Source organism: Astatotilapia calliptera, chromosome 17 (genome assembly GCF_964374335.1).
Source record: "Astatotilapia calliptera chromosome 17, fAstCal68.1, whole genome shotgun sequence".
NCBI classification, from domain to species: domain Eukaryota; kingdom Metazoa; phylum Chordata; class Actinopteri; order Cichliformes; family Cichlidae; genus Astatotilapia; species Astatotilapia calliptera.
The window spans coordinates 16,985,412-17,038,274 of record NC_137438.1 but is presented as its reverse complement, the minus strand read 5'-3'; the positions used below and the strand labels follow the sequence as shown (position 1 = coordinate 17,038,274).

Sequence of the window (52,863 nt, the reverse complement as noted above, 5' to 3'; positions counted from 1 at the left end):
AAAATGAGTAAGTTGAATGAGGATTTGAAGGGTCTCCCCATTGAAATACATTATAAATTTTTGTTGAATAAAGTTGAATAAAATTAAAAATATAAATGTTAAAAATATGAAAAATAGAAGCAGTGTTGTCCAAAAGAATAGGAATCTAACGGTGTTTGAATGGTTTTTCTAAGTTGAACGGTTTTGAAGGAGTAGGCTTTCAAAAAACGTACGGAAAAATAATAAAATATAATAATAAAGATTAGAAGAACAATACTGTGAATGCTTTTCAAGCATTCACACTAACTAGAAAGTGCATTTTCTGAAGAAACTGCAGTGTGAATGCTTGAATCTGAATGTATGCACTGAAATGAATTAATTGCTGAATTTTGAGTTAAAAATATTGAATGAGATTAAAAAAACAACAAAAAAAACCCCGAATTTAACCTGAAAACAAAGGTGCTGAACTGCTAAAAGCTGAAGGTTACACAGAAGAAGGAGTTGGAAAAAAACTGAAAATGTTTTAAATGTAAATTAGAAAACCCTAAGAAATGAGAAAAGAACATTTAGAGTCAGAAAACATCTGAATGAATATTAAAAGGTCATATTCTTTGAAACACTGAATGACTCAAATCTGATCCCTCCACTTTGATCCACACAGTTTAAAAAGTTTAAATGCCTGAGCTTTGAAAGACAAGGTGTTGGAAAGAGAACAATAATGGCGACAATTTGAGGGTAAAATGATGGCTGTAACACTGTGGACACAGCAGCAGTTGAAAGAGAAGTGTTTAAGATGGATCTTGGTACAGTGGCAGAGAGAGCTCGTTAAGCAGGCAGGTGTGAGCCTGGTTGCTATAGTGACCGCACCCAATGGCTCCATACACACGTACACAGACATGCGCCTCACTTTTGCTGCTTAAAATGAACAGAAAAGTCAGGCCGAAACAAATCGTTCCCAAATGAAAAGTAAAAGTCGTATTGACAAAATTCTTTCACCGTGAGCGACAGCAGCTTCTAGTCTACTGAATTCTCAGTTTTCATGCCTGTGGAGTTTATTATATGGACGTGGTGACAGTGGAAAGACACCATGCTCTTCTGATTTTCAAACGAACCTTCTGAGCCATTTTAACATTAGAGTCTATGGAAGAGTTGGAGGGAGGAGGCTGTGCATTGGTGACATTTATGAAAGAACCATAACACCTAGGACAATAGTAAACACATTGGATGAAAGAGGACAACGATGGCTACGTTTTGAGGGTAAAATCATACCTGTAGAGCAAACGCTGCGGACACAGCAGCAGTTTTAAAAAAGATTTTAAGATTAATTTTTTTGCTCCTCTCACTCTAGCAGTTGAGCTGCCTCACTCTAGCCCCAACATTCCGTCCCATACACACCCATTATAAACTCTGAAACGGGTGAAAAAACATCATGAAACTTAAACTGGAACTGAAGAAAAAGTATAATAGATATTGAAAAGATAAATACAAGTTGAATAGTTGAATGTCTTGTCTTCGTTTTAAAGTTTGAATGGTGGCTCTATGTCAATGTATGTGGAAGTAGATACAGTTTAAAGAGGAGGAAGTTGAATGAGAATTTGAAGGGTCTCCCCATTGAAATACATTATAAATTTTTGTTGAAAAAAGTTGAATAAAATTAAAAATATAAATGTTAAAAATGAGAAAAATAGAAGCAATGTTGTCCAAAAGAATAGGAATCTAACGGTGTTTGAATGGTTTTTCTAAGTTGAACGGTTTTGAAGGAGTAGGCTTTCAAAAAACGTACGGAATAGATAATAATAAAATAGAATAATAATAATAAAGATTCGAATAACAATACTGTGAATGCTTTTCAAGCATTCACACTAATAATAAAGATTAGAAGAACAATACTGTGAATGCTTTTCAAGCATTCACACTAATTAAGCCAAGCCTGCTAGCATTAGCATCAAGTAAGCTACAGCCAAAAATCACAATTCATACACAATTCTCATAACTAAGCACTTCTTTTACTAAGTTTTCCACTTAGTAAGCTTAGTAAGTAATCTCTCTAGTCTTCAATAATGTTAATGCATATTTACTAACCCGTGGTAAAGAACAGAAACAGCACACACACATTGAGCGGTGTTAGCTTCACAATACAAAGAGTTATTTTTCTGCTTCACACACTTACCACCTGTATGATAAACGCCCTCTAGTGTCTGGATGTGGAATAGCATGTTAATGCCCGAAACTGCCACAAAAGTGCTTGACTGACAGGTTAACAAAACAAACATTAATTTCGAAAAAAAATCTTCACAGGTGATTGTTTTTCTCTTTATCTTTTAAAGTATCATATTTTAACAGATTACTGTTTGCACAGAGAACCGATTAGGCTTCTTTTGTGTGCAGGTGCAGGTCAGGAATCAGTTTATCCATACACTCAGTGAAACTACACTCATCCCCACGGTTACAGCCTTAAAGCTTTCTTTTAGCGTGATTAGTGATCAAACATCTGACACGCACATGGATGTGTATGTGTTTGTAACTATGTTTGGATCAGAGGTCACTGACTCTGATTGGTTCCTCCAGCTGTTCTCTGACTGCCCAAAAAGGAGGAGGTGAGGATGAGGGTGGACCTCAGAGTCCTGATCCAGGTTCCCCGATAAAACTGCTGTCATTTGATTAATGAGAGCATGCTCGCCTCCATTCAAAGAGCATGCTCAGTAGCGACTGTTTCATTAAGTCCATTAAGAGTATCCCCACACCTGAGCTAGCCGACTTCATTCCTGCCAAAATAAAGGGCTTGAATGCAAGAATCACAGCTGTTTTAGACTTTCCAGATGTGGAAGCGAATGGATCAAACACGGCACCAGACGAAAAGGAAGAAAAATTGCCTCCTTTTCAGGCTTTCAACACTACCAGAACCTGGACAGATATGACGAACAGGAAACTGAATGTTCATGAACGTCAGTGAGGAAAACTGTACACGTGACAGCAGCCACAACCAATGAGACAAAAGAACTTCTGACATGTGACAAGGTGGTAACTCAACCCAAGATTAGAATCCTTGCAGATGGCAGTGACAGTTACTCATAGTCATGTGACATGTTCAGTCCTGTGACCTGTGAAACAGGACGTGTTCATTTATGGCTCTGTGTTTGTCTGTGTGCCCACCCCACTCAGAGCCTCCTGTAACACCACATTAATTAAACATTTTCTTCTTCTACAAACAAAACTTAACAATAAAGGAGTCAGCTGAGAGCTTATTGGCTCTCTGACAGGAAATACTGACTAAAACAGCGTCTCCAAGGATGTGGATGTTTTACTTCTGTGTGTTTGAAATAAGCTCTGAAAGCAGCAGCAGGTGGAACCAACAGGATCCTGCTGCTTCAAAGTCCTGCAGCATGTTGGCCTACTTATCCTGCTCATTAATGCCGGGTAAGCCTCTAATGCTCTCTCTCTCTCTCTCTCTCTCACACACACACACACACACACACACACACACACACACACACACACACACACACACACACACACACACACACACACACACACAGTGACAAGGCGCTCTGTTCTCTGGGGACAAAGCAGAACAACAGATCAAGGCTGAAACACAAAAACATGAATGTGTGATGACATGAGGATGAAATCAGCAGCAAGGTCAAGAGACATCGGCCGACTGTAGGCCAGCAGAAGAGAGCGAGGTGAGTCTGTGTGAGGATGAAGAGTTGGTAAGAGGAAAAAGTGAAGTGGCAGGTGAAGGGTTAACACAGGCCAACACGCAGCGATCTGAACCAACGGCTGTAAAAACTCTGGTCGTGTGTGTCTGTCGCTGTGTTGTTTTACTCCTTGTGATTTGTGTCATTTTATTCCTCTGTTCTCTTACACTTTCGATCAGGGATGTTAAACTCTTTCACATCCTGGGCCTCGTACGGGGGGGGGGGGGGGGGGGGGGGGGGGGGGGTCAGACCGGTGAAACTGGCCTTCCTGTCAGCGTAAAGATGTTTAACTGCACATTTAATCCCTGAGTCATCTGAATATAAGATAAAGAAGTACAACTCCGGTGGCACATTTCAGTTTCTCTAAATGACAAAGAAATGTTGCTCCAGGTTTCGATAGCACTGCCCTGTAACAGGAAGTTTTTTTTCATTTACAGAAAATGTTTGTTCTTTCTTTTCTTTTAAGCTGGGAACCCATCATGATAAAAAAAAAAAAAAGACATTTCTATAGCAGATTGCAAAAAGACAGGAACTTTTCTGTCACTTTATCTGTTACTTAATTACTGTGGTGTACTATGATTGTGCGTGTGTGAGTGTGCGTGAGTGTGTGCATGTATGGCGAACATTAAACACTTTGTTCCATCAAGTTTGATCAAGCTTTTTCAGCCTGTGATGGGACCTTGAATCAAACTGAGGTGTGAGGTTTATGTTTGAGCACACAGGGACTGAAGAGAAGGAAGCTGAGCTCGTGGTTGAGGAGACCAATGCAGGAAACTGTTCACCAGCAGGAAACCTTCGAGGAGGACGTTTCAATCATAGGCCTTCATCATCAGTCTGTTTTTTATGAGACTCTACACATCCTCGAGGCTGCAGGAGCATCCCTGATGTAGATGGAGAGAACACAGCAGAGCCTTTCAAAATAAAACCTGGATAAGGTGCAGTGATGATTTTCAGCTGAACACGTATAAAGTCGTGATGACCTGATAAAGACATATGAGCAGCGGTGTCAGCCTCTGATCCTCCTCTCGCTGATCCGAATTTAAAAAAAAATACCACAGCTTGAGTTTCATCCAGTTTTGACTCCACAGCTGCAGCTGAAGGTCATAAAAAATATGATCATGTGACATTTTAGTGGACCGCGGCAGAGCTCAGGGCTCATATTTTCAGTTTGGTCACGTCTTGTTTGTTCACCGCTCTGAGGTCAGCTCTGTTTGACCACTGCAGAGTTCCACCTCAGGACCTTTTTGTCACATGTGAACACAGCAGACTACACTGTGACCTCTGAGTTCGTATTTCCAGCTCATAGATAAAATCTGCTCAGATGTTACGTTCACACAGTGATTATGAAACAAGTGAAATGAATCTGAGAACTCACACAAACAGGCTAACAAATCACCTCAACGGAGCTGAGCCAGATGTTTTATACTATAAGGTGATGAACAACAATATTAGAGAGAAATCCACAGCAGTTAGACGATGGTGTAGAGACTAAGGTCATTTCATCTCAGTCATAACTTCATATATCAAATATATTTCAAGATATATAGGTTTTTTTTTTACATATTCCACTGAGCCACACTTGTTGCCTGACAGCAAGAAGTTCCTAAGTTCAATTTGACCAACTGGGGCCTTTCTGTGTGGAGTTTGCATGTACTCTGACTTCCTCCCACAGTCCCCTGGGTGTACCCTCAGACAGCTGGGATAGGCTCTAGCCCTCCCTACCTGAGAAACTTGGCTGGTTGTGTTGATTGTTGGTTGGTTGACTTTGTTGATGCTCTTTACCTATACTGCTCACTGACTTTGTGTTACCAGGTGGAGGAGGTCAAAGATGAAGATGTTGAGGTCCTGCAGGCTGCTGCTGTGGCAGGTGGCTCTCAGACTTTCTTATAATGTTGTTATAGGTAAGACAATTCAAAAACGGCTTTTCTCTGATATCAGGCACTTTGCCGTCGTCAGTGCCTTTTTGTCCACGGTGGTGCAGCGGTTACTAAGAAGGTTCCCGGTTTGAATCTCAATGTTGGATTAGGGTTTTTTGAGCATGATCTATGCCTGTGTGGGCTCTGTCGGATATCCTGGCTTCCTTCCTAAGTCCTAAGACGTGCTCGATTGGGTAACTGGCAACTGTAAAATAATGGGAATGTGAGGTAAATACGGTGCAGCATGATTTGGTTAAATGTGGCTAGTAATCTAAGGTTGGTTTAAGGTGATGTGATAAAAAGATCCTGAAGTCCTAATCAGGACTAAAAAAGTAACTCTCTACTTTCAGACACTCCTGAGAAGTTTGTCTTTAAATATGTCTTTAGATAACAACAGAACCGGATCAATGAAACCATAATCAGTTATTGATCGTCCTCACTGCCACGGACACATCAGATATCCTCTGCTTCATCCTCAGCGAGCCTATGTCGGGAGGGCTCCGACATCTTCACCTCAGTCAGAGAGAATAGTCCAACAGGTGAATTCATCTCCAGCATCAACATCACTGCAGGTCCACGAGCTAACACCATCCGCCTGTGTCTGTCGGGACGCAACGCCAACTGGTTCTACTTAGAGGGCCGGACCATCAGACTCAACTCCTCAGTGTTCAGAGTCCTCGACCGAGAGGTACACCTGAACACCTCTCACCTGCAGCAGAAATACATCTTAAAATGTCTCACCTCATGCTGGATCTCTGTCTGACAGGTGGAGGGATCAGTGCTCATTGCAGAGCTAATTTGCTATGAAAATGACATCATACAGGTAAGTCATCTGAGGTCCTGTGCTGAGCGGTAAATACATTTGATGACTCAGAGTCGCTCAGGTGAGTCTGCACCTGTTTCAGGGTAACTACAGGATTTTGGTGGAGATTCTGAATGAAAATGACAACAAACCAAACTTCCTGTTGGAGACAATTCAGCCGTTCACCATCAGTGAGGTACAACCAGAAAAATTACCTTCATCTTAACCAGCCAATGAGCATCCATCACATGTACATCGTTTTAACAGGTGCCTCAGGTGTTTCCTCACCTGTGTAAACAGGATTTTTCATTGTTTTGTGTGTAGCTGACAGCAGTGAACTTGGTGGTTTTCACTGTGAAGGCTGTTGATGCAGATGGGGACATGATCAGCTACATCATCGACCCGTCATCAGTAAGAATAACGCCCACCAATTGCTGCTTGACCACGAGCTGCAGCTCTTTATTATCTCACCTGTCATCTGTCTGCCTGCAGCAAGATGCCGAGTTCTTCAGGATCGACCTGCCCAATACTGGAAAGGTAGTTCTGAACAAACCTCTGGACTATGAGACGAGAACTCACCTGCAGCTCATCATGTGGGCCCAGGTAACATTTAGACAGGTGATACATCCAGGTAATCAGGGTGAGGTCAGAGGTTTTATTTTACTGCGAAGTCATCACAGGACATTACACTCTAACCAGCAGGAATGCAAGACTATTCAACAAAAAAAACAAACCCTGTGATATCTGATCGTCAAATTATCACAGAAAAGTGAAAATAATGTCACACCTCTACATACCTGACAGGAATCAAACACTGTGGACAAGTTCAACACATCTGCTGTTCTCAACATCAACATCGAGGATGGTGATGACCAGTATCCTCACTTCTTGCCCTGCACACCTGTGTCTCCAGGTGTGCCTGTCTGCATGAATCCCACCTACACAACCAACATCACACAGAAACACCAGGTAAATACCCGAGGAACCAGGTGGATGCAATTATTTACAAACTGGCTTCTGAAAACATTACCAGACCATAAAATGTCAATAAAAACAGCCCAATGTTTCTGGAGATGTTTTTCAGTATCACAATATTTTCAAGTCATTTAGTGAACAAGTTTTATACCTGTCCACATACCTGCAGGTATTTATTTATTTATTTTTTGTTTCAGGACGTGGGTCTGGACTTTTCTCCTGGCCCAATCACAGCAGAGGATGGAGACAAAGGGATCAATGCTCCTCTCACCTACACCATCCTCTCAGGTCAGACTCACTCACACTCACCATTAGACTCATGTACAAACATGTGTGTACAGGTGTGTTTGCTTCACCCACAGGTGATGATCAGGGCAGGTTCACGATCAACAACACAACAGGTGAGATCAGGTTAACCAGAGCAGCAGATGATCAACGACTGACAACAAACTACATGCTCACAATCATGGTAACGACATACCTTCCTGTTTTCTGCTTCATTCACAGCAATTGGCCACAGTATGTCTTTTATACTGTCTTCCTTCTCTCACCCCTACCTGTCACTGCTGATGGCTGCCCCTCCCTGAGCCGGGTTCTGCCGGAGGTTTCTTCCTGTTAAAAGGAAGTTTTTCCGTCCCACTGTTGCCAAACTCATAGCACTTATCATATGATTGTTGGGTTTTTCTCTCTATGCATTAGTGTAGGGTCTACCTTACAATATAAAGTGCCTTGAGGTGACTGATATTGTGATTTGGGGCTGTATTAATAAAATTGAATTGAATTGAATTGAATTGAAAACTGTGAGATATCTACTTTCCCTCTCACCTGTACAGGTATGCCAGGTGGATGACAGGTTGAAGTACAGTGTGGCGTCAGTTCTGGTCAGAGTTCTCTATGAGAACGCATTTCCTCCGGCCTTCAACAGAACTACTTACAAAGGTTTCATCATCCAGAGCTCTAGCCCTGCCTCCATCGTCTCCACCTATGGGAACCAGGTGTTGCAGGTCCAGGTGTCAGACCGTGACTTCCCTGATGTAAGAACACATGCTACACTACCTGTGTTACTTACATCATCATATCAGTGAGTCATCTCTACTGTCAAATCACAGGGCAGGAACCCAAATATCCACTATTTGCTCCATCCTCCATCCGAATTGTATCAAGTCACAAAGGAGGGGGTTCTGATCGCCAAGACAAACCAACTACGCGCCTTTGACAGACAAATCCTACAGGTGAGTTAGACATAGATCAAACCAACTCACCTGTTAAACACCACCAGTATACTGTCACCACCAGTATCACGATTAGCTGCCGCTGCTAGCACCAACTCAATGTCTCATTGAGAGAGTGGATCCATGGTCTTATAGGTGGAATTTTTCCACCTTAAAATAATATCAGAAGTCTGAATAAGCAATAATGAGGGGTAGAGGCTTGATGGGCCTGACCTTCACCTGTAAGATGGGAATCAGGTGATTTTCAGTTTGTTAACTTTAATCCCAGGTTGGTTGGATGTGGTTTGAATTAGCTGAACCTGAAATTATTTTAAAGGGTGGATCTATCCTGGATGGTTTCTCTGTGTGTATCAGTGTCTGCAGGAGGTCAGTGACCATTACCAGGTCCAGTTTCCTTCACCTCCAATAAAATGATCAGTGTGCTTGGTAGAATAATGTTTAACATCAGGAAATTAGATAGTTTATATCTCACGATGATACATCATGTTCCGATTGAAATAAAACAGCTGTGCCTCAAATATGGAGTAAGCAAGAAACTAACAGCCATGTTTGGAACATCAGTGAAAGTGTAGCTGATAGTTAACTGCAGAGAGGTAGTTACGCTAATATAAACTTATGAGCACAGAAAGATGGAGGAACATCTGCTATCTGCTAAAGTGATATCAGTAAAGTTCATGTTGAGAGACAAACGGCACCATATGACAGGAAGAAGATGCTGAAAATAGACCAAGGTCAGCCCAGAGGTCTGAGGTGATCCTCAGTAACTCTTACTGCTACCTGGTTTAGATTACTCTGAAAAAGTTCTGGACCTCAGCTTCAGATCCACATTGATTCTTCTCTGGGACGTTCAATTTTTGGTGTCCAGCACCCAGTGAGCGGACAGAGTGCAGTTGCACCACAAGTTTTTAAAAACTTAAAGACATGCTTCACAGAATAAAAGGCTGAAGAGGCTGAGAATAAATACTTTTATCCAATGAAACTAGAAACAGAGGCCTGGAGCACATTAACTTGTTAAAACTGGGTTTTAGAACTTTTAGGTCATATTACAATAACTCTTGAACATTTGGCGGTATCGAAAAATTCCAATAGGTCCAAAAAGCATTAACTCTGTGCTTTTTCACTGATATTAGAGTCATTATTGGAACCCCAGGCAGGGCGCCACATCCAAATCTTGGCAAATAAAACTGAAAACAACACAGCAAACAGCAAAAACGTCTCTGTGGAGCTGCTGTGACACCATGCTTAGCAGATTACAGTAATGACCCTAATATCAGTGAAAAGCACCTACTCACTGCTTTCAGGAACCATTGGAATTCTTTCAACTGAGCAAATGGTTTGGGGGTTACGGGAGTTGCAGATATTTAAAAAAAGGGTGCAAAACCCCTGTATGATGGCAGTGACAGGTGGTTAAAAAGCAGAGCCTCAACCGATGAGGAGACAATAGGAAGACAGCAAAGTAGTTTTTTTTCACTGCAGTACAATTTTTCAGTTTTAGTGTGATTCTACAGAAACAAACTAAGCTGAAGAAAGAAAAGTCCCCCTGTAGTCAAAGAATGCTAAAAATAAATCTGTTTGGATTTGTAAGAAAACATCTCTGTGAAATAACAAGGCCTCGGGCTGCAGTGAGACATCTTTCAGGTGGAAGTGATCCAAACACCAGAATCAGCAGGAGGAGAGACTGAAGATCAGGACTAAAAGCTTCACAGTGTGAATCCCCTTCAGCTCTTTGAACACTTTAATGTTGGTCTAGAAAAATCAAACAAACACAACAGTTTTTAATCATTACTTTGGATGATTTTTGGTTTTAACCTTAAGGCTGACCCGTGAACAATGCTCTAATGTCCGCTCTGCAGGTCATCGCCAGAGATGAAGAGTCGGGAGAAGAAGTGTCAGCTTCAGTGGACATCGAAGTCCTGCAGAGAGGCCAAGCAGGTGAGCATGAAACCTGAGAACATGCGTTAATATGAACATACAAACACACATATTACAAACATGAAGCTGTGACATTACACAAGGTGTTATTTGACACTATTACTGATATTGTTACTCCTGCTCCACCTGCTGCCATTATTCCTTCTAATGAAGACTGTGAAACATTTCTTTCTTTCTAGAAAAAATAAGTAATGTAAGGAAAAAATTGTCCCCACCAGCATCTGCATTGTCAGTTCCTACGCCATCTCGGCCTGTCATTTTAGAAAGCTTTTTACCCGTCTCACTATCAGAGCTGGTAAAAATAGTTAATGCAATGAAAGCATCCTCCTGTTCACTCGACATTTTACCCGCATCGTATTTCAAAAATGTCTTCCACTCTATTGGTCCCTGTGTGCTCACCATAGTTAACACCTCACTGGGGTCTGGTAAAGTCCATGCTTATTTTAAAACTGCTGCTATACACCCCCTGTTAAAAAAACCCACGCTGGACCCATCTCTCACTAGCAATTACAGACCAATCTCAAAAATACTGTTAATTGCTCAGATATTAGAGAAGGTTGTGGCTAAGCAGCTTACAGCAGTTTTAGACAAACATAATAATATATCCATCCATCCATCCATCCATTCGCTTCCGCTTCTCCTTTTCAGGGTCGCGGGGGGCGCTGGAGCCTATCCCAGCTGTCATAGGGCGAAAGGCGGGGTACACCCTGGACAGGTCACCAGTCTGTCGCAGGGCTAACACATAGGGACAGACAACCATTCACACTCACATTCACACATTCAATAATATATTTGACAAATTTCAGTCTGGCTTTCGTGGAGCTCATTCTACTGAGACAGCCCTTCTTAGAGTTTCCAGTGACATTCTGATGCAAAACGATGCAGAAAAATGTTCTGTACTCCTAATGTTGGACCTCACGTCAGCCTTTGACACCGTTGACCATTACATTTTTCTTGAAAGGCTGAAATACTGGGTTGGTGTATCTGGGTCTGCCTTAGAGTAGTTCTCCTCGTATCTCTATGAATGATACTTTTCTGTGGCGGTCTCTAAGTACAGGTCATCTTCCACGTCCCTGTCCTATGGTGTGCCACAACATTCTGTGCTGGGGCCCTTATTGTTTTTAATATATCTACTTCCTCTCCGGCATATTTTGAGCCCCTTTGAGGACATTCGCTACCACTGCTATGCAGATGACATCCAGCTATATATTTCTTTTAAACCAGAAGATGTTTCTAAGCTGCAGATTCTAAATGTGTGCTTAGAATCCATCAAAGGTTGGATGGCTGACAACTTCCTCCAACTTAATGAAGAAAAGACCGAAGTCCTTGTATGTGCTCCAGACAGACATGTACCTAACATAATGAATGCTCTTGGTCCTCTTTCAACATTTGTGAAATCGTCTATCAGGAACCTAGGGGTAACCTTTGATTCTGCTCTTACCCTGGATGTTCACGTCAAATCTCTGGTTCAGTCCTGCTTCTATCATTTAAGAAGCATTTCTAAATTGAGCCCTTTAGTATCTCATACTGAACTGGAGATTGTTATTCATGCATTCATTTCACCATGATTGAACTACTGTAATTCACTGTTTACATGTCTAAACAAAAACTGCAGTCTGCAGATTGTCCAAAATGCTGCAGCAAGGCTTCTGACAAAAACATCTAAGTACTCTCATGTAACACCGTTGCTTATACAGCTGCACTGGCTCCCCGTTGAATTCAGAGTCCATTTTAAGATACTGGTTCTGACATTTAAAGCTCTTCAAGGATAAGCACCAGCCTACATCATTGAACTTTTACAGCCCTATGTCCCTAGTAGGTCACTGAGGTCTTGTGATCAGGGCCTACGTGTTATTCAGCATACAAGGCTGAAAACCAAGGGAGACAGAGCTTTTGCCACTGACATTGATCTGTTTCCTTTATTAGATAAACACACACACACATTCACAGCTCCCATGATGCTTTTCCTGAAATAACTTCTGTGTTTCAGTGCCAAGTGGTGCGTTCAAGGAGCAACAGTTGTTTGGAGACGTGGACAGCACGCTGGCAGGAGGAATCGCTGTGCTTATCCTCATCGTGCTGCTCTCTGCGATTCTGTTTCTGCTACTTTGGACCGTCCATAGGAGACGCGTGCAGAACCCTGAGGATCGCCCCGCCATCGCCTTCGGAAAACATCCCAATGTGGTACGAAGTAAAACCTTTAACACACCTGAGGGGGTGTTTGAATTTCACACACCAGCCGGACAGAGAGCATGAGGGTCTAATGTGATGTAATTCATCATCCACCCATCCACCTTTCATGGAGTTGGTGTTGAAGCCTATGACAGCTGCCTCTTTGACCCGTTTTATTAAACCACAGGTTAGAAATCTTTGAATAGTCTTTTGTTTGAAATTTCATGAGGAAATAAATGCTGTGTTCATTCTGCTGAACCGCCTGAAACATGAAGCTATGAGTCAGACTGAGATGTTAAACTGTTGTCTAGAGCGTTTCTGCAGCATCACATATTCAGACTGCTGTTTCTGAGGTTTGTTCCGCTCACAGGTTCAGATGATAAAATCTGTTGTGTCTCAGATATTAAACTGAGTCATGTGTGTCATCTCTCTGCAGAGGTTACTGTGGTTTCACATGGTGAGTTATTCTGAATGTGATGTCGCTTCCTGTGGTTTCAGTACTCGTGTCATGTGGTGAACAGTAGATCCTGAAGTCCTCAAACACAGCTTTCATTGATGTCATGATTTTACTATTTAACACATTGGTTCCTCTTTAGCTCCTGTTTATAGCAGGACTTTATGCGCAGTCTGACTCAGGTGAGAGACTGACCTGTGCTGTGTGATTCTCAGGTGAGCAGCCCACCTGTCTTCGTGGACGAGTCGTCACACGGCAGCAGAGCTTTTACTCGTCAGTCTGGCAGTTTTCATGGCAGACAAGGAGTTTACACCAGGAGGCCATCTCTGCTTCCTCCTCCATCATCATCACAGCTCAGCGAGCCTGGAGAGAGCAGGACCAGACCCCCTCTTCCTCCTCCATCATCATCATCACACCTGTTTACTGTTGCAGAGAAACATGAAGGTGGAGCTCACACCTGGGAGGATCTGAGGTTGCCAGTTGAGCCCGCAAGTATTCATGGTGAAGACATACCAGCAGTCAACACTGGGATGCCTCAGAGAGACGAAAACATGAAGACTGATTGATCAGAGGAGATGCCACTGGTGTCCAAACCCTACCAATCAGAAACCAGAAAGAAACGAGTCACATCTTCAGCCAATTAAAGAGCAGGAATCCAAACTGTACTTTAGTCATACTCGTGATTCACTTTTTTTTCTTCTGGCGGCCTTATTGGGGGTTTTTTGTGGAGAAAAAAAGTTCAAAAATAAAAACAAACTTTTAATGATGTCAGTCTTTTTATTGTTTCCAGAAGATTAATTAATTTTGTTCTGATAATCAGATCTCGACTTTAATAAATCAGGATTTTACAGACACATTTGTAAAATCAACCCAGCCATCTGTCCGTCCATCCAGCCAGCCATCATCAATCCAGGTATCCATTTGTCTGTCCATCCATCCTTTACTGTTAAAAGTCCGCTTGTTCATTGTAACTGTTTATACTTCGTTACCCATGATGCACCTCGGTATCTGTACTTCCGGTTGGGAACGTGTTCAGTGCAGTTCTGCACAGATGGGAGGTGTGTCGGAGGATAACGTATTTACTTGCATTCCTGTGTGAGTTAATACTGTGTGCGTGCTTACCATGTGAGTATTGTAAGATGAGAGTGATGCTTGTTTGACTTTATCTGTGTAATTTGCTACGTAAGAGGCTAGTCCCGTTGCTATCGCTAAGATATGTTTTTTGACCTACTACAGGCAGGCTTGTGTTCAGCCCAGATTTCATTCCATATATGACTTACTGTCAAGCATTGTGGTTGTAGGTGGATGTAACTATTTACTATGTTTATTCTCTGAAGCGTTGTAATCTGCAGAGGTCTGGTTTGCCAATGTATATCCGAGCCAGAAATTAATTTATGGTCTTAGGGTGCCATCTAGTGGCCATGAGGTTATGGCAGATTGTATAACATTACGCTGGAAACCCACAGTACTGTAGAAGGGGTACACTGCTATCCATAGTGGTTAATACAAATGTTTGTTTTTCTGTTTACAGATGACCACACACACCCATATACACACTCACACCCCCTTTACCTGCATGTGAATACTGTAATGCCTCCCTACCAACGCTGTACATCCTGTTGATGTCATCTGCCACCTCCTTAGTAAAGTTATTTGAACTACATCACTGTGGAGTACCATTCCTTCTGACCGAGGACGACTCAGTTGAAGCGTGATCAGCAATCAGTGCAAACATACATTACATTTACCTTACCCTAACCTGTCACCTGAGGAGTCAGTCTTGTGTTCATGTTTATCAATCAGGACTATTGATCAGTTTCTTCTTTTTTTGGTTGTAAAAAAAAAAATCATCATCCCCTACTGCAGCTCTCGAGGTGGTAGCTAAAGCGCTTCACCTTCCTCACTTCTCCCTGGCTCTTCTTCACACTAAAAACAGTTATGATGTTTCCAGTGAGAGATCACGTGACCGGTAGTCCTTGTGACATCATCGTGTTGCAGAAAAAAGCATATTAAACACATAAAGAAAAATTTATAAAACGGATCAGTATTGATTACCTGCACTGATAATGTCTGATAATAAAACACATTTTATTTAATATTTTTCATTGGTATCTGTCAAATTTCTGTTGTGCTCTTTATTGTTTTATTCTGATTAATTCTTTCTGAATGGATATTGATTGTTTGTGATAAACAGGTCAACAAAAACTAAACGCTTGTTTTAAGTTTCCGGAAGGAGGAAGGGAGGATCCTGGAGACTACCAAAGAAAACAAAGTCCGTAAAGTTACCTGAAGAGAGGCGTAACTCGCCGGATGCCGCCTGACACACCTTCACAATAAAAGATTCAGCGTTTAGAACTGTCAGGATGTTTGTTTGTTGCGGTGTGGTTCTGTCCAGGGGCCTGTTCTTCGTACCGCGCTAAGTGAGTTAGCTGGATGAGATTGTTGACGATTTCGCGTGATCCCCGAAGCCCATCCGGGACTTGCTGTCATAGCAACAGAGCCGTAAGCATAAACCTGCTGCGGAGCAGGTTTACTTTATGTAGACAGGATTAGATCGCGGCCACGCAGGTATGTCCGCGTCATTCATACGAAAGCAACAGCGATATTCCACCACTGTTTCACATCAATGTAACTAAAGATAATGCAGCACTTGATCCTTTTATTGATTTCACACAGATACATACAGGTCATTCCCTAAAAAAGGGAAATGTACTATTAACATTCTATTACATGTATGTGATTATTACAGATGTAATTCACATTTCAGAGTAGTAATTGTAAATTACTTCGTGTAATCAAGATGAGAGACCACGGCTATAAAAGCGAAGGTGGATTTGGGAAGTCTGTCGCAGCCATGTCCTGTCCGTTTACGCGAGCCACCCATTGCGGAAGGTGCGAGATTGATAAGGAGAGTCCTCAGAATTCAGCGTATATTGCGGGACAGACAGGATCCTTTAGCTCAGCGCGACAGTGTGCTCATAGAGAGATATCGATTTTCCCGTGAGGGTATTATTCACTTAACCAACTTGTTGACGAGGGGGTGCAGGACCACCACCTGTCTTTTTTTTTGCTCTGCCCTTTTCTTGGTTGCTGTTATGAACAAACAAACAGAGTATTCCAGGGTCTCTTTCCAAGAGACGACAAGCAATATAAGTGATAAATATTACCATTCTGTAGAATATTCTTATATTTCACTTTTACTTGTTCCCATGTTCTAGTGGGTCCTGTTGTGGCTCTAATGTGAAAGGGGATATAATATAACATATTATAATATAATATAATGTAATATAATATTGGATAATATGGTGTGATATGATAAATCTACCCTACCGCCTACTGGTGTTGGCCAGAGGGGCCGATGGCGCGATATGGCAGCCTGGCTTCTGTCAGTCTGCCCCAGGGCAGCTGTGGCTACAACCGTAGCTGCCTCCACCAGTGTGTGAATGTGAGAGTGAATGAATAGTGGCATTGTAAAACGCTTTGGGTGCCTTGAAAAGCGCTATATAAATCCACTCCATTATTATTATTGTTATTATTGAATTACTTACGAGTTTGATTTGTCAGCAACTTTCTGCCAGCCCTCTCTCCTTGCTTTTGCAGCCTTTGCAGTGTTCCCTTGCGTTCTGATTAAACTCTGAAACTCCTGAAATCCCTCACTCAAGAGTTCTTGCTCTGCTGCCGAAAAATACCGAGCCGAGCGCGCCCCTTCGACATTTTCGCCGACCAATCAAAGGGTTGCCGATCAATGTTTCTACTATCGATGCGTAGCCCCTGTTGGGCCACCCAGTGATCTCACATTACTTCATCCAGCTGTACTAATCGTCAACAACAGGTGTGTTCGGGGAACCGGAATAGCGAGCTCAGAGTTAGCGCGATGATTTGGTCTTGGATGTTTCATTTGATCTTGGATGTAGTAAGCGACGTACGAAGCACAGGGCCCTGGTTCCTCTCAAACAGATGCATTGTTAGGGTTCCTCGGGGATGGCTATTTAAGTAACTGTGCATCAGTTTGACTCTTTCTGTTTTTTTTAAATAACTTCTGCGGAAGCTTTATTTTGTCGAGAGCTGATCTGCCACCGGAAGCAGTTTTCCTTCAAGTTAACTTGACGTCATGTGATCGGACTGAGGACGAGTTTGTCTCGGGACTTTTCTCCGGCCCTTCAGCGCTCCGCCGCCCTCTGTTTGTTTGTTTTTGTTCCTTTCTTTGTTTGTTTGCTGACGTCACGCCGCAGAGGAGGAACACAGCGCGCAGACTCTGAACCAGGACCGGACCCGGCCAGGTGAGTCCATCCGCCCAGCGCGCACACGCAGTCATGTATCTGTGCTCGTGAACCCGCGCGGAGTGAAACAGTTCGATCAAAAACCAATTCCTCGACAATTTTTCACTTATTACAGTTATCAATTCAAAGCTCCGAAGTGTCAGAAGCGGCTCGTGCTCAGGGACCGTTTCCGCGGTCTGAGCGAATCCTCTCTCGCTCCCAGTCCTCCCAGCATGAGCGTCCAGCCCCGGCGTGTCCGCCTGAAGCCCTGGCTGCTGGCGCAGGTGAACAGCGGCAGGTACCCCGGTCTGCAGTGGCTCAGCGCGGACCACCGCCTCTTCCAGATCCCCTGGAAACACGCCACGCGCCACACGCCCGTGTCAGACGAGGAGAACACCATCTTCAAGGTCAGGTTAACCCTTCACACCTGACCTCTAACCTCTGATATAGCATCTGCTGTGATCATGTTTCAAGTTTCAAAAAACTTTTTTTTACAGAAAATAGTAACGCACACTCGTTTTCATATCTTTGTGAGGACCTCGTCTCATTTCATAATGCTTTCCCTAACCCCAACCATCAAAAATGAATGCTGAATCCTAACCCACAGCCTAATCCTAAGTAAGCTAATTGTAACCCTGTCACTAATACCACATGGTGACACATTTTGTCCTCATAGGTAATTGTTAGTTCCTACAAGTATAGTAGCATACCATTTTTTCTGTCCTCACAAGATGTCTAAACATGTACACAAATACAAACACACGCAGACGGACAGATGCACACATGTGCACAAACACACACAAAAACAGATACAAGGACACACACATACACGGACACACACACAGACAAACCAAAGTAAAAACTACAAGCGGGTTCTTGAGTGACACATGTGAAGAGGAAGTAGGCGTTTGACTTCCTCCTTCCAGCGGAGTTTCGTTTCACAGTTTTTGAACAACTTCAGTTTGAACACAGGTGATGATGTCACTTCCTCCTCCTCTGCTGACTGCTTCCTCTTTTGTGTGTCAGTCTGAGTGTTTATTGACTTTGAGTAGGGTTGCCTATGATAAACACTGGAAACAAAGGGAAACTGCTGGCACAGCAAAACATCTCTCAGCTTGAGCACAGGTGAGTCCTATCTGTCAGATGTGAGTTATGCCCTGGTCTGTGTGTCCTAGGCATGGGCTCTAGAGACGGGGAAGTACCAGGAGGGAGTAGATGAACCCGACCCTGCCAAGTGGAAGGCAAATCTGCGCTGTGCTCTGAACAAAAGCCGCGAGTTTCAGCTGAAGTATGATGGCACCAAAGAGACGCCGGTCCAGCCGTACAAGATCTACGAAGTGTGCGAGCACCCCGGGAGCACAGGTGAGCTTCACCTGCATGACTGTAACCTTCTGATGTGCAATGATGACAGGAAGTGATGATCCCCGTTTTGTGTTTCAGACGGCGCTGAGGACGATGACGAGGAGGTGAGAACGATCATATGATGTAAACAGTCTGACATGTTCTCACGTGACTGACCGAAACACTTTGATCCTTTCAGATGCCGAACCTGATGGACCTCTCCATCAGTAAGTACACCTTCGACTCAGTGTCACCATGGAAACACTGTGGCTGTTGATGTAATGTGATGATGCCATGTCTCCTTAGACCCCAGGCTGAGTGACTCCGCCCCCTTTGCCTCCTTCCCGGCTCCCTCAGAGATGAACCAGTTCAGCCTACCCCCTAACGGGACATTTGGACCACCGCATATCCCAGTGCCTCTGCTTCCTGACATCACCATGACCTCTGATCTCCAGGGTCAGGCACACTTCCTCCATAATAGACTTCAGGATCTGAACGCTGCCACTGCGCAACCAGAGCCGGACCTAATGGAGGCCAGCGGCATGGTGGGCGTCGAGAACCAGGCAGAGCCTCAGAACCACCAGCCCTGCAAGTACGACCTGCTGAGCAGCGTCCCACGTGAGTCCTGACCTCTAATGCAGTTTCCTGTCACAGATTCAGGGCTAAAACGCTACCACACGTGGTGCTGCTCAGACAGTTTACCATCAAACCAACTCTGATGTCACACTTTAACAATACAGCACCACAAAGCAGAGCTCAGGGTTACCTTCACAGACCCATGAGGTTCACCTGCGCATTCACAGGTGAACATTAGGGCTGTGCTTTATGACCAAAATCTCATACCCTGATGTCATTTCTTGTCCCGATAACGATTTGTTTTGGTGGCTTTACTGTGGTGACTGTTGCTAATTCATGGTCCCCCCTCTACTGGCACAGTAATGGTCCTGTATCTCGTGTTGCTATAGTAACAGATCTGGACCTGAAGTTCCAGTACCGGGGCCGTACAATGGGCTCTCTGACCGTCAGTAACCCTCAGGGCTGCCGGCTGTACTACGGACACCTGGAACCGACCCCAGAGCAGGTGGACCTGTTCGGACCTGTCAACCTCCAGCAGGTGCTGTTCCCGGGAACATCAGAGATGCAGAACGAGAAACAGCGATTTTACACCGAGGCCTTGCTGGACGTGATGGACCGCGGCCTGATCCTGGAGATCTGTGAGCAGGACATTTACGCCGTCCGCCTTTGCCAGTGTAAGGTGTTCTGGTCTGGACCGGGCATGCCAGAACACGGCCCGTCCAACCCCATGGAGAGAGAGAAGAAGATCAAGGTCTTCAGCCTCAATGACTTCCTGCAAGGTGAGTTTGGTGTGCGGGATTGTTGACATGCTGCCTGATATGTTCTAACCGACATGCTTCTGTCCGCAGGGCTGATCTTGTTCCAGAAAGGCGAAGCCCCGAATCCGCCGCCCTTCGAGATCTACTTCTGCTTCGGGGAGGACTGGCCCGACAATAAACCCAAAGAGAAGAAGCTCATTATGGTGCAGGTGAGGGGGCAGAGCTTAAACTGAGTGGCAGTGCTAACGGTTTTATAACAAGTGCAAAAAAAATGAAGAAGCCTTGGGTCCGAACACGTCAGAACCAGAATCTTTATGAGCTCCACCCCTCCACCTCCAGTTAACCTTCACTACATCACTTACCTCCTCCTGAGCAGCCTCAGTACTTCCTATTGGCTGATGTTGCTGTGAAGAACCTGTCTGTCTCCAAACTCCTAACTAAACAACATGATCCGAGTCAGAGCTCAGTCCTGCAGATGCCAGGAAATAGTCAGTGTCAGCTCCCATTGGAAATTCATGAAAAGGCAAGGCAAGTTTATTTGTATAGCACAATTCAACAGCAAGGGGATTCAAAGTGCTTTACAGAGACATTAAAAAACAAAAACAAATAAAAAGCATGATTTAAAATAGAAAAAAAGAAAGGAATAGTAGATAAAACCAGTAGTTAAAATGTAAGTTTTGAAATTTGAGCTTAAAAGTAAAACAGTGGGGATTTGGTGCTTTATTCAAATGCAGCTGAGAACAGGTGAGTCTTCAACCTGGATTTAAATAAACTGAGTGTTTCAGCTGATCTGAGGCTTTCTGGGAGTTTGTTCCAGATATAAGGAGCATAAAAGCTGAATGCAGCTTCTCCGTGTCTGGTTCTTACTGGGAACTGATAAAAAACAGGATCCAGATGACCTGAGGGATCTGGATGGTTCATACTGGGTCAGGAGGTCACTGATGTATTTTAGTCCTAAACCATTCAGAGCTTTATAGACCAGCATCAGAACTTTAAAGTCTATCCTCTGACGGACAGGCAGCCAGTGTAAGGACCTCAGAGCTGGACTGATGTGGTCCACTTTTTTGGTCTTAGTGAGGACTCGAGCAGCAGAGTTCTGAATGAGCTGTAGTTGTCTGACTGATTTTTTTAGGTAGACCTGTAAAGATGCTGTTACAGTAATCAAGCCTACTAAAAATGAATGCATGGACTAGTTTTTCCAGGTCCTGTTGAGACATCAGATCTTTTATCTTTGAAATATTCTTGAGGTGATAGTAAGCTGATTTTGTTATTGTCTTCATGTGTTTTTCTAAGTTTAGGCCTGCATCCATCACTACACCCAAATTTCTCTTCTGGTTTGTGGTTTTTAGGTGTATAGATTGAAGTTCTCTGGTGACCTGTAATCGTTTTTCTTTGGCGCCAAAGACCATTACCTCAGTTTTGTTTTTCTTTAGCTGGAGAATATTGTGGCACAACCAGTCATTGATTTCCTCAATGCATTTACCAAGAGCCTGTACAGGGCCTCGGTCTCCTGGTGACATTGTGATATATATTTGTGTGTCATCTGCATAGCTGTGATAGTTTATTTTGTTGTTCTTTATAATCTTTGCCAGCGGGAGCATGTAAATGTTAAACAGAGGGGGTCCCAAGATGGAACCTTGGGGAACTCCACATGTGATACTTGTCTGCTCAGATGTGAAGTTACCTATTGATACAAAGTATTTCCTGTTTTCTAAGTATGTTTTGAATCAGTTTAGTACAGTTCCTGAAAGACCTGCCCAGTTCTCCAGTCGTTTGAGTAATATGTTGTGGTCAACTGTATCAAATGCTGCACTGAGATCCAGTAAAACTAGGACTGACATTTTTCCACTGTCTGTATTCAGACATATGTCATTAAACACTTTGGTCAGAGCGGTTTCAGTGCTGTGGTTCTGTCTAAAACCTGACTGGAAGGCATCATAGCAGTTATTCTGTGTTAAGAAGTAACTGAGCTGTTGAGAAACTGCTTTTTCAATGATCTTACTTAAAAATGGGAGATCTGAGATCGGCCTGTAGTTGTTCATTTGTGTCTTGTCGAGATTGTCCTTTTTCAGTATAGGTTTTATTACAGCAGTTTTTAGTGATTCTGGAAACACACCTGACATTAAGGAAAAGTTGACGATCTGTAACAGGTCTGACTCTAAAGTCTTTGAGACCTTTTTGAAAAAACTTGTTGGCAGGACATCTAAACAGCAAGAGGAGTTCAGTTGACCTAAGATGTCCTCCAGGTCTTTGCTGTTAATCGGGTGAAACTGTTTGATGGTGTTTAAACATTTTTTTAGTGGATACAGTACATATCCTGGATCTGCTGTTGATGTACCAATTTATTGTCTAGTCTTTTGGATTTTGTCTGTGAAGAATTTGGCAAAGTCATTGCAGGCCATGGTTGAATGAAGTTCAGCTGCCACTGACACAGGAGGGTTTGTTAGCCTGTCAACTATAGCAAATAGGACCCGAGCATTATGACTGTTTTTGGTGATGATATCAGAGAAGTAGGACCTCCTTGCACTCCTCAGGTGTAAATTATAATTGTGAAGTTTCTCTTTATAGATGTCATAATGAACCTGGAGGTTTGTTTTTCTCCATCTGCACTCAGCTTTCCTACACTCTCTTTTTTCATTTTTCACCAGTGTGGAGTTTCTCCATGGAGACTTTTTCCTTCCAGAGATAACCTTCACCTTAATGGGAGCAATAGTGTCCATTACATTTAACATGTTAGCATTGAAGCTATTGACGAGCTCATTGACTGACCCTCTGGACAGGTCAGGTGTTAATGGGAAAACTTGGTAAAAGATTTCACTACTGTTTTCAGTTATACACCGTTTTGTGATCACTGCTGTTGACATATTTATGTGGGCTGAAATTATACTTTCAAAGAAAACACAGTAATGATCAGACAGGCCCACATCAGACACAGTAACCTTTGAAATGCTCAGGCCTTTGGAGATCAGTAGGTCAAGAGTGTGTCCTCTATTATGTGTGGTCTCTGTTGGGTCAGTTTTAGCTCTGTTGATATATGTGATGCTAGCATGAAGCTGTCAGGTCACATGTAACAGGGAACAGGTTTGTGCTAATATTTGTCATCTTTGTTGTTTAAAACATACTTCACAAAGTTTGTACTGCAGTAAAACTCAGACATTTCCATGACAAATTTACTCTGATTACACAAACATGCAGGTGCAGCTCATAAGTAACTGGACATGATTTCCCTGAACTTATTGTATATTAGTACATTACAGCAGAGGTGGTAAAAGTACATTCTGTACTTAAGTTGAAGTGCAGATACTTAAAAATACTGCAGTAAACGTTGAAGAACTGATTCAACGTCTTTACTCAAGTAAAAGTGAAAAAGTACACGCTGTGACGTGTACTCATTAGGTTAGGATTAGGACATCTCTATCAGCTATTATTATGCAAAGGTAAAAGGAGCCTGTGTTATATTAATACAATAATAACATAGTATTAGTAAATGAGAATAAATGAAAAACGCTATTCAAATCTGAAATTTATTTCTCATGAATGCACTCATCTTGAATCTGTGATGTAAACAAAGAATTTAAAAAAGGTAGTTTATGTTGCCTCCATGGTAGAGGCTGAGTTTGCCTTCAGGAAAACGTGTTACAGGTAAAGGGGGCTCAGCGGGGGGCGAGTCCCAGCTCACAGTGCAGGCTGTGATCAGCTGACCTGAACACAGTGTCAGCAGATGTTTCACAGTTGTATCCGTTAGTACAAAGGTGGAATTCAGTGTTGATCTCAGCGCCATCAGCTTAACTTCATATTAATCTCTGCTGCGCTTTATGTAATCTACATTACATCAGCACGCTAACCTGTTTATCTGCACTTCATGCAATGTTTGAATAACACACAGTTAATTTACTTGATTTGTTATGCAGCACGTTTCACAATATGAAAACTCATCACACACAGATGTGATTAAAATGATGACATCACATGTAATCATTAAATCTCCCTGAGCAGGCCTCACCTTTAAATATACCCTTTGTTCTTCCTCTTCTGTCTTCTTCCTCCACCTCTGACTGAAGTTACCTCTTATTCTTTTCTCTCCCTGAGAAGTTCAGCAGCTAGGTTGTTAGCAAGGAAACTCACTAACAATCTTGCATTTGAAATTAGCTGCCACTTAAAAAAGTGTCACTGCCTTCATGCTTCCCCACACTTGCACTGGCCCACAGACACCTGGAAATTCTACTTAAGTAAAGTAACAAAGTATTTGTACTTTGTTACTTTCCACCTTTGTACTTCAGTATATTTCTTGTTACCTCAGCAGCTCTTTCTGTTTCTGTGCACTTTGTTAAAGAGGTAACAGATACATAAATGCAGATGTGAACATAAATGTGAGGTCGGAGGTCAAATATGACATGATAGTCTTGCTTTCTACATGCTGTTGACACATGGCGCACATGTAAGAATCCAATTTTTTCTGCCCAAAGCACAAACCCGATTCTTTAGTAAAATGTTGAATATCTGTTCTGTAGCCTCTCCTGGTCACCTGTCTGTGGGTGTGCGACTAAACACATTTATGAATAATTCCCTCGAAGCGTGTAGTTTTCCCTCCACACCTTTCTCTCTGTGCACTTCCTGTTTTTAACCCAGCGTTAGGAATAAAGTTTCACTGTGTGGGATGCAGACACACAAGCCAAGTCACCTTTCAACCTCCTGACTGCCTCATGTTCATGGAGCTCCAGACACCTGTGGATGTCTCACAGTGTTTTTTGTTGTTTTTGTCCTCAGGTGATTCCTGTGGTGGCCCGGATCCTGACAGAGATGTTCTCCGGAGAGCTGAGCTGGTCCACGGACAGCATCCGGCTGCAGATCTCAAACCCCGATGTGAAGGATCAGACGGTGGCACAGTTCAAAGAGTTGCAGAGTATCCTGCAGAGCCAAAACATCCAAGGACCCTGGAACCCCACCGGCCCCTGAACCAGGGGCCCTGGACCCGACACAGACACTGCTTACTGCACCCTCCCCCAAATAGTAGGAAACCCTGACTGGAGGGAAGGTGCAGCTGTACAGAAACTGAACATTTGAGACAAACGGGTGGAGGTCTGCAGGTGTATTCCCTGTTCTGTTGTCATGCCGACACCTTTCTGGGAGGTTTCTATGTTCAAATTTCAATAAAGGCCGTTGCAGTATTCTCACACCAGGTGTTTTTGTTTTTAGACCAGGTAATAGGTCTAGCAGGCCTGAGAGGGTCAGACTCTACTTCGGTGTTTACCTGTTCAGGTAAAACCTGAAGCATCAATTTAAATGCACTAAATGAGTGAGCCAGTGTTTTGATGCCTGACTGAACCTGCAGGTGTCTGCGTTTGGGCTGTGAGTAAATAAGAATTTAATAATCAGTAGTTTCAGTCTTGGAAAAATATGCCATACACCTGAACCTTCCTGCTCACCTGACCTGCAGCTCCAGAATCAGTATGACCTGTGTCTGTTTACATCAGAAATAATCAAATGTTTTTTGTATTTTGAATAAAGACGATGGTTTGAATGACCTCTGATCTCTTTACCTTACGCACCTCACCAAATGATGGAAAACATCAAGGAAAGGAGATAAGGACTTAGGAAAAGAGATGCTCGGCAATGCAGAGGATCTGACAGATTAGTGAACGTCACACTTGATTTACTGACGTGTCTGAATTACAAGCTCCTCGCCTCCCCAGCGTTCATGGCTCTGCATTCAAGCTGGGGATAAATGAAGGACTGGGGCTCCTTTCCTCGGGGCTTAGAGACTTCAGCTCCTGACAGTCAGTTTGAGAATTTCCTGCAAGAAGCCACTCAGACACTCCCCTGAGGTCTGAGGACAGGAAGAGCACTTCAGTGAGCTCCAGGATGTGGTCCTGAGCAGGTTCAGGTCTGACTCACGGATTTGTTCCTGCGTGACGGTTTAACCGCGCTTACATCACACCTGTGACGCATTTAAACTGAGCCTTCTGCAGACCAACAGCTCCACATACAGAGAAACTTTTTCCATCTTCTCTGTGCTGTAGCATGAGACCTGGAACGATGCAAACCACCAGCTCACTCACGCCCTCCGATGCCCAATATAGCTGCTGCACTGCCTTCACGAGTCTGTCACCGACCTTGGAGCGTCTCTGATGGAGGAGCAAAAAGATTTGCTCTGTTTGACTTTGAAGAGTTCTGTGATGAAGGTTTCTATTATTTTAGAAAGCCTCCGCACCCTTCTGAGCCAATTCATCAGGTTCCCAACCTCATTCCTTCCAACACCTGCTAACCAGAGCGAGAACCCAAACACCTGGCTACCATGCAGCTGTCTGACCAACTGGCACAGGTAAGTGAGGTGACAGTAATAACAGACACACTGGATGAGCAGTTTGTTTTTTTTAATTTGTTTACAACAAGGCTACATCACCGATGATGTCATGGTGTCAGTCTCTCCGCCTCATTACCCAGAGTTCACTCTGTTTCACTTTGTGGAAGAACAACTAAAATTCAACCAAAGTTAAAAAGGTCAAAGGTGACGCCAAATCCTCCCGCAGCACGCTGCAGCCAAGAGCATCATGGAAAATCTTTTGGCTCCTTTTATGGCACGGACAAAAAAAAAAAAAAAAAAAAAAAAAAACCCCACCACGACCAAAGTCCAAAAATAAATCTCTAAAAACTGTTGACCAGGCACATCCTCCGATTCACGACCGCAGCTTCCTGACCCCGCCCACCTGCCGGACCCAGCCCCGCCCACTCACCACCTGCTGCAGGTGAGGTCAGGTGAGTTCAGGTGAGCTGGGGTGGACTCATTCTGTCCAATCAGTCTTCAATCTGTCAGTCCTTCAGAGTGAGCCGCCCTGTTCACATTCGAAGTCCTTCATCATCTTCATCCCTTTGGATCCTCGTCTGCAGACGCAGATTATTGCCGTCACCTCTGAATGCTCGTCAACAAAAAGATTTACCTGTGGGGAAAAAAGAAGTCTTAAACATATCAGAGAAGCAAACAAACTCAGGCTGAATACACACCTGAGTGTACTTGAGAACAGGCTCACCTGGCGGTGCGAGAAGGCTGCAGCTATCGGAACAGTCTGGTGAACTCTCTGATGGCCCAGCACACCTGTTTACACTCCTCAGCGCTGCAGAACAACAAATGTGAGGTTATCTACTTGTCACCTATGCAGGTGTTCCACACACTGAATGTTTATCAAAAACATTTAACCAGACCATGAGATCAATTTTACAGGAAATAAACTCCTCAGTTGGAAGAGTTTTTTTTACCAGCGCATATAGTGTTTTTCATACACCTGAAACCTCCCAATCAGGTCAGGACAAGTCCAGACTCGCTCAATCCGGACTCCAGTTTGTCTGCGTTCCACCATCAGACGAGTGAGTCTCGACAAAACCTGCTACACACCTCACGCACTCTTACCTGAATGCCTCACAGTCAGTAATGCCTGTCCCTGAACGCCTCACAGTCAGTAACGCCTGTTTCTGAATGCCACAGACAGCAACGCCTGTCCCTGAACGCCTCACAGACAGCAACGTCTGTTTCTTAATGCCACAGACAGCAACGCCTGTCCCTGAACGCCTCACAGTCAGCAACGCCTGTCTGTGAATGCGTTACTATTTTTTAACAAACAGACGTTGAAGCTGTGTTCAGTTTAACCCAACCCAAAAACAGCCTGTTCGTGTTGGTGGAAAAATGCACCATGTCGACCAACCAAAAAAATGATATGGCAACTAGAGATGGCACGATACCACTTTTTTATGTCCGATACCGATATCATAAATTTGGATATCTGCCGATACCGATATGAATCCGATATAGTGTTTTTTAATCAACAAAACTGTTTTTTAAATATCTTGCTGCATTTTGTATAAGTTCATACTCAAGTTTAAAACAACAACTACACTAAAGCTATTCTGTTATACCTGTATGCAAAAAAAAATATTTCATAGTTCAGCAATACTGATCAATCTAATAAACTCAAACCTACACCATCCTCCCTATTCTGGTATTTGAAAGAGTACTTAGCATAAATATTAATCAACCTAACTAATAGGGTTCCAACTCCCAGCAACAACAAAAATAAATAAATAAAAAATAGGGAACCACCCCTCACGCTCCACCTCATGATGCTTAATTGACGTAATCAACCTTAATTTGATGCAGTGTGAAAAAAAAAATGCACAGAAATCAATTATTTTTCAAGAAATATTAAATAGATTCAGCATCTTTCTTCAACAAAATTGCAGACTGCACAGATGGTACCTTCCCAAAGGAAAAAGTACTATAGCTTACTAGGGTATATATATTAGACTTAATAGTTACTATATACAGTAATGGACTTCTATTCATTTTACATCAAATTAAAACTTTGGGTGTCAGATAATTATTTATTAAAAGCTAGACATTTTAAATGAGAATAAGAAAGAAAAGTATGTCTTTGTGCCCCCTTTTCCCTGTTAATGCCCTATCGGCCCCCCTGGCTAAACTTTGCTAGATCCGCCCCTGCACAGTTACCAGCGTCAGCTACGTAGAAAAAGATCCTGGTGTAGAAAGTAATATTAAATAAATTCTAACAACAGCTGATCAAGCTTAAACGTGCTGCTGTTGTTCAGCCGCTGGTTTCCTCTTTCTGGTGCAAAGTGGGCCAAAAGCAAACCAGAGAGACGGACTCGCGACAGAAAAGCCGATCAGCTGATCATTAAGCAGTTTCATGATTGAAGTAGCAGCAAGAAGAGGCAGTCGCTCCATATATCGCTTGGTAAGCTTAACGCAGGAATGCTTTACAAACATTCAGAGATGGACTTACACACTTGCTTTACTTCTCTCGGGGATAACTTTGTCGGAGATGAAATGCCGGGTTGCTAGCGAAGCTCCACATGCTATCCAGACCACCGACAGGTCCCGCATGCCACAGCCGCTCTATCACGTGATGCATACTGCTCCGACGTGCTAACGTTCTGAGGTGAGTTACGGCGTGTTGCAAGTTTTGTGAGGTGCTTTCGTGATATTTAATGGATGGGATTACATTTTTTATTTTTCTCCGATATCCGATCCAGTAATTTGGGTCAGTATCGGACCGATACCGATACGTAATATCGGATCGGTCCATCTCTAATGGCAACATGACATTTGGTTGTTTCGGGAGAGGGGGAAGTTTTAGGAGTGACGGAGAGAGAGAGAGAGAGAGAGAGAGAGAGAGAGAGAGAGAGAGAGAGAGAGAGAGAGAGAGAGAGAGAGAGAGCAGAAAAAGAGAGAGAGCGAGTTTAGAGATGTGAGAGATTTGTGACGTTTAGCGTGTTTGGAGTGTGTAGTTAATGTGTAGTGTAGAGGATAGTTTGGTGTTGTGTGTCAGTAAAATGACACGACTGCTGAATAAAAACAATGATACACCTGCTGCTGTCAGACTTGCAGGTATCAGGCTGTGATGTTCTCCTTTATAGTGGACAGAAATTATTTTTTTGGAGTGGCACAAATAATTTGTGTGGCATCTCATTGAATGCAGAACAGCTGATTGTTCTGTAAATAGTTTGAAATGGTTATAACAAAGGGTAAAAGGTAAATGACTGCAAATAACTTTGTTGTTTGCAAAACTTGTGCAGAGGATTTTAAAATTGACAATTTATATTTACATTTAAAGTTATGAAATATTATCATTAAACATGTTTGTTGTTGTTACATTAAAAAATATAACTTTTTCTACTCTGATTTTATGTTTATGTTTTTTGTCTGATTTTAGATCAACTGCGTTAACACAGTATGTCAAAAATGAAAACATGACTGTAAATTCAGACACGCGAGGTTGTGCTGAAAAGGATGAGACCAAACAAGGCAAAGTAAATAGTTTTTAAAGGTAAAATGTGGAGGGAAAATCAAGTAGTTAAAAATGGCCAATTATACCCTGGACCTCAGAGGGTTAAAGGTTTTTTTTTTTTTTTTTAAAGTAACGCAATAGTTACTTTTCAAGTAATTAATTACTTTTAGAATATTGTAACTCAGTTACTAACTCAGTTACTTTTTTGAAGAAGTAACTAGTAACTATAATTAATTACTTTTTCAAAGTAACTTGCCCAACACTGGTTATCTCACCTGGTGACCTGTTTATGGAAGTCAGTCAGCTGTTTATGGGTGACTGTCACGGCGCCGCCTGACGTCTCCTTCGGTAAACCTTTCAGGGCGCTCTCTAACCAGCGGCAGAACGTCTGCAACACAAGGACACCATCATCAGCACCTAGAGTCACCCGACACCCCCAGCATGCACACAGGTTTGAGATGCCCTACCACCTACTCACCGGCCGGTCGAACACCATGATCTCCCACAGCACCTCGGCGACGTCAGGTAGCGTGTACGGCGGCAGACAGAAGCAGCATGAGTGCATCAGCTGAGTAACGAGCTGCTGGCCGTGCTGCTCCATAGCCTGACCAATCAGACGCTTTCTCACCTCGAAGTCCTCCTCGTGCTGCAGACCCACAGGTGTTAAGGTGAAGCAGACTCCTGTGACATTACTGGCGTTTACAGCACGTTTCCATTAGACTTACATCGTTGGCGACTCCTGTGTGGATGAGGTCTCGGACAAACTTCATCACGCTGCAGTTGGCGTCTCGGTGGTCCAATGAGGTGGCGGCGATGGCGCACTGTATGATGTGAATGATGATGCTGCTGCTGAGCAGTGTGACAGGACTTCGCTGGACGAACCTGAGCAGAAGAGGATAACGGGTGAAAACGGGCAGAGCTACGGAGCGTGGCACCATCGGGCTCAAATGGGCGGAGCTTCAGACTCACCTGGTGGCCAGCCTGAAAAGGTCATCCACAGTGTCAGGGTGATTCCTTAGACCGTTCGGCTGCTCCAACAGCTGGAAGGTCGGCATGCAGAGAGCCTGAGGAGGAGGAAGCCACACCACCATCATCATCACTGACCAGCTCAATGAGCACATAACAGAAAGGTGGAGCCTCAGTGCCCAGGTGTGCTCACCTGTAGCATGTCGAGTAATCCCTGTCTGCAGCCCTCCTCCATACCGTACTCATCCACCAGGATGCTGCCCAGGTACAGGAAGCAGGAGTGTGGATACACCTGATACACGCCCACCATCTGACAACAACACACATGTGATCGTTTCATTGGAAACAAAACAACACTGCATCACCGGGGATCACAGATTCTCTCTAAACCAATCAGAATTGCTGACACTTTAGTCACAGCGCCCCCTGGAGTCTGGCAAACTGCTTTGAATCTGTTCACAGATGATTATTTTGTGTGACAAGTTTCAACAACAAACTTCATTTGATTGATTACTGATTGACTACATCATGGTGCACATACTCAAACCCGACTGGAAAAGCTCTGATCAGCTGTTCTGGAAGCTCAGAGTTTATTTTTAAACTCAGAGCTTGTTGAACCTGCTTCCTGCTCGCTGTCCGATATGAGGTCTCACCTGTGTGACAAGCGGCTGCAGCAGGGAGGCGGAGCCTTTCCCGACACAGCGCACAGCGAACCTGAGGCAGCGACAGCAGCGCTCCACGATGCGGTTATCAGCCTGGTGAGTGTTCAGAGTCTCCGACAATACGGGCCAGATCTGCAAGTCACATGACCAGAGGTACCTCTATCACATCTATTCAAATCACTCTATTCAAATCAGACTTCCAGGTGAGCGCAGGTGTGTTACCTCCTGGATGACTTTCTGACACGGGTGAGTCTGTCCATTCTCGACGATCGGGTTTGTGTGTCTGCAGAGAAATGATGTGTCCACCGTCAGCTGTTTCATTAAAGTTATACTGGAAGTGAACAAACAGGAGAACTCACCTGAAAATCACAGCCAACCTGTCGAGCCACACCGTCGGATCAGCTGATTTACCGTTTGTGGACTGCTCAGTCAGAAGCTAAAACACAAACAAGTAAACACATAAGTGAACAAACAAACAAACAAACAAACAAACAATCAAACAAACAATCAAACAAACAAACACACACACACCCCTCTGACCTTCTTCAGAGCAATAACCTGAACAGCACACAGGTCGCTCAGACACTCTGCGATCTTCTCCAGAGGAAGTCGAGCCAGGACCAGAGCCGTACCTGTACAGGTAATAGTACACTGATGTGATTACACATGAGCCTGCTGCATCTACACCACTCATGAGGATAAACCTGTGTCAGAGATTTAAACCTTGTACCTTCTAAATGTGACCATAGGTATCTGATAAATTCAAGGCAGGTACAGTACAAATATGTGATGATGTCAGTGCAGGTACCTTTGAGCAGGCCGACGGCAGCCTCTGTGGAAAGGGCGAAGGAGTCTAGTGAGCGAGCGATGTCCAGCAGCCCGTGGAAGTGCTGAGCCATGTGATCTCTGCACACGGAGCAGATGTTGTGGATTGCCTTTGCTGCCGCAGATGCCAGCGGTTTCTCTCGCAGACCTTTCATCAGGTAGTTCAACACAGAGTCTGACAGGAAGTACAAAATATTATTCAGTATTCCCAGACGCACCTGTGAAGCTACGACATCCTGAAAGGCAAGGAAGTTAAAACATGGCTGACTGCATCATCAGGACACTGCCATTGTTCAGGATCATTCCTCCGTACCAAGGAATCTGGGATTCCTGTCCACGACCTCGCTCATCTCGCCAACCAACTCGATACTCGTGTATCTCACCGCCATGTGAACGCTCTCCGGAAGTAACACAATCTGCTGCAGCACCTCCGTGAGCGTCGGGTTGTTCTCCCTGAAATCAGACATGGAGAACATGTTTACTTGATGAACGCGTCTGTGAGAACTTCCCGTGGCAGTGACACAGATACTCACGGGTCGACGCTCTTTGCGATGGAAGCCATGATGAAGAGGACGGCCTCTGTGACCTCCCAGGGAGGATTCCCATCTTTCAGCGTGGAGTACAGCTGAGGACAGGAAGTGATGTTAATGAAAGAATAAAGGTGAAACAGATCCCACCTGTCAGCCTGAAACCACCTGAGGATTAGTTACCTGAGCGAAGCACTCCACGGAGCCAACCAGGAAGATGACATCTTTAACAAGGTCAGACACCCTCATCCGGAACTCGCCAAAGTCGTCTGTGTCCTCCGGGATTCCCTCCTGTGGACGGAGAAAAATTCAGACTAAGATTTCATGACCTGAACACCTGAAGCCAACACCTGTGGGTGGAGCCAGAGCTGGAAGTCTGACAGACGCTGACATTTTTAGTTTGTTTGTGTTCCTGACTTCACATTCAAAGTGATTCACTGATTACTGATCACTCACGGTGAACACACCTGTGTGCATTATTGTGGACCACCATGGAGACAACAAGGACAGGTAATACAGTCAGGGTTCAACTTACAGCAGTGTGTTCAAACTCAGCATCATAAAAACTTTACACAGAAGGATCTGGAGCCAGACTGCAGCATGAAAAGGTTCAGGTTCTGGTTCTTACATGATCCGGATCGAGCTGGCAGTGCCGGGCCAAACAGTGGAGAAGCCTCTGGATGTACGGTCTGAAGATGGCGTGCAAAGTCGGGTCGTTGATTTTGTACAGGTGTTCCCCAAGACGGTACCAGAAGTTAAAGGAGATCTCCACCACCTGGACCACAGAGAACAGAATCACACACAGAACCATAACGCAGACCAGACAGGCCGACATCCGAATTAGAACACACAGGAGCTTCATATGCCATGTCATATGCAATGCCATGGGGTGTGTTCGTACCTCGTACTGGGGGTGTCCTGCACAGATCAGCAGCAGCTCCAGGGTCCTCAGGTCTCCCATGCCCTGTCCTGGACTCCTGACCGTGGTCTCCAGGAAGGTCTCGCAGAGCTCTGTGAAGATCCTGCAGTAGTTCAGCACTCTGAGGATGAGAATTGAACACGCGTGTTACTGACAATATGTAAACAACACATGAATGCCACAATCAGAACTAGATTTGTCCTCACTTGTCCAGATCTTCTCGGGCTACTGCCATGTGATAGGCTGTCTCTAGTGTCAGGACGCCCTGGAAGAGCTGCAGCGCCAATGCGACGTTGGTCTCCACGTTTTCTATGGCGTAGAGCGCAGAGCACACACAGTCGGAGGACGCCTCGTGGAGGTTGGTAGAGGTTTCGTCCCTCTGCTGTGGAGACAGTTTGGGGTAACATAGAAATATTCACACGATTCAAGATCAAGGCTCACGTGATCATCAGATCATTGACATTGACGGCACTCTCACACTTACCAGGACCTGGAAAAGCACCATGAGCAGCTGGTTGCTCGCCATGAAGTTGCTGTCGAGGACGCCCAGGTTGAACCAGCTGCCCAGACAGCGAAACACCTTAATAAGCATCTTCTCATCATTCCCCGTTTTCTCCACGCAGGTTGTCTGAGGACAAATAAAGTCAGAGTCCTGTTTAAATAAAGATTAGTGACATCATCAGTGACATCTCCGTTTTTAGAGTGATAACAGTTTCCGCCACATTATCATTATGGTTTTATTACTAGCCACACCCCTACCTTAATGACAACATGCAGCTAATGTGGCAATCATGTGACAGTTAAACAGCCACTGGCCTGGTGAACAGATACGATCAACATTCAGTGGTGTTCAGACAGAAATATTACTGAGCTGTCTGACAGGTGAGAGTCAGACAGGTGTCTCACCAGCAAGGTAACCACGGTGCTTGAGTAGTACGCCAGGTCCTCGATGATCTCCGTCCTCCGATTCGCTCCGATCCTAAGCGAGCGGCTGTGAACTTCCTCTGGGAGCACGGTGAGGATCTCTATGAGGAAGAGCATCGAGCTGATGTCATTGTTGTACCTGAGAAGACAGAAGAACAGGTTAGTCACTGTCCAGCTTCAGAGAAAACATTGTGTTAGCCGATTTTGTGAATTCTTACTTTTCTATCAGTGTATGAACACATCCTTTCCAGGACGCCATCTGCAGGGCAAGGTCAGCGATCGCCAAAGCCAGCTGAGGGAAAGGGTTATGGTCTGAGTTACTCAAGTAAGAACTATCACAAACAAACTTCCTGTTTTTAAACCCTGATGATGTCACTGCAAGTTCAGCTTACTTTTTACAGTTAAACCCCCGCCCTCCGACAAGGTGTGATAACAACCACACAGATGTATTAAAGCAGGTGTTAACCAGCTCAAGCCAACATTAAACATCACAGGTAAGAAATATTTGATGATTCTGATTGGCTGATTCTGTTACAGGACACATTCCTCTTAACTGAAGCGATAATCAGCTGTTTCCAGGGAAACCCCACTGAGACAACTTTACAGCCGAGTACAAAAGGTGAGGATCAGTCAAGAGTCAATGAACTCCTATTGACTCCGATGCTTATACCGCCGGAACGGGTGCAGTTACCTGGGTTACAATGATGGGTGACAGGTCCTTGAGGTTTTGGATGTGCGTCAGCAGCGAGTCTCGCAGTGCATTGTGGGTCTCTGGCGGGAGCTCGTAGAAGCTCGTCTGGATCTTCATCTTCATTGTCTGTGCGGCGAAGTAACACGACTCCACGTCCTGTTTGAGCTGCAGCAGCTGGTCTGACACCTCCCAAGCATACATCTGAGGAAGAAGTGATGTCATAGCGAAGGATGGGAGAAGAAAACAATCGACACAGCATAACATTATGATATTTTGTCTATACAGGGACACCAAACAAAAATAAATAAACTAATTAAAATATGAACAAGAGGACTTCTGACTAAATTGAAGGAGGCAACTTTATCAGGTAACTGCTGTATTATCTCAAACAGATTGCACATAATTGCCAACTTGACTCTATTCAGTTGCAGAGTGACTCGTATTACGGCAACATTTATGCAGGTCTTAGTGAAATGTTGGTGAGCTTGGTAAGAAAATAAATGAAGAGATGATGTTACATTGTTGTATAAAACAGGTACTAACAAAGTTTAACTTTGACAACATAATCTACAGTTTAAAGGTGGTGATTGCGAATATTACTCTAATACTCGCACACTGTAAAATGTTAAAAAAAAATCTTCAGTGAATTATTTTCATAAGATTGAATCGTGGGCTGTCTGCTGATTCTGCTCCTTATCATTAATGCCCATCAGCCACTCGGGAGAACATCTGACCAGAACCAGAAGCCTCACGTTTCCAGCTAGTTGACATTACAATGAACCGTTTGATCTGTTGTCCCCAAAAGACCAACCACCTGACTGAACCTGGTTCTCTTCAGGTGTTCTCCTCAGGTCCACCTGAGACGCTCGAATTAGTTCTCACGTGACTGAAGGCTGTGAGCTGGGGCTCCACAAACACTCCACTGAGCATGCTCACTGATCAGCTGACTGCTACAGGGGGAAACTTTCACCTGCATAACTTCAGCCCTCACGCACAGTGGCTGACCTTTCACCCCAGGTCACCTGACTGTGACCATGCTAACATGCTACCAGCTGAATAAAAACAAACAAGCCGGAACCGCAAACAGGAAGTCCAAACACAGGCAGGGGAGCGCTTCATTTACTCACCTGCAGCAAGGTGACTCACTCACTCATTCACACACACACTCTCTCACACAAAGACACACACACAAACAGAAAGAAACAAACAGACACACACACACGTGCGCAGGCAGGCAAAGTAACATACAGACAGCTAGCAGTTAGCATAGCAGCTAGCTCGGCATGTTTTCCTCCATTCATTTTCTTTAGCTTAGCTGTTATGCTAACGGAAGCGGTGGCTCCTCTGAGACTGCGCACTACACTTCACCTGTGCGTTTTCACACAGGTAAAACCCTGAGATCCGCTTCACACAGATCCCCAAAAACACGAAGCGACCTCCGCCCGCCCGGGCCTCTCCCCCCCGCCCTCTCACCGATCTCTGCAGCTCTCCCAGCCACAGCGAGGCGCGCTCCTTCCCGGCCGGGTCCGGGTCGTGGTACAGGGCCTGGACCGCCTGGTACACCAGCGCCAGGCTCGGTTTGCCGCCCTCCATAGCTCGGGTCAGACACAGGGACGCGGTGAGGCAGACAGCTCGGGGTCCGGGTGCTCGGATCCGGGTTCAGGGTCCTAAACGCTCCGAGAGCCGACCGCCATCTCACAGGCTTTCCGCTGCAACGGCAATCCCGGTCCCACCGGAAACACGGGCACCAAAAGAAGTTCCGCTTTGTCCTCCCGGAAGAAGACTTCTGTGAGAGGGCAATTAAAAAAATAAAATGATGAAATAAAATGCAGCATATTAAAATAAAACAAAACTAGGGACACAATAATAATACGATACAATAAATTACAATGGAGTACAATAAAAAATAATTTGAATTTAATGACAACTTATCATAACCATCCATCTTCTGCTTCACACCTGGGTTTGGGTGGTGAGGGCAGTAGCCTGAGCGAAAAAACCCAGACCTCCTTGACCCCAGTCACCTTCACCAGCTCATCCAGGGGGAACACCGAGATGATCCCATTTCAGCTGAGAGATTTTATCTCAGAAGTGAGAGCATCCCTAACAGTGGCGGTCCTAGCCTGGGCGAACAGTCCCTCTGGCGCCCCGCCCCCCCCCCTCCCCACACACACACACACACACACACAACATATTAAGGATTGTACATTAACATAAAACTGTTGTACACACACACAGACACACATATGAAGAGAGAGAGAGAGAGTATGCATAGTATGCAAACGGCTACCAATCAGCAATCATAATTCGTCATGAGAACAGGACGAATCAACAACTGACAATGACAAATTAATATTATAATCTGTAACATAATGTATTGTTTGGAGTTTAGTCTGTTACTGTTGCTATTTTTACCATTTCTTCTTGGAGCAGCTGTAACGCACATAATTTCCTTAGGGAGTAATAAAGTATACTGATTCTGATTGTTTCAGGATGACCTGCCATTATTGAACTTTTCTTGTCCATCTTCCATTGGTTTTAATTTTGCACTCCAGTATGAACACATATCCCCCAGCTCGAGGATCACCACAACATAATCTAACACACCTACACCTTAGTTCACAGATTCACTTTGTCTAGGGTTTATTTCTGAGATTTTACACAACCCAGGATTCAAATCATGAATACATAATGAGCTTGGATTTACATCATTATGAATGAAATGTGCTCTATTTGGAAGCAGCCGGCCCCCCTCCCCTTTTGATGGCTTATGTGTGTGAGACTTTAAATCAGGGGTGTCAAACTCAAATACACAGTGGGCCAAAATTCAAAACTGGAACAAAGTCGCGGGCTAACATTAATATTTATTGAAAAAAAAAATCTTCCTCCAGATATAAGAATGAATCTTTTCTTATGGACTCAAATAAGTTTTGCTGGAAAACTGAATATGGAACAAGCAAAGCTTAATACTAAACAATATATATATTAGCTGTATAATACCAGTAGGCCAGCTCTAATAGTAATTTGGTATGGCTTCGCGGGCCAAATGTAATTAGGCTGCGGGTCAAATTTGGCCCGCGGGCCAGAGTTTGACACCTATGCTTTAAATCATCAAACTGTAAATTTTAAATTGTTATCAATTCCACCATCAGGCCGGGGTCTTTCTGTGTGGAGTTTGCATGTTCTCCCCGTGTTTGTGTGGGTTCCCTCCGGGTACTCCGGCTTACTCTCACCGTCCAAAGACATGCAGCTTGTGGGGATAGGTTAATTGGATAATCCAAATTGCCACTAGGTGTGAATGTGCGAGTGAATGAGAGTGCGAATGATTGTCTGTCCCTGTGTGTTGGCCCTGCGACAGACTGGCGACCTGTCCAGGGTGTACCCTGCCTCTCGCCCTATGACAGCTGGGATAGGCTCCAGCGCCCCCCCGCGACCCTGAAAAGGATAAGCGGAAGCGAATGGATGGATGTTATTGATCCCTTTACCCCTGGTCCTAAAGTGTGTATTTATTTTCTTACTCTTCTTATATATAGTGTTTGTTTACTTGCACTGCTGTAACTGGAGCCTCGTCTCTCTATATACTGGACTGTATGTAGCGGAGATGACAATAAAGTTTACTTTGACTTCAGCAGCGAGCAGGCGCACCGAAGGCTCTCGCGCTCACTTTTTGTGTATAGAATTTAGAAAAAACATCGGTGCAAATTATAAGTCTGTATCATAATGTCTGGTGTTTTCATGTTTGCTGGTTTGTTTTAATTTTGTTTTATTTTGCGAGTTGGTTATTAGATGCTGCTCCAGCCAGCCAGTGAATCCCCCGCCGCCCCGCCCTCTCCTCTCTGCGCCGCAAGCAGCAGGCGCACCTGGCAAACGGAGGGCGCCCTTACTCCCAGCAAATGGGCGAGGGAAAACCGATCGGTGCCTATGCCATTCCCAATATGCGCTGGCTGACGTCGGGGCAGCATGAGTACTACGATGCCCGTGATGCCGCCCCCCACCACGATGCCGCCCCGGGCAACCGCCCGTGTCGCCTGTATCTAAAACCGCACCGGCTCCTTTTAATGTGGAGGAGTAGCAGCTCTACTCTGAGCCCCTCTCAAAAGACTAAACTCCTCACCCTGTCTGTGACAGAGAGGCCAGCCACACTTCAGAAGAATCCGAATAGGGTTTATTGCCAAATGTTGAGCAGATTGAGCAGCCCTACCACCGGGCCCCCCAAGCCAACAGAGCTCCATGGATACTTGGGACACAAAAGTCCTCCACTACAGCAAGGCGATTTACGGAGGGGATCGTACACGGAGGAGTACAAATAAAAATAAATATGTTCACAAACATTTACACTTGAAATGTTTGTAATTACTAAATTAACATGCTGAACCTGGATATTGAAGAACCTACACACATTTAAAATCATCACATTTAACCCTGAGTGTGTGTGCGTGTGCAGTCACACTGTTTCAGATCAAACAAACTTTAATATCAAAGATAATCTGAGTGAATACAAATACACTTTTGATCATTTCGTTTATTAGGGGAACATGAACAAGTAGCAGGTACAATGTTAGTTTCATCACTGACATCAATGTTAAAGAGTTTTACCAGTGGCAACATCTGCTCAGCTTCATTTCTGATTTTAATGAAGCTGTTCAGGCTTGGAAGTTACAGACAGATCAACAACAGCTGATGATATGAGCTAAAGTTCTTATGACTGACATGTTTCTGATGCTTCCAGATTTATTTTTTTTGTAACTAAACCAAACCTGATGCAGGCTGTGGCGACTACTCTCAGGTAGACTGACAAACCTTGGGTTCATTTCTCGCATTCATCTCCCACTTCCTGTGACCTCTGACCCTGACTAATGATGTTAGTATAAATGAAGCCCTATAAGGAAAAGAGATCCTGGATAAAGAGACGTTCAGGGACCTGATGACGTGCTCGGAGCTCTAATGATCGAGTCGAATTTAACTGCTCTAAAACCCAAAGAAACACGGCAAGTCATCTGTGAACAAAATTTAGGGCATTGATTGATCAATAAGTCATTTTAGTGGGGCATTTTTATTCACAGAAAAAAACTGAGCTGCTTGGAGTTTGATTCAGTTTCAATAATCAGAAGTTTGGAAGTTAAAAACATTTCTGAAGTTATAACTGTAATAACAGGATAATAAATCTGATGAATAATAGTGTGCCTCAATGCTCCAAAAAGGAATTTTATTAAAAAATAATAATTAAACCAAAACAGCTTCTGAGTTTCATTTAAATGTTTGAAGTAAAGTAATGATTCACACAATCAAATTACTTCATTGATCAGCAGGTTCTTTTTTATTTAACAGACATTAAAGATGAAAATAAATAATACAGGATACATGAACACCTGAGGCCACTGTGACCTTTAAGTGTTACAGCACAGACTCACAACAAACAGAAACCTAACATTAAACAGTGAAAGCAGCAGACATAATCTCCGGTCTTCATACCTGAACCACCAGGAGCTTAATCAATAATCCATAGTAGCAAGTAATCAATAGTCAATACATCAGTGATTAATCAGTCTTTTAAGGCTGCAAGTCACCTCCAAACTGAGGTCGTATCATACCCATGCTCCATGCAGCTCACAGCCTGGTTATGATACAGCCCCCGCTCTAAAGGTCAGCAATCATTACAGCCATCGATCAATCGATCAGTCAATAAATGTGTCTCCTCTTCAGTCTGGTCCAGGATGAAAATGGGCAACAGAAGTGGAGACAGTGCAGTTTCTTCTTGTCCGCGACGTTCTCCGGACTCTGAGCAGGAGAAGTGATGAAGGTTGGAGGACAGCTCCTTCTTAAAGGCTCAGTGTTCTTCCTCCTCCTCTTCCTCACAGTCTTCCTCACGCTGAACCCCTTTAACCGTTTCAGTGGTCGTGAGTCTTCTAATCTGACTGTGTGACGATGTTTTAAGGATTTGGAGGATTGAGGAGGATCACCTGGTCAGGTAAATCTGAAATATCCGGATTACATCGGAAGTTGAGCACACGGAAAAACAAAAGACTCTTATTGGATTTAGATCCGTCAGCCACCTGCTGCTGCTCTTCATCATCAGGCGTCTTCATCGCCCTGCAGTGGGCCTGACAACAGCTTGTGTTTATTACACTAAAAACTTTATAAACCCATCACAAACCATATCACACAGCAGGGACTTACCTCTTCATCTGTAAGAAGGATTTTTAGAGTTGGCAGCAGAGCAACAGTCAGCTCTGTTGCCTCACTAAAAGAGATCTTTGTTTGAATCTGTGACCTGTCCAAGTGTACCTCGCTTCTCACCCACTGACCTCTCCACAACAGTGAGCTGGTTGGCGGGATGCTAATGTTTCTAGTTATTACGTGTAACCAAACTTAAAGAGTACAGATAAATCATTTAGCATAATTAAAGTTTTACTGTCATGTTATTGGCTGTTAATATGATTGCTGTTGTAAGTATGTGTTGATCACTAACAATTTAATTAATTAAATCAATCATTAAATTAAGTTTGTTTGGAAAAAGAGGGAAAACTCATCCACTGACCACATGGTTCTAGGTTCAATTCCTTGGAGTTAAAGGGCTAATCCCAGAGCCATTTACCAAAATAATAAATAAATATTTAAATAAGACGTGCATGCGACTGCGGTCACCTTTAAAGCACAAAGTTTTTTTTGAGCAGTGAGGTGAACTCGGGTGGATCTGTGTGTTCACAGAGAAAACCTTCTGTAAGCAGATTAAGGAGTCAGAAGTTCTTAATCCTGAAAGTTTAGAAAAATCCCAGCAGCATAATCTTTGCTGTAAGTGGTTTATGAGCGTATATAAGAGGCTGACACAGCGGCAGCGGCAAAGAGCTCAGGGTCACAATGGGAAAACACTTCCACCTGTACGAGAACATCTCCAAAGTCAGTCCCTTTGAGGGGCCCCAGTATTACCTGGCCCCTGTCTGGGCCTTTTACCTGCAGGCCGCCTTTATGGGTTTTGTTTTTTTTGCTGGCACTCCTTTAAACTTCATTGTTCTCGTGGCGACGATGAAGTACAAGAAGCTCAGAGTCCCACTCAACTTCATTCTTGTCAACATCTCCTTCTCCAGCTTCATCTTCGTCACCTTCTCTGTCAGTCAGGTGTTCTTAGCCTCCATGCGAGGTTACTACTTCCTGGGTCACACGCTGTGTGCTCTGGAGGCTGCTGTGGGCTCCGTGGCAGGTAAACCACCCAATCCATCGGCAGGATGTGTACAGGTGTGTGCAGGTGCAATGGTGTGTTTCTCCCTCCTCCTCAGGTCTGGTGACCGCCTGGTCTTTGGCGGTGCTTTCCTTTGAGAGGTACCTGGTCATTTGTAAACCGTTCGGAGCCTTTAAGTTTGGCTCAAATCACGCTCTGGCTGCAGTGGCCTTCGCCTGGTTCATGGGTGTCGGCTGTGCCTGCCCACCTTTCTTTGGCTGGAGCAGGTACTGTAGGCATCAGGTGATTCTGGCCGTGTGTGTCCTGCACAGGTGAGCTGACTTTCTGTGTTGGTAGGTACATCCCTGAAGGTCTGGGCTGCTCCTGTGGACCCGACTGGTACACTCACAATGAGCAGTACAACACGACCAGCTACATACACTTCCTCATGGTCACCTGCTTCATCATGCCTCTCTCCATCATCATCTTCTGCTACTCCCAGCTGCTGGGTGCTCTGAGAGCAGTGAGTCAATCAATCAATCAATCAATCAATCAATCAATCAATCAATCAGCCAGCACTAAGTGATTAACTGAGTCTCTGTGCTGGTAGTGTGTTTGGAGCTTGAGAACTTCACTCCATTAAAGCTTAGCCTTGTTGTTTCCTCTGCAGGTTGCAGCCCAGCAGGCTGAGTCAGCCTCCACCCAGAAGGCGGAGAAGGAGGTGTCAAGAATGATCATCGTTATGGTGGGGTCCTTCGTCACCTGCTATGGCCCGTACGCCCTGGCAGCTCTTTACTTTGCCTACTCCACAGATGAAAACAAAGACTATCGACTTGTCACCATCCCGGCGTTTTTCTCTAAGAGCGCCTGCGTCTACAACCCACTCATCTACGTCTTCATGAACAAACAGGTGAGCACACTCAGATAACACAGTGCAGAACGCAGGGTTTAGTTTTTCGCAGCTTTTCTCTGACAGTTTGAGTTGTCCCTGCTACTGAAGTGATGATCAGTTCTTCTGTTCTGTTCTCAGTTTAATGGCTGTATCATGGAGATGGTGTTTGGAAAGACAATGGACGAATCCTCCGAAGTTTCCACAAAGACTGAAGTGTCCACAGCTTCTTAATGCTCACACCAAAGTGACACAAAGAACTTTTAAGAGGGCGTGACTGAGCTGAAGAGGACCTTCACAGGTCAGAGTTTGGAGGACGAATGTTTCCTGTATTCTCATCGTTATGTAAATAAAGTTTATACGTACACACGATCAGCTGATATCTATGTTCCTGTAGAACATACGTGTTTAGATAAAAGGCAAAAATAAACATTAAAAACAGTGAAGTGTCTTTCTTTAGACTTTCTGAATAAAACGTTCACGAAACCAAACTCTGAGTTTCACTTTTTTTATTTTTTTTTTTCTTGATAAACAGGTAAAAATGCGACATAAAACTCAGACTTTGTCTGTAGATTTTTTTAAGCTTTAAGGCAGGGGTGTCAAACTCAAATACACAGTGGGCCAAAATTCAAAACTGTAACAAGGTCGCGGGCTAACATTAATATTTACTGAAAAAAAAAAAAAAAAAATCTTCCTCCAGATTTATGGACTCAAACAAGTTTTGCTGAAAAACTGAATATGGAACAAGCAAAGCTTAATACTAAACAATATATATATTATGGTAGTTGTATAATACCAGTAGGCCAGCGGGCCAGAGTTTGACACCTATGCTTTAAGGCATCTTTAAATCTTTATAAAAACCATTTGTTATTTGCTCCAAAGTGGCAACGCTCTGAAGGACGAAGCGTAAAACGTTTACGTGAGATTTTTTTCCAAATGACCAACACAGCTACGACAGTAAGGCGCTCTCACCTGAAATCACATGAGCACTCCTTTTAGTCCAACTGTGTCCCAATGACATAATTTTCTTCAACGCTAAATGAAATAAAAGTGGATTTTAGTGAAAATGGCGGGTCAGTGTTTTACGCTTCTGTACTGCAGAAACTCGTGAGGAGCAAAAACACATACGAAAAATAAAAAAGTCTGGCCTAACAACCTGGCAGTAACTGTTGAACATCAAAACTGTTTTTTCTTCTTTGGCTCTAAAAATAAATTATCTCCATAAAGTTTCCACCAAAATTCAGAAGCAGTTTGTTCCAGCGACGCTTCAATCATGTGACCTTCTAGAACTCGTCGTGTCGCAGTAGCGCCTCTCCAAAGTCTGTCACCTGACTTCCGACAAACACCTCATGCTTGTCCAGAATCTCTTTCTTGCTCAGTTTTCCATCCTGAAGACACAAAAATCAGCTGTTACACATGCAAGCAGGTAAACCGAAAGCTGCGAGGGGCGCATTTGGTTCAGCCTCACCTGGTCGGCATCAGACTCATGCAGCAGATGTTGGGCTTCGGCCTCGGCATGGTCATAGTCAGAGGGAAGGATCCAGTCCATCGTCTCCTCTTTGTCCATCTTCCCATCCTTGTTTTTGTCTCTGAACTCCGAGAACTGCTGACGCTCTGTCGCCACCCACTCAGGCTCCTCCTCGCCGTCCTGAGACATGTACATGTCACCTACGACAATTCAATTCAGTTTGTTTATATATAGCACAAATCACAACAACATTTTCCTCAAGGCAATACAATAATACAGAGAAACTCCAACAATCATACGACGCCCTATGAGCAAGCACTTTGGTGACAGTGGGAAGGAAAAACACCCTTTTAAAAGGAAGAAACCTGCAGCAGAACCAGGCTCAGGGAGGGGCAATTGGACGTGACAAGAAGTGACCAAACTTAGAAGAGGAACTTAAATCTGTTATCTGTTTGGTTACAGTCTGTTCACACACGCACGCACACACACACACACACACACACACACACTTCCACCTAACAAGCACTCTGATTGGCTAATCATAAAAAGGAAAGCTGCAGCACACAGAATAAATTCAGCCGCAGGTAAATTTTGTGGTATTCAGCAGCGAGCTCGTCACAGTGCTGCCCCCTGCTGCCTGACATCACAAAAAGCATGCATAGGCTCCATGAGACCATCACTGTCTAGTCCGTCTGTCAGGATAAGGTAAAGGCCTGACCTCCTGACCTTCAGATCAGCTGCTTCCTGTTTCCTCTAATGCTCCACCTGATCGATAAAACCTCACCGATATACTCCTTCAGGTCGATAAACCCGTCTCCATTCTTGTCGATGTCTTCGATCGTTTCCTGTGACAAAAAAAGAAAGTTAAATATTTGAAACGAAACAGTGGGTCACATGACCCCACGACATCAGTCTCACCTGCACCACGACGTCCTTCATGTACTCGTGTTCTTCAGGATGAAGAAAAGCGGTAAACTCCTGTTTGTCTGCGATGAGGTCTCCATTCCTGTCTGCGACCCGGAACCTCCGCTCGTCCCTCGACATCATGTAGGTGTAGTTGTACTCTGGTTCCTTTGGAGGGTCATCTGGAACCAAGCAATGAGAGACCTGATCAGATTGATTACAGCACAATAACATTTATCAAAGAAGACCTAATAACCTCAGATGGAGTCCTGACCCAGATAACTGCCGTATGTCACGTTCCTGTACTCGTCCCAGCTGATGCGGCCGTCGCCGTTCAAGTCGAAGTCTTTCCACTGATGCTCCACGCTGTCATAGATGTGCTTCCTCTGAGCATTTCTGATCCAGGCCTTCAGCTCCTCCTCAGAGACGAAACCATCGCGGTTAGTGTCAATTTTATCCACGATGATGCTGCAGAGACACGAATTACCAGAGCGCAAAGCCAAAAACAACATCTTTATGAGAGGCAACAAAAATAAAGACTAGACTTGAGAAATATCTAACCTAACTGAACCCAAACTGAGCTCACAGGTCCAGGAAATACACTGGACTTTATTTTAATTGTATTGAGTTTTCTGTGAACACAGCTGAGCTGAGTATGTGAGTTGAAATTGTAAAGTTTCTCCTGCGTCTGCAGCAGCTGGAGGTGGAGACGATTCGACCAGTGAGGACGTCTATTTCCTCACGGTCAGCATGACACAGCTACAGGAAGTGATTGTCTGAATTTCTCATTATGCCCTGTGGACCCTGTCCCTGCACAGCGCTCAGCCACAGTCTGATCGGGCTGTACTTCAATGTGGAGAGCCGAGGCCGGCCTGCTTCTCTTCATCACTCAGAAAAACCAGGCGAAGCTTCAGATGACCTGAACTCACCCGAGTCTGCGTTGGCTCTCCTCTGGAGGAAGTTGCTCAAAGGTTTTGGCCTCCTCTTGACCCAAAAATGCTTCGTGGTCGTAGTCGAAGTTTTTCTGGTCGTCATGCTCAAGGGCGCTCAGAGGCTCCTCATGATGGACCCGACTTTTCCTCTCTGTGGGCTTACTGCTGCTGCTGACCACCACAGCAAGGATGAGGAACACAAGCACTGGACGCACCATCCTGACACACACTGTGACACACATACAAAGACACAGACATACGCACGCACACAGAAACAAAGTTTACGTTTTAAGCTTTAAATTCCTCTTTGAATATTTTCACTCACAGTCAGCTTCTCTCGCAAACGTCAGTCACATGATAATAAACTCTGGTTTTACAAACATCACAGTTTCTGTTTAATATTCATAAAACTGCTGATTGCCTCAAACTCGCTACAGCTGTTGGAGCATCAGCTCACCTGCTCTCCTCTCACCTGTGCGTGTGCTACTCTTACACCTGGCGACCGCTGCTCTGCTCGTTCCTCACACCGAGCCCCGCTGTCTGCGACCCCGCGGAGCCGCCTCTGGGCCTCCGCAGCCAATCAGAGCCCGCGTCAGACTTTTCCCTCGACCTGATTGGTCCACCTCAGTTATACGTCATGCTCCCTCGGTGATGTCAGAGGGTTGCTGTCCGCGGACTCTTTTCTCATTGGTCCTTCTTCACGAGAGGAAAGAAGGAAGCACGCATGCCACGTCCGCAGACCCGCGCGCTGACATACAGGGGGCGGGGAGGAAAAATCATGAAGTTTAAAAAAGATGAAACTTTATTTCCTGCAGATTCTTTCATTCACGTTTATTTAACTGCAACTTTAACACGTGACCCCCACTGTGGTTATCCCCAATAAAACTTTATCTATAATCTCACGTACAAACAGCAACATTTAAATAAAGTAAAAGTAGGGGAGACCGGGGATAGTTGTAACGTGGGTCAGTTGTAACACTTCCAATTTCTCCAATCAGGGCTAAGTTTCAAATGATGTGACTCATCCTGTGCATGCCCAATTCAGTTCTGCTATCACATGTGAAAAATCAGCACATTTTGTCAAACACAGACAATTTAACATGAAAAAAAGTAATTTGTATGCCAAAAAGTAAGTTTTTCTACTTTATTTCAATTTCTAATAGCATTATCTGCTTTGCAGCTAAAGTCATCAAACTTAAATTATGTTATTTGTATGTCTATGGGGATATATTCTGTGTAGGTCTTTAGTGCTAATGTTTTAGCCGTTGCCTGTAATGTTAGCTAGTTCATGGCTATAGGAGTCTGGGTCAGTTGTAACAGCAACAGTCTGGGTTAGTTGTAACAATAATGCAGATGTTACAACTTGCCACACTATTACTTTAACTTATATTAAACAAGTTGGGGCAACGACATCAGCAGAGAGAGGTTCACTGGTCGCATTTGTATATGCGGTTAATGCCATTGGCAACACAATTCCTCCACTGTTTGTGTTCCCACACATACATTATGCAGACCACTATGTCAGAGATGGACCAGTAGGAAGTACTGGTAGTGGAAATAAATCAGGATGGGTGCAAGAAACAGATTCCCTCATCTTTCTGAAGCACTTTGCAAACCACACCAAGGTAAGCCATGATAAAAAGTAATGGAATTGCGATGCTGGTGAACAACTACATTTTTTCAGCTTCATTGTTATGTTCAAAATTGGTGCAAGAGTTGTAGGTTATAATGCCCACTGATCCAATGAGGCCAAACTCAAGGAAGACCAACCAAAATTAATGAAATATTCAGTTTCAGAAAATTCCATAATTTGTCTTTTTTGGGGGGTTGGAATATGTTCAAAAGCTAGATTTCTGCATTCTGTCACACACACACAGAGCTACATAAATGGATGTAAGGGCATTCATGTGTTGAATAAACAAAGATTACATGTTAATGTTTTGTTAGTACCCTTATTTCATTGTGTTACATTTCACCCCAGGATATGTTACAACTAACCCAGACTATGGGGTTAATTGTAACATTTCACTCTTCGTGTTTGAGACCATACCATGCAATGGGTAATTGTGCTGCAGAGAAAATAACTGCACTATTTAATAGCAGAGACATGTAAATACTTTGCATTACATTTTGAATCCACTACCTTAAAAGAGCTTCAATTTACAGACAGAAATGTCAAAAATGTTACAACTATCCCCGGTCTCCCCTACTAATAGTAAAAATGTCTTATGACCTGTTTGTCGCTGACTTTTTAATTTATGTGATTCTTTTTATTTGGCTCATTAAAATCAAAATTTGTTCTTTGACCACAGTCAATTTCTGACATAGCATCCTGTTTTTTAGGGCAGGGATAGCTCAGTAGGTAGAGTGGTGGCCCCATGATCGAAAGGCCGGTGATTCAAATCCACTGAACAGCTACCCTGCGGTACCCCTGAGCAAGGTACTGTCTATACACACTGCTCCTCGGGCGCCCAATGGTTGCCCACTGCTTCACTGAGTGAATGGGTTAAATGCAGAGAGGAATTTCCCCAAGGGGATCAATAAAGTATACTTTCTTTTTTTCCAAGTTTCGTACGAAAATGATGAGCTGTGATCTGATATTGTAAGTTGTTTTAAACTTAAGCAAAGTGCAGCAGTAATAGGTGAGGCCCTCTGTGAGAGACTGTAATCAAAAGGTGGCGCCGTGTTGCATTTAAGAACGCCCTCCATCGGAGTTCTGTTACGGCCGAGACCGTTTCAGACGAGTGACAGGACTCAAACGCAAGACGCCAAACAGCTCGTAAGTATATTTTAAGAATAATGTTTAATGTTTACACAAAATATTCATAAACAAAAGGTGAGCGTAGACGTTAAACTAAATAACGATCTGGTCCGGGTCAGAAAGGACAGCTATTCCGGGGATTGGACTGGAAAGCAAGTCACAAAGGGTCCAGGAAAAAGGTCGGGGTCACTGTAACAGAATGCAAATGTTCAAACATAGATAAGGAGGCATATGAATATGTTGTTTGGCTCAGAATCCTCCTTCGTACTGCGTACTTGCCAACGGAGGTCGGGGATGACATAGAGGGGTGAGTAGTCCGGGTGTGTAAATCCAAAAACTCCTGGCGTGGAGGCAGAGAGGCAGGTAGGTAATTTTGGTAATAGCCTGAGGGACTGCCAGAAGGTCCAGCATCCAAGTAGAAGCTCTTCGCCAGGGGTTGACAGTTAGGTGTAGCTGAAAAAGGAGGCGCACAAAAAACAAACATACAGTGAGGCAAGGTGATTCAAAAAAACACGTAGGGAATTTATGGTGGTGGCCTGCACTGACTGATGTTTAGCAGAGAATCTGGCGAAGAGAGATTGAGAACGCTGGCCTTATGAGTCCCCGGCTAATTACCCACAGATGTAAGCGATCAGCAAAAACACTGAGGCCCCTCCCAGGGGTGGAGACGCCGGCTCAGAGGGAGACACACTGGCACACACCCGGACCATGACAAGTTCACTTTGAATGGTAAAATCCAATGGCAGACTCAGAGCTTCAGGGTGGAGCTGAAGCATGCAAACATCATCCCACGAATCTCTGGAGAGAAACACGATTCGTTTCTGCACAAAGATTTCCTTAAGTCTGGCACCCACATGGAGTCGTCTCGTTATTTAGTGTTTGCAGTGGGTCTGGGGTCTGCTTGTTCTTGCTTTTCTGTACTGCAGATTCTTCCATAATCAGCAGACTGCAGCCAGGTCTGAGGAGAGGCAAACAACACCAACTGGACTGAAGGTCACCCATCAAAGCCCTCATCAGACCCTAACCCTGACCCACCTCAACTTCTATCACCACCTCGTGGCCGTGCTCAGGCACTGCACTCTGGATGAACCCCATGTCTGAAATTTCTTCCAGCCTGCAGTAAACTGCTCGCTATTGTCAAACCACCTTGGAGCAACACAATCATTATACTTCCCCTTTCACTGTCATTTCACAACATTACAACAGTGTTGCAGAATTAGCCACTAACCCTTCATGTTATCAGCCCTGCAAAAGGAGACACACAGCTCTGTGCTGATTCTGCGCTGCATCAGAGAGCTGGTTTTCCTGGAATGCCAAACTTTATCCACACATCTTAAAACAATGTCAGTGTCTTGGAATAAAGGTGTTGGCAAAAGTAAATTGTGATGGCTTTACTGATTATCCATCACCATGCCCTCAACACTGCCATCTTCCGCACTGCTCAGAGGATAAATCAATAGAACCACCCCATGTTTTCAGCTGTGGGATTGTTCCCAAGCTTCACTGTTGAGTAACTTGGAAGGGGAACTAACTCATCTTACCTCACCTTTTACCTCCATATACATCATAATTAGACCTTTGGCATATACTTAAACAAAATCAAAAGCTCAACAATGATTAGAATGAGTCCAAATAATTTAAAGTAAAAATTTCTGGAAACCTGAGATTCTGAACTTTATGTACATGAAGATTACATCACATTTTTTCTCTTTCATAGGTAATTATTATTTTTTAATTACCCAACAGCAAGAAGACGCTGGAGTTATTATATGTTAATAATGGAGCAGAGGTCTAAACCCTTATTGATGCTGCTGAGACAGGTGTAGTGGTGTTCTTTAGGTGATGCTGCTAAATGACTCTCTACACATGTAGTCGAACCGATGTTCTAAATCCAAAACATGCTACATTTTACATTTTAGAAACATCCTACATTGAGAGTGCATGGCAAGAACGGGACCAAAATGGAGGATTTTGTAAATTCTCACTGTTATTCACAGTGGGAATGTGAACAATACTGAAAGACTTTCCACAGACGTGGCTTCTGTAAATGTGCTCCTGACTCCCGCTCAGTTCTTGTGGTCAGTGGTGTGACAGGTAAACAACTCCAACACTCAATATTTACAAATGCTCCACTGTAAAAACGCTCAGTCACTGGGTTAATATTTAACAGCACCTCAAATGTGCCAATGAACCAAATTTCCTACTTCTTAGATTTGGTCCTCAGAGGTACATTTTTGGTGGAGAACCAGACCTTCTTATCAGCCTGATATGTGGGAGCTGAAACATGACAATCTGCCAAACGTTTATTTTGTTCCACTGACCTGAGGATCTGGATCTCCAGAGGTGGCAACAACGACGCACGTGATTCTGGATTGAAGGGAAGGGAGTTCCCCTTCCGAGACAGACAGCAACGGGGATTGGTATCCCAGGGAGGCCTCGAAGGGAGACACTCCAGTGGCTGAAGATGTCATTGAGTTGTGGGCATTCTCCACCCACACCAGCTGTGAACTCTAGGTGGAGTAATTTAAAGAAGACACACAGCGAAGACCTATCCAAGAACCTCCAGTTCTTGGAACCACAGCCTTCCACAATCACAGCCACCTCGGACTAGGGATGGTGAGGGGGACGAGGGTTCAGATGGGTGCATTTTGAACAAAATCATCTCCAAATTGCAGTAACCAATAATGTGAGAGGAGGAATGTTGTCCCATGCTCAGGGACTTTGCTGACATCTACAATCATGTCTTAGCACTGGAAAAGAACTGCCAAGGTAAAATTGAAAATCTTGCGAGATTACAAAATTTCTGAGGAACAAAGTTCAGGAATATCTGCTGAGGCTCACCAAGGCCAAGCTAACAACAACGGCATAGCTGAAGAACGTGTGTGTGTCTTTAAATACATGTCATCAATATTCAATATTCTTTCAGTGCCAGCCACCTTTCATACTGATAAGCTGTAAGCTCAGTGAAGTTTGTATAATACTGGTTATTAGTTTTAGGGGCCAAACACTTTTTCACACTCTGCCATGTAGGTTTGGATTTTTTCCCCCCTTAATCATAAACACCTTCACTTAGAAACTTTGTGTTTACTTATGTTGTGTTTGTCTTATATTTATAATTCTTTGATGATCTGAAATAGTTCAGTTTGACAAACATGCAAAAAATAGGATATCAGGAAGGGTGCAAAAACTTTCATACCACTGTAGTGATGTGTCAATTAAAAAGCGATATTGTTCTCTTTAGCTAAGCAGTAGTGATTTGACTTTGGTAGCTCTAAACAACTATTGTGTGTTAGCTTCTGGTGAGTTTTTAAACGTATTTTGGATTGTTCGTCTATCCATAAAAATCTTG

General features: G+C 43.9%; 5 protein-coding genes and 1 long non-coding RNA gene across 14 annotated transcripts; 4 read left to right on the top strand and 2 right to left on the bottom strand.

Moving 5' to 3' along the window:
* The first annotated feature begins 3,481 nt into the window (after positions 1-3,481).
* On the top strand, positions 3,482-15,261 carry cdhr5-rs (cadherin-related family member 5, related sequence). Of its 7 annotated transcripts, XM_080291461.1 has the most exons (18): positions 3,485-3,662; positions 4,400-4,612; positions 5,490-5,578; positions 6,073-6,281; positions 6,360-6,416; positions 6,499-6,591; positions 6,720-6,806; positions 6,888-6,998; positions 7,200-7,364; positions 7,568-7,771; positions 7,878-7,889; positions 8,204-8,404; positions 8,480-8,602; positions 10,456-10,534; positions 12,525-12,718; positions 13,143-13,163; positions 13,376-14,285; positions 14,692-15,261. In XM_080291461.1, exons 3-17 carry the CDS (start codon positions 5,506-5,508, stop codon positions 13,724-13,726), a joined length of 1,980 nt encoding a protein of 659 aa, XP_080147587.1. In that variant the 5' UTR covers positions 3,485-3,662; positions 4,400-4,612; positions 5,490-5,505; the 3' UTR covers positions 13,727-14,285; positions 14,692-15,261. The 7 variants fall into 7 exon arrangements, with proteins under 7 accessions (XP_080147589.1, XP_080147587.1, XP_080147585.1 ...); XM_080291459.1 differs by lacking the exon at positions 4,400-4,612 and having other exon boundaries at positions 3,486-3,662; XM_026147838.2 differs by lacking the exons at positions 4,400-4,612; positions 7,878-7,889 and having other exon boundaries at positions 3,487-3,662; positions 7,568-7,658; positions 7,733-7,839.
* Positions 15,262-15,559: 298 nt separating this feature from the next.
* On the top strand, positions 15,560-25,618 carry irf5 (interferon regulatory factor 5). Its single transcript, XM_026146933.2, has 10 exons — positions 15,560-15,728; positions 17,209-17,440; positions 17,556-17,826; positions 18,595-18,781; positions 18,860-18,885; positions 18,960-18,987; positions 19,067-19,378; positions 19,726-20,115; positions 20,185-20,303; positions 24,862-25,618. The coding sequence occupies exons 3-10, from the start codon at positions 17,653-17,655 to the stop codon at positions 25,048-25,050; spliced, it is 1,425 nt and encodes a 474-aa protein (XP_026002718.1). The 5' UTR covers positions 15,560-15,728; positions 17,209-17,440; positions 17,556-17,652; the 3' UTR covers positions 25,051-25,618.
* Positions 25,619-26,451: 833 nt separating this feature from the next.
* Positions 26,452-37,214, bottom strand: tnpo3 (transportin 3). 2 transcript variants are annotated; one of them, XM_026146931.2, is made up of 23 exons: positions 36,879-37,214; positions 35,406-35,606; positions 34,933-35,006; positions 34,697-34,853; positions 34,275-34,418; positions 33,997-34,172; positions 33,773-33,911; positions 33,500-33,646; positions 33,055-33,162; positions 32,878-32,969; positions 32,658-32,797; positions 32,328-32,519; positions 32,051-32,151; positions 31,879-31,955; positions 31,742-31,802; positions 31,511-31,651; positions 31,051-31,167; positions 30,861-30,955; positions 30,617-30,773; positions 30,370-30,537; positions 30,167-30,279; positions 27,123-27,206; positions 26,452-27,032 (listed from the first exon to the last, which is right to left on the bottom strand). In XM_026146931.2, the coding sequence occupies exons 1-22, from the start codon at positions 36,996-36,998 to the stop codon at positions 27,146-27,148; spliced, it is 2,781 nt and encodes a 926-aa protein (XP_026002716.1). In that variant the 5' UTR covers positions 36,999-37,214; the 3' UTR covers positions 26,452-27,032; positions 27,123-27,145. The 2 variants fall into 2 exon arrangements, with proteins under 2 accessions (XP_026002716.1, XP_026002717.1); XM_026146932.2 differs by having other exon boundaries at positions 32,060-32,151.
* Positions 36,222-39,738, top strand: LOC145421323 (uncharacterized). Its single transcript, XR_013902661.1, has 2 exons — positions 36,222-36,542; positions 39,192-39,738. It is a non-coding gene; the product is annotated as an uncharacterized LOC145421323 (long non-coding RNA).
* Positions 39,739-42,242: 2,504 nt separating this feature from the next.
* opn1sw1 (opsin 1 (cone pigments), short-wave-sensitive 1) lies at positions 42,243-43,941 on the top strand. Its single transcript, XM_026147256.2, has 5 exons — positions 42,243-42,603; positions 42,680-42,848; positions 42,919-43,084; positions 43,232-43,471; positions 43,592-43,941. The coding sequence occupies exons 1-5, from the start codon at positions 42,264-42,266 to the stop codon at positions 43,682-43,684; spliced, it is 1,008 nt and encodes a 335-aa protein (XP_026003041.1). The 5' UTR covers positions 42,243-42,263; the 3' UTR covers positions 43,685-43,941.
* A 3-nt stretch (positions 43,942-43,944) lies between these two features.
* On the bottom strand, positions 43,945-47,366 carry calua (calumenin a). 2 transcript variants are annotated; one of them, XM_026147083.2, is made up of 7 exons: positions 47,226-47,366; positions 46,751-46,982; positions 46,096-46,289; positions 45,837-46,003; positions 45,703-45,763; positions 44,919-45,118; positions 43,945-44,838 (listed from the first exon to the last, which is right to left on the bottom strand). In XM_026147083.2, the coding sequence occupies exons 2-7, from the start codon at positions 46,969-46,971 to the stop codon at positions 44,734-44,736; spliced, it is 948 nt and encodes a 315-aa protein (XP_026002868.1). In that variant the 5' UTR covers positions 46,972-46,982; positions 47,226-47,366; the 3' UTR covers positions 43,945-44,733. The 2 variants fall into 2 exon arrangements, with proteins under 2 accessions (XP_026002868.1, XP_026002869.1); XM_026147084.2 differs by having other exon boundaries at positions 47,211-47,328.
* Between the last annotated feature and the right edge of the window lie 5,497 nt (positions 47,367-52,863).

Bases quoted from the DNA above. Each gene is read 5' to 3' on its own strand.
- irf5 (XM_026146933.2), top strand. From the start codon at position 17,653: ATGAGCGTCCAGCCCCGGCGTGTCCGCCTGAAGCCCTGGCTGCTGGCG. The intron at 18,782-18,859 runs GTGAGCTTCACC...TTTGTGTTTCAG, and splicing joins CGAGCACCCCGGGAGCACAG to ACGGCGCTGAGGACGATGAC. The intron at 18,886-18,959 runs GTGAGAACGATC...TGATCCTTTCAG, and splicing joins CTGAGGACGATGACGAGGAG to ATGCCGAACCTGATGGACCT.
- opn1sw1 (XM_026147256.2), top strand. From the start codon at position 42,264: ATGGGAAAACACTTCCACCTGTACGAGAACATCTCCAAAGTCAGTCCC. The intron at 42,604-42,679 runs GTAAACCACCCA...CCTCCTCCTCAG, and splicing joins TGCTGTGGGCTCCGTGGCAG to GTCTGGTGACCGCCTGGTCT. The intron at 43,472-43,591 runs GTGAGCACACTC...TTCTGTTCTCAG, and splicing joins ACGTCTTCATGAACAAACAG to TTTAATGGCTGTATCATGGA.
- tnpo3 (XM_026146931.2), bottom strand. From the start codon at position 36,998: ATGGAGGGCGGCAAACCGAGCCTGGCGCTGGTGTACCAGGCGGTCCAG. The intron at 34,419-34,696 runs GTGAGACACCTG...ATTTGTCCTCAG, and splicing joins GCACCGTGGTTACCTTGCTG to ACAACCTGCGTGGAGAAAAC. The intron at 30,774-30,860 runs GTGAGTCTGAAG...TCTTCTGCTCAG, and splicing joins CTTTTCAGGCTGGCCACCAG to GTTCGTCCAGCGAAGTCCTG.
- calua (XM_026147083.2), bottom strand. From the start codon at position 46,971: ATGGTGCGTCCAGTGCTTGTGTTCCTCATCCTTGCTGTGGTGGTCAGC. The intron at 46,290-46,750 runs GTGAGTTCAGGT...GTGTCTCTGCAG, and splicing joins GAGAGCCAACGCAGACTCGG to CATCATCGTGGATAAAATTG. The intron at 45,764-45,836 runs GTGAGACTGATG...TTTTTGTCACAG, and splicing joins TGAAGGACGTCGTGGTGCAG to GAAACGATCGAAGACATCGA.
- cdhr5-rs (XM_080291461.1), top strand. From the start codon at position 5,506: ATGAAGATGTTGAGGTCCTGCAGGCTGCTGCTGTGGCAGGTGGCTCTC. The intron at 8,603-10,455 runs GTGAGTTAGACA...TCCGCTCTGCAG, and splicing joins TTGACAGACAAATCCTACAG to GTCATCGCCAGAGATGAAGA. The intron at 10,535-12,524 runs GTGAGCATGAAA...TCTGTGTTTCAG, and splicing joins CCTGCAGAGAGGCCAAGCAG to TGCCAAGTGGTGCGTTCAAG.